Genomic DNA, 72,089 nt, shown 5'->3' with positions numbered 1-72,089 from the left:
GTATGTGTTTTAGAACATCTGATATTGCTTTTATGCTCCATTATTCTTAGTTTCACTTGTCTCATAGTCATTCCGATATAATACTTATTGCAGGGGCAAGTCAGCATATATATGCATTTTGTACTATTGCAATTGGTATGCGTCTTGAGATGCCACGTGAATGTCTCGGTAAGACTAATCTCTTTGCATGGGTGGGTTTGTGGGCAGACAGCGCACCCACCACAGGGGAAATGACCCCTCACAGGGGGGAGGTCCCATAATGTGCTCTGGCTGCTGGTGTGTTGTTTCTTGGGCCGTGTGTGAATAAGAGCATCCTTCAAATTGGATGTCCGTTTGAATGCAAAGCGAGGGTGAGGAATATCCAGACCTCCTGCCTTGATGATATTCCAATGTTTGTTTATACAGCTTTTGATGTAGGCCGGGTTTTTTGTGAAACTGGTGACACAGGTTATCATTTCTGATTGCTCTTTGGGGCGTGTTTCCAGTAGTGCTTCTCTGGGGTTGTTTAAAGCTCGTTTGCACGAGTTGTGAATTAGCCTAGTAGGGTACCCTCTGTCCTGCAACTTATGTTGTAAAAGGCTCGCTTCTTGCTTGAAGTCAGCTTTGTTGGTGCAGTTTCTGCGAACCCTGAGGAACTGTCCGAAAGGGAGGTTGCCCCTCAGGGCTTTAGGATGATGGCTGTCATATAGTAAGAGGCTGTTCCTATCAGTGTTCTTACGGTAGAGTGTTGTGCTTAGCCCAGTCGGGGTCAGACTGATGTTTAAGTCCAGGAAGGGGATAGCCGTGTCTGAGATAGTGCCAGAGAATTTGAGGAAGTAATTCTGCAGATTAATCCAGGTACAAAAGGCCTCGCAAGTCACCCGGTCTCCTTTCCATAGTACGAGGATATCGTCTATGTACCTGCGCCAGAGTGTTATGTTGTCGCTGAAGGGATTGTGTACAGCCCTGATGACACTTTCTTCAAACATAGCCATATAAATGCAGGCCAAGCTGGGGGCGAAGGTAGAACCCATAGAGGTCCCCCGGATCTGATGGTATAGTTGTGTTCCATACTGGAAGAAATTCTCAGTCAAGGCTAGGTTTGCAAAGGCTATAATAAAGGAGATTGGTGTAGGTGAAAGCCACTCCTCCTGTAGGAGAGTGGTTTCAACGGCTTCTAGAGCAGCCTGTTGCGGGATGTTGGTGTATAGTGCTTCAACGTCCAGTGTGAGGAGGAGGTCAACACCCTCCCTCCCCTCGATGTTGCCCAGGAGACGGAAGCATCACATCTACTCTTTCTATGGCGGCACGCCGCCCTTGGCTCCCTCAGTGCCCCTGTCGTGAGGCATCCCAAGGACACTGTGTGAGCCTTCCATCTACCTTTTAGTAAGTTCTTTCTGTTTTCTACCTTCTTTGCGTTTCTTCCGCTTCACTTCTACCCTTGCAGCTGCGACTCCCGCTTCTTTCGGTGTGGGTGGGTGGGATTCTTCTGCTCTCTGTGCGAGGAGGGGTGGTTGTGCCTCTTCTGGGCCTGTTGCCCATATTTATCCCCCCCCTCGCCCTACCTGGCTCGCACCCTGATTGTGGGGGCCCGAGCTTGACCTGGGCTGACCAATCCTGGTCGCCCCCCTTGTAGCGGGTATGTAAATGGGGCGAGGAGGGGTTTCCCGCCTTCGGTCGGCGTTTGTCCCGGTCCTCCATTGGGTCCGGCTTCGCCTTCCCGGTCCGGGTTACTACTGGTCGATGACATGCCTTCAGACCCTTTGCATCACTATCTTTTCCACTGCTTTCCACTCTCACGCCTGTTGTGTTTTAATGCCTTGTCATTCAACCACATGTCTTTTCTGTGTTTCTCTCCCTCACCCTGGTCTCAATTTTCCATGTACACCCATCCCAGTCCTCCACCGCCCCCTGCATACCTACACACATACATACACACATACACATCTCCCCAGCTTCGCACAAAGGATTCTACAACATGATACGTTTCAAAAGATGAGCACTGTGGGTGCACAGAAGGGTACTTTGGTTCCCAAGACCGATGCTTGGATCCAAAAAGAGGGACAGACCCTGCTCTTCATAGAGAAAACAATGAGGGTAAAGCCGCCTAGACGCTGGTGTGTCTAGATCCCAAGCAAGGGGCTGTCAGTTCTATGAAGGGACAGTTTGGAGGTAGCCCACCTGGAGTGACCCGCTGTCATTAATTATACACAAAATATATGTAATTCCTGTGAGCCTGGTCCAGTGTTACACTGGGACAGAACATAGGCCCGGGCACCAAAATTAAAGTGGTGGCAATTAATGAATTAGATAACTAAAAAATGGCCTATGTTTGCAATTTAGGGCAGTTTTGAACTTGTAAAGACATACAGTCAGTGCTTTAAATGGGCCGGTACTCACCGGTACTGAGTACCGGCACCTTTTCTTTTTCTCGCATCGAGTACCGGCACTTTCCTTGAATAAGGAGAGTAACAGTAATCACGAGGGCCCGGCTTTGATGCAGGGGACGCTCCCTTCATCAATCACCTCGTACCTAGGCAGCACCTTCCTCTCTTATTCACAGTGGAAGCTTGGGCTGGGCTTGTACAAGAGAACAGCTGCTCTTGTCACCGTTAAACAGTGATCTTCACGTGCTGCTCTGGAAGCCATCAGAGCAGAGGTGTGGCTGCAGGAAGGTTAGTTTATCCTTTGTTTTTACACAGCGGTGTCAGAGAGGTGGCTATTAAACCCAATGGGCGAGGGTGTGAGAGGCATTGTTCAGAGTGACACAGTGCTACAATGATGCTACTGTAGCAGAAAGAGCTATTTGTAAACTGCTGTCATTAGACTTAACACAGACCCGCAAGTACATCTATTACAAGACTAGATGTTGAGCACTATGTAAAAGTCAAATACTTGATATTGTGCATCTAAAAAAAACACATACAATAAGTTTTTCCAGTTACTGTTGCCTGTGGTGGGTATTTTCAATATGCCTGGACAGAACAAAAAGTTTGTGCTTAATTCCACTTTCTCTAACCATCGTTTCACAACTAAATTGCCTATTTGCATGTGTAAATATAATGGGATCTCGGTATCAAACTCACTGATCCCTGTGAAAAATGCGATATGCTCTTTGAACAGAGATGTTTGCAGCCAGCTCAAACCATCTGGGCTTATATGCCACAAGGAAGTATATAGTTGTATTTAAATCAAAAGCCAATATATGTAATGCATGACTAGGTAAGTGCATGTAATTCAGACTCATAGTTGCAATTGATTGTGATTGGACACAAAAGCAGGAAAACTGAAATGCTTAATCTATTTTGCACCCAAAGGTGATCATTGGAGAATATTCCTGAGGGGCAAGATGGCAGACACGGTTGTGTCCGGCTGAGACGGGCGGCGCAGCTCTCTCCCTTTTACCTCCCTCTCCCTCTGTACGTGGCGGCTTTCAAGACTAGAGGGATTTCATCGCGCTGCTATTGTGCTACCGCAGCTGGCACCATACCTGTGAATTCCGGGGTATGCTCTTCGACCTTCCTCCGCATTGGTGGCTGCATTCTCGGCTGGGGCTGGGCAGAGGACGGCGTCTCCTCTGGTATTCTGGCGGAGCCTCTGCGCGATACATTCTCGGATCAGTGCAGTGTTTGGATGGTCCATTATCCTCGTTCTCCTCACTTTCCCTGCAGCCCCCGTGTGTGTTCGCCAGCTCTCCTCATTGCGGGCTGTTGTGTTCTGTTTCTGCTTCTGCTGTGGTAACTAGCGCAGCGGTGCATGAACTCGCTCCTGTTCTAAGATCTGCTGAGAGCAGAGATGGCGGGGCTGCTGCGAGTGCTCCGGCTGATTCAGAGCTCTCGGAAATGACGTTATCTGCTCAACCTGACGACGGAACCATGGAAGCCGGTGGGGTCAAGGAGAAAATCCCCGGTATGTTTAAAACAAAGGTACAGAAACCAAAAAATAAAGTAACTACTGAGAGCAATGATAGCACTACTGATGGTATTCTCGTGGACTCTATGGCAGATAAACCTAGGTTACCGGCATCAATAAGATCTTCAACTGATGCCCCTTCAGTCAGTCTTAAGAGTGGTAAAGCAATGATGGCGCCAAGCCACATTCTTCAGCCTGGGGAGTCATGTCATGATGCAGTTTTCAGTCAGGATGTAGCAATAGTAGGAGGTACCGGAGGTTGCTCTGGAGAGGTTCTAACCACTGACAGTAGAACGGTATCCGTTACTAATCTTCAGGTAGGGCCTCTGTCATCATCAGCAGGCTGTGTGGATAATATTAATGTAAATCGTCATAATATTGATCACAATATTGGTCTTATGACTGAAGGAATGATGGAGGTAGACTCTGGTGATTCCGCTGGCCAATTTTACTCAATGTCTGATTTATCAAATACATCAGATGTCGACAGTACAATGGGCTATTGGCCAGACGACAAAAAGCTTAATTAGCTCTGGACTTTTGGAGGATGAAGACAGTAGCTAATCAATCATTGGTGGGGGAAGTACTGTGCGTAAAGTTAGAGAGGATGGAGTACCAATCTGCACCCCCCCAAGAGGCCATCCTGAGAGTGAAGGATCTACGACCTTAGGCCCTTTTTCTATTGAGCCTGACTCTGCTCCTCTGGCTACAGAGAACCCTGGCGGTGAACCCTTTACACGCAGTGAGGAGCGTGAAGGCACCGAGATTACTTTAGCCACCATTTACCACGCAGTAATGCTTCATCGGGAAGAGTCTAGAGCAGAAGCCTTGCGTATGTGCGGGGCAGTGCGCAAATTGCAAAATACTGTGCGCAAGGTTATGAAAACTTCTAATGAGATGTCTGGCCGAATCGATGAGGCAGGAGCCAGAATTTCTTCAGTTGAGGATGAGATGGCCCAACAGAAAACTGAAGTTTCCTCTTTGAATGCTCTCAGAGACGACATCAATTGGAAGTTGATTGACCTTGAAAACCGTTCAAGAAGAAACAATCTCCGAGTGCTTGGTATCCCAGAGGGAAGTGAAGGCAGTGACATTAGAAAATTTATTCAGGAACTATTCTCTGAAGCTTTCCCGGAACTGACAAAATGGAGTTGGGAAGTGGAACTGCAGCGAGTACATCGATTCCCCTTTCATAAGCCAAGTAGTATCAGGCAACCAGATGGGAAACCCAGGGCTAAATTAATTTGTTTAAATAATATTTGGGCGCGTGAACCTTTGTACGATTTAGCCAGGCCAGACCGAAAAAGAAAGGGTAAGGGCATAGATTTCTTTGTTCAACCTGATTTTTGCCAAGCCACAGTGCAGCAGAGGTGGCATCTGAGACAATTGATACCGCTATTTCAAGCTAAGGAAGCTCAGGCATATTTTCTAAATCCCTCAAAACTAAAAGTTATCTATAAAGAGAAGACACAGTTCTTTGTTTCTGAGATTGTCGCTAAAGACTTTTTGGGATCTATTTAGGAATATTCATGTTAGACACTAGTAATAATGCGGGCTGCTTAGGGCTGTGTCTTCTCTTCTCTGGTATTTGATCCACGGTCAGTGGAGGGGAGGTTGGGGGGGAGCGATTCAGCCTTTCTCTTCATCACCAATGGGGACTGCTCAGTCCCTATGCCTCTTTTGGGTGGTTTGGTGGGTGGGTGAGGGTGGGTTAGTGGGTAGGTGTGGGGGTGGTATGGGGAGCAAGGAATAACAGAAATAATGCTTTAAATGCAAATGAAAATCAAAATGTATTGAATAAAAAGTGTGAAAGTATTTTGTTGTGGCTTATAGTGATTAGTGGAGCTGACAAATTTGAGTTACTCATGTTAGGACAATTGTTTTTGAGAATGGGTAGAATACGCTTTTGTTCTTGGAATATTTGTGGGCTTAATGATAAAAAAAGAGAGGAATAATGGCTCAATTATTGAGATCAATGCGAGTGGATCTATTGTGTGTACAAGAGACGCATATTCCGTGGAATGATAGAAATTGGCTTAATGATTTGGGATTGAATTTAGTTGGATGCACAAGACAAGGGACCCTGACAAGAGGGGTAGCCATTCTTAAAAGATTTGGTTGGGATACATGCATACGTATAAAAGAAGATATTTTTGGTCGTTGGGTTATTATAGAGCTATGTCTGGAAAGTCCTTCTTGGACAATTTGTACATTATATGGCCCCAATTTAGATGACCCAGATATGCTGAACCATCTTAGTATTGAGCTAGCAACCTGGTCCTCCCCATTAATTATATGTGGGGATTTTAATCTTCACTTGGATGGAGCGGTGGATATATCTAGCGATTTTGTATATCAAGGGAGGAAAAATAAAGTGTTTAAAGCGACAAGGGGGCTCATTAACGAATTTGGGTTATGTGATATAGGCCACTTAAAGGGGATGGGAAGTCCAGGAAGTCCCTTCTTTTCTATACCTCACCAAAAGTTTCTTCGATTAGATTATTTTTTTATCACCCTAGAATTAGCTAATAAAGGCAAGTTCGAGATTTTGCCTAAAATAATTGGTGATCATAATCCGATTATTTTAGAGGTAGAAGCCAATCTTTCTCTTCCTCCGCGTTCCTGGACCTTTGAGCGTGAACTGTTATTTGATCAACAATATATTGACTATATGGGGAAATGGATCGCTGAATTTTCGAAATTAACCGGTGTTTGGCCTCTACCCCTATGGTGTGGGATGCCTTCAAAGCTAATAAACAACGGAAAATCCGTGATTCATTTGATACAGAAGTGAAGAATCTTCGAGATACTGAAATTTCACTTATGTTAGCAATTATTGGTGGATTGGATACTGATTTGATAATGAAGAAATTAATAGCTCAGAAGATGGGCCTTTATCAGAATTTTGTTTCCAAATTAGCCTAAAAAAATGCAATTTATAAAACAGAGATGTATGAGGTTGGTGAGAATTCTGGGAGAATCCTGGCCAAAAGGCTGCGTCAGAGAGAAGTGCGGCACAGGATTAATAGTATACAGAATGGAGCTGGATTAGTTCATGATAATCCGCCAGAAGTTCTTGAGGTTTTTCATCAGTTTTATAGTTTACTTTATGCGGATGAGGGGGTAAATGGAGGTAAAGATAATTTAGTAGACTTCAGGGCAGATATGGATATATCCTCATTACTAGCTAGCGAGAGGGAGGAATGGGATAGTGCTATTATATAGGAGGAAGTGGAAGCTGCCCTGAGCTCACTGGCCGTCGGTAAGGCTGTAGGCCCGGATGGCATTCCCCTGGAATTTTTTTAAGTTTTCCAACCAGTACTCAAGGATGAATTATTAGCAAATATTTTAGAAGGCCAAAAGGGGAATACTCCACCGTCCTGGTCTGAATCTATAATCACTATTTTTCTGAAAAAAGGTAAACCACCTCTGATACCTTCCTCGTATCGGCCTATATCCTTGATAAATGCTGATAGCAAATTATACTCCAAAATTTTAGCAACAAGAATGTCGGGGATAATTGCTTCACTAGTCTCAAGGTATCAGCATGGCTTTATCCCGGAGCGAGATACAGCCGATCATGTCCGGCGAATAATTGCTCTTATTGATTGGGCGCAAGCCACTAATTCTGCGATGGGAGTAACCCTGTTGGATGCCGAAAAGGCATTCGACAGGGTTTCCTGTTCATATTTGTGGGACATTTTAGAATTGAAGGGATTTGGGTCCGGAATATTGTGTGCTTTGAAGGCCCTGTATCGTTCACCAACTGCCTGTATTAGGGTGGACGGTTTAAAATCTGTTCCATTCTCCATTTCTCGCGGGACACGGCAGGGGTGTCCCTGTTCCCCTCTTTTATTTGCTTTATATATTGATCTTTTTTTAAATAAATTAAATGTAAATGACAATATTAAACCTATTTCTGTAAGCCACACAAATTACCGTGCTCTCGCATACGCGGACGATATTGTTGTAGTTACTAGCGATATCAGTACAGCATTCCCCGCAAATAACGAATTAGCATCTAAATTTGGCTCTTTCTCCGGGTATAAATTAAACATTGAGAAAACTCAAATTTTGTATGTTGGAGATAAGCCCCCTGCTAATATACCCACTGTATCGGAAGTGACTTATTTAGGTATCAGGATCTCTTTGCCGGTCTGTAATATCCCAGAAAATAACATGAACGAGATCTTAGTAAAAGTGAATACAACCCTAGAGAGACTGGATCATTTGCACCTTTCGCTGTATGGTAGAGCAAATGTTTTAAAAATGTTGGTGTTGCCAAAATTTCTCTACATGTTTCGTACAATTCCTATCACATTTCCTATGATTTGCTTTAGGAGACTCGAAAGGATTTTATCCAGATTTCTCTGGGGATATAAAAGGTCAAGAAGAGCGTATAAAAAGCTAGTTCTGCCGAAAGATCGAGGTGGGTGGGGGATACCGTATTTTTTTTATTATTATATGGCCACAGTACTGCAATATATCAGTCCGCTAGTAGTGGGTGACAGAGCGCGTATTCTGCCCTGCCACACCCCATCTATTTTTGAAATCGGTATGGGTGAATCAATCAAAGGATGTCTGGTCTCAATAACTGAACCCAGCTATTTTAAAAAAACAAGATTTAAAATTCTAAACTCTGCGTATGTGGTATGGAAATCAATTAAACGTTTGTTGGCGATCCCGAAAGTAAATAGGTATACGCCATTTTCTGCAGCTGAGATATTGCCATATATCTTTCGAGATCAAATTGCAAGTGGTTGGAAGTATAAGGGGATCCTGTGTTTGGGTGATCTACTACAAGAGGGTCAAATAGCTACGTTTAGTGAGCTACAAAAGATGTACGGCTTAGCAACGCATGATTTTTTTAAGTTCCTGCAGATTCGTAGTTTTATGAATGCTGTGGCCTCTGGATCTGAACAGCAATGGAGGAAATTTCCCGTTGTTGATAGTATGGGGAACAAGACTTCTATTGGGGATTACTATTCCTGTCTCATTACAGCACTTCCAGATGATCTGGAGAGTCGGCAGCTTACATGGGCAAATAAGCTGGGGGTTGCAGCAATTAATATGACTGAGTCAGTGAGGCTTGCAAACTTGGTATTATTGACAGTGAGGATGCGGGCTCAGCACTACATGGCTATTTAGGATCTGTATTACACACCGAAAAAGATAGCTAAATGGAGCACTACCGTAGGGAGTAAATGTAATAGATGTGGCCAGTATGCTGATGATGATATTCATATGTTCTTTATGTTTCCTAAGTTATCGGTTTCCCTTGCCTCAATTGAACAATTTTTAAATCTGATATTGGGAACTTCAGTCATTATAACTGCTGAACTAGTATTGATTGGTATTAGCGCAGAGGTGTCCATCCAACTTAGCTCTGAGGCCACTGAACATTTTGTATTTATTTGTATGGCTGTGATACGTGCATGTATTGCAAATGATTGGATCAATCCAGATCTGCCCTCTTTTCTTACCTGGCGTGGCTGCTTATTAGCGATGTATAATTTGGAAATGGCTATTTATAAAACTAAGGGAAGAAGAAAGAGGGCTTTGGGCGCAAAGATTTGGACCCCTATAGTTGACTGGATTTAAGTCAAAATGCATTGCTGTCGATCTTTTTCATAATTTGTCATTCTTGTGTTTTTCTACTTTCTTTGTGTTAGTGATTGTTAGTGATTGTTTTTTTCCCTCTTTTCTTTGTTATTCTGTATTCCTTGCTCAAATAAAATAAAAAATGTAAAAAAACAACAACAACAAAAAAAATAAAGGTGATCCTTGGTACAAGTTATTTGAGTACAAGCACATGAAACATATTTTATTTGTAATAAGTCTCATCTCCTCTCAGACATACGCTCTTGCCATTTGTTACAAGATGTGAATGTCTGTTGCTTTTTATATATATATTTCATTGACAGTTAAAAATGCAACAATACATTTGGCATTTACTGTATTAAGTATATGAGGCATATAATATGTTATTATCTAAATTAATATACGTGGGATTGCAATAAATACTGCAAACTAATGTAAAAAAAAGATTTTAAAGCAATTCAAATTATCTAACAGAGACGTATTTTCACCATGTATGCTGTTTTACATATATAGCTGTATATTTTAATTACACAGAGTGTATTCAGAGAACCCAGTTAGACAACTTTATTAATCTAAAATCACATGTGCAACTTGTTTATTCTGTCCACCACTCCTTTCAATCACATAAAATGGAATATTGAAAGGTTGAGACACCAGCAGCAACTTCACCAGTGTCTCTGAGTCAACATTTCTTATCCAGTGGCAACTAGAGAGAGCATATGCTGCTTACTGAAGTTACACAAAGTATGTCCCTTGGAAAGCAACTTTGGTTTCCATTTTAGACAGAAATACCCACTAGTTCCAAGAATGAAAAGTGTATCTGATGAATTGCTTGCTTTTTTGCAGCTAAGCATTTACTAATCGTTTGAAACAGGAAGCCAGTGCCTTTCTCTCAAGTAAGTAAGATTGGGGCACCATAAGTAGTAATAAAGTGGATAACTCTGGTGGTTAATGCGCTTGCTAGAAAGACCTGTGTGCATTCTAATCTAAGGTTCAACTCACCATAAAAATGCATAGAGGGTAATTGTGCCTGCTGGAAAGCATAGCATGCAACATGTAGATCAGAGAATTGTTTTTCTTATGTAGATAGCTCAGTTGGGTACTGTTTTTGTTGCATAGATCCTTGCCTTCCCTGTAGGTCACAAGTTAACATCCTTGGCATATATATTAGGGAATTATGCCCCTGCAGCAAGGACCTGCATGCAACAACAAGGCATATATATAGAACCTTACTGTTTTTACTCAATCTTTCCATTTATTAAGGGTGCTAAAAAGTGTTACTTTGGGTAGTAACAAAAAACTTATTAGTAAGTGCTATATAAATGGTTATTAGTGTAAAAAGCTGTAGATGCAGCCGATATTCTAACAATGCATGCAGATTTATTTCATAAAAACCTTGGAGAGGTCTAAAACTGAGCCCCGTCCCTTGTTCTGCCTTTAGCACCGCCCCTATGCTCGCACCAAGCTCCACCCCCAGTCTAGCCCTCCTTTTGATGAGTACCTGCACTTATTTTTTTCCATTTAAAGCACTGCATACAGTATAAGTGTTTTGCAAGGCATGGAAGACTGTATGGATTTGAACTTGCTGCAGGAAGTGTTTGCTTTAATATAAGGGAAATCAACCGTAAAAATGGACCAGCAGGCCATTAAACAGGCCAACAAACAGCTAGAAAACGTGCACATGCACTGACCTATCAGAGCACTGCCTGATTGCTGTACAGGCCAGTCCCACCCTGGTGCTGGTCCACGAAAGCTGCCTGTGCATGGCGAAGGCACATATCCTGGGTAGGGGGTCCCCCATGCTCTTAAATCCTGGGGCGCCCCCTGCCTATTGGACCATTTAAACCACGCTGCCCAATCAACGCCTGGTGATTTTCCGAGCTTAACGGCTGCCCGCTCAATGTCCCGCCCCCCTTTAGGGGTTTGTCGCAGGCCCCTCACCGGTCCGGCTTCGCCTCCCTGGCCCGCGTGCTTTCTGATCAAAAAATGACATCACGCCAGTCCCTGACCCTGTGTTGAAATGTTTCATTCTCATACAAGAATTGGAAAAGTAATCTAGTCATAGGCCTTGGGCCCTTGGCGTTTGAATGTCTGACCTCACTTCGCCTTGCTCCCTGCTGACACCGAGCTTCATTTCACTTCCCTCTGTTTCTCACATTAACCCATTACCACACAAGGTTGGCAAATCGTAAACTGTCTGCCCATTTTGAATACATTTGCTGAGCTCCGAAGGCACCTTTATTTCACCGAATACCATAGAACGCCTGCTGAAACAGAAACCAGTTTAGTGAACTTTATTCTGTGTGTTTTCAGCGTACAACACTTGTTTACTCGGATTTTTACTTGAATGTACTCATTGGGACGTGCGTTGGTTTTTATTAACTTCACAATAAAGATTTCTCAAAAGATTTCAGAAACCAGTTTATACTCCTCCGGCCGGTGAAGAGGATAGAGGAACTTGCAGCTGGAGCCTCTGACAGCATTTCACCATTCCGCGGCACACCCAGTGTCAGTGGTTTAGGGGATTTTGATGAACAGGAGCAAAACACGTGCAGCAACATTTCCTCTTCTCTATTCTAGAACATCTCAAATATGGGGCAAACAACATATGTCAATTCAGCAACAAAAGAAGGAGGTTCGACTTGTAGTCTTTCATTTCATTCTTTTTGCATTTCCCTTCATAATTAAAATGTTTTATATTCAAAGTTTGTTTTCTATTACATGTTGGGGAAAATCTATACATAGTATTTAATGCTTGACTCTCGAAAGCCATCTAATTAACATAGAAGCCTATATGGGACTTTTATTTCACTCGAAAAAGCAAAGGGGCATATCATCAAGCCCATGCGATAATTATTGCTCAGCGCCCTTAGCGCGAGGATTATTATCGCCGGCCAACTCTGAATTTTATCGCGGAGATAGCGTGCTATCAACAACGCTTATCTCCAAAGCGATAAAATTCAGAGCGCAAGCTGCCAATTGTGCGATTATCGCTGGAAATACAGCGATAATCGCACAAGGTTTGGCGAAAGCTTGCTGATAGGGCAAGACATACTTAGCCATGATATCCACCTTACATAGGATATCATGGCTAAGTCAGTTTTGAAGCAGGCCTAAGGAAAGTAGCGATAACATCTGTTATCGCTACTTTGCTTGTCGCTCTGCAGGTAAGCGTGCCCATTGATAATTGGAGAAATGTCGCTTAGCGACATTTCTCCAGTTATGTCAGGGGGGAACGCCTACTTTGCATCTCATTAGAGATCCAAAGATGGGCGTCGGGGGAAAGGGCGATAATGCAAGGATTCACGCGATAGCGTGACCTTGCTGATTAGGCGATAAAATGATTGCTGCTTTCCGTCCAAAAACGGACGCTAAAGCGGCGATAATTTTATCTCCGGGGCTTGATGATATGCCCCAAAGTTCGTTATAGAATCCTACACATCTCTAATCCCGCAGCCCTGTCTATTCGAAGCTCTGAAAATAGAACTAAAATAGAAGTGTATGAGGTTTCGCTTCCAGCTGCTTCCAATAGCAGCCATCAGAGCCACCTGGGAAAATGATCATAAACACAAAGGCAGATGCTGTTGGCTGTATGGAGGCCAGCAGGAGTCCATATCGCATTTACTCTGGATTTTCCCAGGGATTAAAAATGCTCTCATCATTTTACTTATGCCAATCTTCATACATTCGCACAATTTCAGAAGCTTTAAAATTATGTGTGTGATGTACTGGCATAAATCTTATCGAAGTACTGACAAATCTAATAGATCTTGCACTGAGCAAATTAGAATAAACTCTGATGGTGCACGTCATGTCACTTGCACATCCCTGAAGTAGATTCATCCACTAATATGGTTTATCCTTTGCAGCAGTTTTGATGCTTCTGAGACACACATCAATTAAGGCTCATGGTTGTTATCAGGAAAGTATTATATCAAAAACAGAGAACCCAGTAAATATAATTTAACAATCTCTTGTGTCAGGAAAAACTATGTTTTTCTTGAAAAACCCTCTCCCACCAGGATTACCCCTTGTGGCATGCTGCATCATCGGGTCCATCTGATCCGCTGTGGATCAGGCGTGCTACGACCTTCGATCTACGTGGGAGCACTTGTTGGTCTTTATATGACGATAAAGAAGGTGTTTATATGAAAAGGGAGAGGAAGTGGAGAAAGGTGCAGAGTTACGGTATAATTTAAAAATACCTGGCTAGTAGATATATCTATTTTATTCCTACCTCTAGTCGGTATGATTAAAAATGAGGGGGTAGTTAGGAAGACAAGGTTGGTAATGTGCCTGTGATCCTACAGGTCAACATGTTTCAAGTAATGCCCTATGGCTGTTTTTCATGACCATGGGAACCTGGTTCCTTGGTGCCACTCATGGCAAATGATGGACAATATGTCTTTTCAGGCCTGGAGGGATGGTGATTGTTCTCTGTGGGGGACCTGGATCCTGACGAGTTTTTCATCTCTTTTGAACAAGCCTCTGAGGACCTTGCACTAAGGCCAGGGCACTTCCTATACTATGCTGGACTGACTGAGGTGGCCAAATTTACCATGCCCACATGCACCGCTGCACCTCAGTCCACACGTACGCTGGAGATCTTACTGTCCTGCGGTGCAGGTCGACACCTAATTGGACTTCTACATAGGTCGGTGCAGGACTTCTTGGCACAGGTGGTGACAGTGCACCCCCCCAGTCGAACAATGGCACAGCGACATACAGGAGTGGGCACCGGCTGAGGAGGTGCACATGAAGCTGAGTAGGCATGGTGAAAAATTGGAGGATGACCTCCAGGTATGGAGGGATATGTGCGATGCGCAGACACAGAGCCCGCTGATAGCAATGACATGGGTGCAAGTGTGGATGAGTACACAACTCCAGATAGGGGGAGGATTAACCCCAGAAATGTTAGGGTGTTAAGGCTGCAAAATAGGGTGTGTAGCTAGGCAACATGGAGTGCTGGAGATAGGCCGCCTGAGAATTCATTGATTGAATGTTAGTACTCCCCATTACGAACTGCCATGTACTGTGTATAGTGTTACCCGTATTGCTGTTTTTTGTTCTTTAAAACTGAAAAACAAAGGTTTTAAAAAAAACTTTTCAAGAAGTCCAAATCCACATCTTCCTCATGACCGATTTCTCTTCTCTGGTGATACCCAGTTGAGTCTTTTTTCCATGCAATTACATTCTTTAGATAGCATTCTGTGACTATGCGGTTCTGATTCCTTCCACTAACCTCCCCAAGTTAGGACTACTACAGTCATTACAGGAGCCACCCAAGCCACATTTACCTGTTCTTAAGACAGATATGCAGGTGGTTTCCTTGGTTGGTATGGTGGCTCTCTTGGAACCAACAGGGAGTTACTGAACAGGAAGTCATAGGAAGGCTCATACTTCCCAAAAACCTGCCCCGACATAATATTGCAATGTTTGTCAAGTCCCAGATGTTTCTTACATTTAGTTTAGGGTGAGGGAAAGATAGCTATAATTCCTGAGTGGAGACGGTAATTTTACCAGAGAGAACGCTCCAAGGGCAATACAGCGAGACACCCATAAGTGAGGAATCTTCCCAGACACCTTAGCACACTGCCTGCTGAAAGAAGGGCAAAACCAACCCACTTACAGGGGCCGGAGTGCAGAGCAGGGGCGGCTCTAGGCTCATGGCGGCCGTGGGCAGGAAGCATAGGTAGGGGGCCCCGGAAGAGGGGGTCCGGGTGGGGCCCCGGAAGAGGGGGGGGTCAGGGTGTTTGGAAGTGGAACAGAGCCCCCTACCAGGGGCCGCCACGCAAATATGTATCCATCCTCAGAGGAATTTTATATTAAGGATATATATTGGCGTGGGGCCCCTGGGGTTTGGCGGCCCTGTGCAGGTGCACAGCTTGCACATGCCTAAGGCCACCCCTGTGCAGAGAAGCACATAACTAATCCGCGCAGGAGTTGGAACTAAAGATGAAGTTTGGCGAACTAAAAAGCAATCAGGTCAAGAAGAGACAGGGCTGAGGTGTGTTCCTTTGCAGTCATGGTGGGCACTCCCTGGGAAACAGTATTTCTACGCTGGTTTCATATATTATTCTTTTCTCATAAGCAAATTATTCAAATGACAATGGGGAGTGGGCGGCGTCTAGTGGATATGGGGTGGGCATCATCTAGGCAAAACAAGACTTCTACATTGACCTCACACATTCATGTTTTCAGATTCTTGGGGGCATATTTACAAGGGCTTTATCTCCACTTTTTTGGCTTACAAAGCCAAAAGAGCGGAGATAAAACCAGCGCCCTATTTACAAGAGGGTGCTAACATGCATAATCACATGTTAGCACCCTTTTTCCCAACGCCTCACTTTGCATCTCCAATGAGATGCAAAGTGGGCGATAATGGGCATACCCCAGATGGACTAGCTTGTAAATATCGCTTATGTTTACATCACGATATTTACAAGGCAGCCCACATGATTTTAGCACACATTAGATTTTGGCGAAAACAGCCGTTTTCGCCAAAATCTAACGTCTGATAAAATCATAACTTATTCATCCCTTACATAGGGGGTGGATTATACTGATACGACCCTGTGGGTCGTATCAGCAAGGTTATCGCCCCTTTGCAGGGAACATCACTGGAAAACCAGCGATGTTCCCTGCAAAAGGGTGATGACCTCCCTATCTCTGGAATTTTTATCGCCCTGGACTAACGCGTTGTTAATTACGCGCTACCAGGGCAATAAAAACCATAGATGGACGGCGATAATAAAACTATTGCTCAGCACGGCCAACGATGATTATCGCTGGCCATTGTTAATATGCCCCTAAGATCCCACAGTGTCCTCAATTTCGGAGATCCCCAGAACTAAAGCACGACTCTCTTGTAGAGAAGTGTGGCTCACTGGTTAGAGGAGGCAGACCTGGAAGCAGAGGTCAGCCCGGGACCAGGGTTCAATTCCCGGCTCGGCGGGGTCTTGAGTCCTAAAATGTCCATGGACTCGACAATTCTCGCTCCGGTGCCTACTCGATTCAGGGGTTCACACTCTGCGACTCTGGGCAATAGCTTGCTTAATCTCCACAACGGCCCCTCGCGGCGGGATGCCTGGCTTTCACCTTGCGGATACCCTGCCGGGGTTATCTCACAGGGGAATACCAGGACGGGTTCCCTAAGCAAGCACTTAGAAACCGCTTGGTGATTTGCGCTATATAAATTCCTGTACATTTACATTTACATTCACATATGACTCTCTTATGAATGAATGACAGGGAATTTCCTATTAATCTGCCTGGACTGATTTGAGAGACGGTGAAAGATAGAGAAGGTTGATCATGCCTACTAAAAGACTATTGCTAAGGAAATCAGACTATGAGTATAACAGCCTGGCTGTTAGTCAATATGAAGAAACTGGGGGACATTTGGGGTCATGGATTATGTGTGAACCAGTGCTGACAAATTCGAATTAAAATAAATACCTTTCCCTTAAACAGGACCCAAAGTCCCTTCTAGGGGAAAATATTACATGTTTCTACAATGAAGGAGACATTTCAAGAAAACTATATCACTGTACGAGAATCACTGGAATATATTGCAGACACTGTGTGACTGCAAACGAATCAGGAATTGAGTACTGCACCCAGAAAACAGCACAGTTATCTGATGTTTTATGTCTATGGTATGGTATTGATCAATAACATTTTACTATGAACCCTTTTTCTTGCACTACAAGGTGAAGATTGGAGATCTGAATAATTAACTAAACGTACTAACCTTATTTGATCTTACTAGTAATTGAACAAATAGAAAGAGCTAAAATCATAATTAAGTGTCCTTTGGTTAATGATTCTGGTCTCTACAGTAGCCTGTGGAGTGAGGACTGAGAAGGGCCAGCCACCAGACCTTACCTTAGGAAAGGAAGGAGCCACCACAGGATTTAGGGAGCCAGGGAATAAGAGGTCTTGATGGTATATGCGGTTGTACTAGTCGTAGCATGTATATGTGCAACCTTGCATTATGAATGATTTGTAAACTTCACAGTAGATACTGTGATACCAAAAGATGAAGGGTACAGCCATACCCTTGTCTTGACAGGATTATAGAGGTTATTAGAGACTGAAGAAAGAACGAAGAAAGAAGGATTGTGATTTTCTGGATGAATAGGACACTTTACCCCGCAAACTTTTACTCCACATTCCATTACCCCACAGTTTTTACACCTCAAAATCTTTTACAACACTGGGCTTTACAACGCAATCCATTACACCGCATTCCCCATTACAAAGCAATTTACTATTCTAACTCCACGGGGCGTTACTTTGGGGAATGCGTTGTAATTGTTTGCGGTGTAAAACCCTGTGTTGTAAAAGATTTTGCGGAGTAAATATTGTGGGGTAATGGCATGCGGTGTAACACATGCGGGGTAAAGGATGTTTCCCTTTCTGCATCACCTTTCACCAAAAGAAGTATATACTCAGTACCGCACAGACCCGTGCCACATGGGTCAATCCAACATTGAATAAATCATTGTTCTAAAGTTTGTGACTCTTGACCTGTGTCCTACTGTGTTAGGGTTTACCCATTGTGACTTCTAGTGACTCATCACTGCCCACCAGCATTACTTTAAATGTTTTTGTTGGTACATCCTAAGCATATTCCATCAAGACGAGGATTTATCATAAGATAGTTGGGGATAAGAGATCTTGATGGTACATTCGGTTGTACTAGTCATAGCATGTATATGTACAACCTTGCATTATGAGTGATTTGTAAACTTCACAGTAGATACTGTGAAGCCACAAGATGCAGGGTACGACCATACCCTAGTCTTTACAGGCTTGTAGAGGTTATCACAGACTGAAGAAAGAAGGATTTTGATTTTCTGGATCACCTTTAACCAAAAGAAGTATATTTTCAATACATCACCGACCCGTGCCGGGTGGGTCAATCCAACATTGAGTTTAAATCATTGTTCCAAAGCTTGTCACTCTTGACCTGTGCCCTATTGTGTTTTTACCCATTGTGACTCCTATTGTCTCATCACTGCCCACCAGCCATACTTTAAATGTTTCTGCCGGATCATCCTATGCATAGTCCATCAAGACGAGGATTTATCATAAGATATCAGAAGTGAGGATGGGCTAAACCAAAAACATCACATAGTTTGAAGACAAAATGTGCAAAACTAAAAAGCTATGAATGATACCACGTGAAAGAGGAACTGAACTTGAAGAGAAAGGATGCAGTGGGACTGATTAAACCAAAACTGACCTAAATTTGTTTGCGTTGTGCCTTAAAACACTATTTGTGTCACCGTTCTTTGTCTGATTTTACCTTTATTATAGTTGAAATCCATCTTTTAGTCCTTATAGGAAAGAGCCTAAAAATGTGGAGTGTATATAGAAAGGAGTAAGGGAGTCTAGCAGGAAGTAGACAGCCCTAATGACCACATCAAAGCCATACCAGGATGTCTTCTGTACACTGGTGAATGGGGATCTGACTACCAGATCTTACAGGTGTTAAATAGTGTTGAACGCAGGATTAAATCCCGGGGCACCCTACAGGTCCTAGGAGAAAAGATAGACCTCAAAAAATCGAGATGCACCATTTGGGTATTTCCTAAAATGAAGAAAGATTTGTTGCTGAATTGATGGAACAGGTAAAATGTATTCTTCAGTACCTCATTATCAAGCTTCATCAATTCTCTTTCTACCACTATGCACCAGTTGGCAAGAGGCACCACACGCAAATGTTATAGAAGGAGAAACAAAGGTACCTGTAGGGGTGAAAAGGAAGGAAAGGTGCCATCATAATGAACGTATGTTTGAGAAGAAATATTACATTTTTGCAAAAATGTTACAAAGAACTGTTATATTCCTGAATTAGGCCCATGTAGTGAGGCAGCTTATTCCTTACATTTGTCCTAGGAAATAACATTTCAGCGGTGACCTTTTGCACACCTTTGCATGCATGACAATGTTGGATTACTTTCTCTGAAACTACTTTGTTTCACATCCATATTCGCACAACATTATCGCGATACCTTGAACATCATGTACTAGGCCTCTCTACGCACTAGGTACAAAAGACATCCTATCTTCATCCACGAGGTGACAGTGCTTTTCACATATCCATACCATCACCATTCTAGCGCATACATCAAGAAGTCTGCTTTTCTTATAGATAATAGGCATCCTGATAGATTAGGAGAGGAGGCACTTCTGCTAACACCGAAGGTCCCTGCATGCTGAGTAATCACCATGCACCGGTCTGACATTCCGTGAAGGGTGTTCAACTCGAGACCAAGATGGGGTCCTTCACTCTCTCACTTCAGGTAATGGGGTTGGATCGTCCCTAGGGGTACCTAGGCTCTACACCCATACACAGTCTAGGTACAGTTAGCGTAGGGTCTTCATCGTAGGAGTACATTAGATTACCATACTGCATATATGCCTGCATATATATTTATTGCTTCAGCACCATGGTGGAAATGTATCTACTATTTATTTTCTTGGTGCTTGTAATCTTATCCATTTGCTTCTGTCTCCTAATCATTTCAGCACACGTATTTTATGCAAACATAACGTTGGTTCAATAAATATTATTGAAAACGTCCCACTGTGTATTCTCTGTATATTTCTCTGAGAACAAGTGAGCACGAGTGATTGAGCGAAAGATTCTGTACTGTTTCCATGATTCATGAGGAGTCAGGGTTGTCATGTTCAGTGGTTGCCAGAAACCGGTCACACCCTGGTAGGTTAGGGGGGCTTACAGTGGCATTGTGAGGTAGCTGGTCCATAGGCCAACATATCCTGCTGGGGTGTTCGAAATCAGTCTAGGCACAAAGCCCATTGTTTATGTTGCCCAATCAATGCGCAGATCCTAGGAATTAGTAGGTACTACATGACAGAACATAGGGCCTGATTTAGAGTTTGACTGATTCATACTCTGTCACAAACATGATGGATAGCTTACCCGCTTTATTCCAAGTGTATTAGGATATAATGCACTTGTAATAAGGCTGGTGGGATATCCGTCAAGTTTGTGACAGAGTATGCATCTGCTTAACTCTAAATCAATCCCATATACTGTAAATTGTTAGAATTAACATCACTGTAAGATTACAGATTGGAAAACAATGAATAGAATGGACATGGGAAACATCCTTTACAACGCAACTTTTACCACGCAGTGCCTTTACGACGCAACTTTTACAACGCAAACCATTACAACGCATTGCGCTGGGGGGCGCTCTAGGATAGGGAATAGGTTTAATTTACTATCCAACACCTTCCCTACTATCCACGAGGACTGGAGTTGGAATAGTAAATTAAACTATTCACTATCCAGCCCCCAAAGCACTATGCGTTGTAAAGGCATGCGTTGTAAAAACAGCGTTGTAAAGGCATGCGATGTAAAAGCATGCTTTGTAATGTCATACATCCATGGACATTGACTCATAGGGCTATTCCAGCAGAGCTTCACATGTACTGTTGGACGATACCAACAATTATTATTATTATTATTTAAGAAGCTTATAAAGCGCGCGGCTACCCCCAGGACGGGGTGTCCCGGCGCTACAGATTACACGCTAGAGGAGAAGAGAGAAGCTGCTTATGAGGTGGTAAACAGCCAAGTTTTGAGTTTGCATCGGAACACAGGCTCCGACTCAATGAACCTAAGATCCAGTGGGAGGCTGTTCCAGAGTTTAGCTGTAACAACTCCGAACGCTCTGCCCCCGCTCCTGGCACGGCGAAATCTAGGAACCACCAGGAGGCGTAGGCTGTTCGATCTCAACGATCTGACAGATTGAGATAGTTTGAGTCTCTTTCTCAAGTAGCCCGGGCCTAACCCGTTAAGAGCATGGAAGGCCAGGATCAAAGCTTTGAACTGGATGCGGCGGGAGATGGGAAGCCAGTGCAGTTTTTTCCGGTAGGAAGCTACCGAGTGGCGGAAAGGAATATTTCCAATCAGTCGTGCAGCTGCGTTTTGAACAATTTGTAAACGTTCAATAAGGTAAAGGGGAGCGCCAGCATAAAGACTGTTGGCATAATCTAAATGCGACGTGATCAGGGCATGGACAATGATCTTACGGGAGTCCAAAGGGAGGTAAGGAAAGATCTTCCTGATCATGCGTAATTTGCCGAAGCAGGCTGATGTGGCCTTATTGATCTGGGCTTTGCAGGACAGGGCATTATCAAATTGGAAGCCCAGGTTACGAGCCGTCTGGACTGGGATCGGAGGGGGATTCAATACTGTTGGCCACCAAAAAATAGCGGGAAGCGCCATTTTTTGGTTAAAAAATAAAACCTCAGTTTTGTCAGTATTCAATACTAGGTGGTTAGAGGCCATCCAGGAGCAGATGTTACTAAGGCAGTTGTGAAAATTGGTAAAATTGGTGTCAGAGTGATCTCTAAATGAAAACACAAGCTGAGTATCATCAGCGTAAGAGATCACTCTGACCCCGCAAGACTCAACCACCCTGGCCAGCGGGCCAAGGTAGACGTTAAAAAAAAGAGGACTCAGGGCAGAGCCCTGAGGCACTCCACACAAGAGAGGTTTACCCAAACAAGGCAGCTTAAGTTGCAATTTGTATTGAAAAGATCTACAGTCTATTATGTACATTAAATATATGCACAAGATTGTTCATAATGTAAGTAGTTCTGACAGGCAAATGCAGTGAAACAAAGTGATCTTCTGAAAATAAATCCAAAAGACTATCGTCCGATCTCCCTCCTTCCATGGTTGGGCAAGCTGCTTGAGAAGCATATCAATACCAACCTGGTTCACCAACTGGAGTCTAACAAGCTACTCCATGAATCTCAAGCAGGTTTCCGCCCGAAGCTCGAGATAGAAGCAGCCCTCTTGGCAGTGACTGAGAGCGCTTGGAGGTATCTGGATCAAGGCGGCACTGCAGCAATCATTTTGCTGGACCTCAGTGCCGCCTTCGATACTGTAGATCACAACATCCTGCTCTCCCGTCTAAAACATCTTGGAGTGACAGGACTGTCTTTCACCTGGCTGCAATCCTTTCTGGAAGACCGGTTCTTTCAGGTCTCAGAGGGCGCTACTCAATCCAAACCATGGCCCCTTAGCTGCGGGGTCCCTCAGGGATCCTCCCTGAGTCTCACCCTTTTTAAAATGTATATGGAGCCATTGGCTGGGATAGTGCGTTCTTTTGGCATTGAAATTGTCACCTATGCAGATGATACCCAACTGGTGGTTGCCTTCAACCACCCTGAGGGATCATCTAGCACCCTGGGCAGCTGCCTAGAAGCAGTAGCCGACTGCATGGCACTCTCTCATCTAAAGTTAAACGGGGACAAGACAGAACTGATGTTCCTGGGTAAGTCCCCGTCACCCAGAGCAGCTATAGACTGGCCGATATGTATGGGCACTCTGCTGGAGCCTAAAGATCAGATTAAGAGTCTCGGAGTATGGCTGGATAGCAATCTCTGCTTTAATCATCAAGCTATCAAGCTCTCCACCACCTGTTTCGGCCTGATGAGGCTGCTGAGAAAAATTCTGCCCCTTCTCCCGTTTCAGGCCCGTAGGGTTATGGTGCAGGCTCTTATCTTGTCCCGTCTAGACTACGGGAACGCCCTGTACCAGGGTGTCCCGACGACCACCATCAAAAAACTTTAGGTGACCCAGAATTGCGCGTCACTCTTACTTTTGAAGCTGCCTCGGAGACACTCAGGGTCAGCTGCTTTGAAAAAACTCCACTGGCTGCCTATCCAGGTCAGGATTCGATTTAAGGCGCTGTGTATAGCCCACTAAGCTATGTGGCACAAAGGCCCGGCTATGATTTGTTCTTTAGTGACCCCCCTACCACCCCTCCAGAAATCTGCGTTCTGGCACAACTTTTCTTGCAGTCTCACGGAAAGTTCAACGAGCCAGATGGGGAGGTCGCTTCTTCTCCTGGAATGCTGCCTCCTTTTGGAACTCCCTGCCCCCCACCTTGCGCAGCGAACCAGATCTACAAAAGTTTTGCAAACTTTTGAAAACCTTCCTTTTTCATTAATTTGCACAGCCTGACTGTTGTCCCTGCCCACCCGTCCTAAGCTCTACAAGGCCTCAGGGTAGAAGTGCGCTTTATAAAAACGAATTTCATTTCATTCATTTCATTTCACAGTGAATGGACAAGGCGACAGGGACAGTGACAGGCAAACTGCCTCTCCACAGACTTAACCATGTTCCTCAAGTATGGACGCCTTCCCACAGTGGAGAGAGGTCACTGAAGCATGGACACCCTCCCACAGTGGAGAGAGATCACTGGAGCATGGGCACCATCCTACAATGGAGAGAGGTCACTGAAGCATGGACACATTCCCACAGTGGAGAGAGATAACTCAAGCAAGGACACCCTCCCATGGAGAGAGGTCACTCAAGCATGGACACCTTCCCACAGTGGAAGCAAGGACACCCTCCCACAGTGGAAAGAGGTCACTCAAGCATGCATACCCTCCCACAGTGGAAAGAGGTCACTCAAGCATGCATACCCTCTCACAGTGGAGAGAGGTCACTCAAGCATGGACACCCTCCCACAGTGGAGAGAGGTCACTCAAGCATGCATACCGTCCCACAGTGGAGAGAGGTCACTCAAGCAAGGACACCCTACCACAGTGGTGAGAGGCCACTCAAGCATGGACATCCTCCCACAGTGGAATCATGGACACCCTCCCACAGTGGAGAGGTGTCACTCAAGCATGGACACCCTCCCACAGTGGAGAGAGGTCGCTAAAGCATGGGTACCCACCCACAGTGGAGAGAGGTCACTGAAGCATGGACACCATCCCACAGTGGAGAGAGGTCACTCAAGCAAGGACACCCTCCCACAGTGGAGCGAGTTCGCTCAAGCATGGACATCCTCCCACAGTGGAGAGAGGTCACTCAAGCATGGACACCCCCCCACAGTGGAGAGAGGTCACTGAAGCATGGGCACCCTCCCACAGTGGAGAGAGGTCACTGAAGCATGGACACCCTCCCACAGTGGAGAGAGGTCACTCAAGCATGGACACCCTCCCACTGTGGAGAAAGGTCAGTGAAGCATGGACACCCTCCAACAGTGGAAGCATGGACACCCTCCCACAGTGGGGAGAGGTCAGTGAAGCATGGACACCATCCCACAGTGGAAGCATGGACACCCTCCCACAGTGGAGAGAGGTCACTCAAGCATGGACACCCTCCCACAGTGGAAACATGGACACCCTCCCAAAGAGGAGAGAGGTCACTAAAGCATGGAGACCTCCCGCAGTGGGCAGAGGTCAGTCAAGCATGGACACCCTCCCCTAGTGGAGAGAGGTCACTAAAGCATGGACACCCTCCCCGCAGTGGGGAGAGGTCACTCAAGCATGGACCCCCTCCCAGAGTGGAGAGAGGTCACTTAAGCATGGACACTCTCCCACAGTGGTAGCATGGACACCCTCCCAAAGTGGAAGCAAGGACACCCTACCACAGTGGAGAGGTCAGTGAAGCATGGATACCCTCCCACAGTGGAGAGAGGTCACTCAAGCATGGATACCCTCCCACAATGGAGAGAGGTCTCTCAAGCATGGACACCCTCCCACAGTGGAAAGAGGTCACTCAAGCATGGACACCCTCCCACAGGGGAAGCATGGATACCCTCCCACAGAGGAAGCCTGGACACCCTCCCACTGTGGGGAGAGGTCACCAAAGCATGGGCACCCTCCCACAGTGGAGAGCGGTCACTCATGCATGGACCCCCTCCCACAGTGGAGAGAAGTCACTCAAGCATGGACACCCTCCCACATTAGAAGCATGGACACCCTCCAACAGTGGAATCATGGACCCCCTCCCACAGTGGAGAGAGGTCACTCAAGCATGGACACCCTCCCACATTAGAAGCATGGACACCCTCCCACAGTGGAAACATGGACACCCTCCAACAGTGGAGAGAGGTCACTCAAGCATGGACACCCTCCCACACTGGAAGCATGGACAAACTCCCACAGTGGAAGCATGGACACCCTCACACAGAGGAGAGAGTTCACTCAAGCATGGACACACTCCCACAGAGGAGAGAGGTCACTCAAGCATGGACACCCTTCCACAGTGGAGAGAAGTGACACAAGCGTGGACACCCTCCCACAGTGGAAGCATGGACACCCTGCCAAAGAGGAGAGGTCACTCATGCATGGACACCCTCCCACAGAGGAGAGAGGTCACTCAAGCATGGATACCCTTCCACAGTGGAGAGAAGTGACACAAGCGTGGACACCCTCCCACAGTGGAAGCATGGACACCCTCCCACAGAGGAGAGAGGTCACTCAAGCATGGACACCCTCCCACAGTGGAAGTATGGACACCGTGCCACAGTGAAGAGAGGTCACTCAAGCATAGACACCCTCCCACAGAGGAGAGAGGTCACTCAAGCATGGACATCCTCCCACAGTGGAAGTATGGACACCCTGCCACAGTGAAGAGAGGTCACTCAAGCATAGACACCCTCCCACAGTGGAGAGAGGTGACACAAGCATTGACAGTCTCCCACAGTGGAAACATGGACACCCTCCCACAGAGGAGATAGGTCACTCAAGCATAGACACCCTCCCACAGTGTAAGTATGGACACCCTGCCACAGTGAAGAGAGGTCACTCAAGCATAGAAACCCTCCCTCAGTGGAGGGAAGTCACTCAAGCATGGACACCCTCCCACAGATGAGAGAGGTCACTCAAGCAAGGACACCCTCCCACAGAGGAGAAAGGTCACTCAAGCATGGATACTCTTCCACAGTGGAGAGAGGTGACACAAGCATGGACAGTCTCCCACAGTGGAAGCATGGACACCCTCCCACAGAGGAGAGAGGGCACTCAAGCATGGACACCCTCCCACAGTGGAAGTATTTGAAACCCTGCCACAGCGAAGAGAGGTCACTGAAGCATAGACACCCTCCCTCAGTGGAGAGAAGTCACTCAAGAATGGACATCCTCCCACAGTAGAAGCATGGACACCCTCCCACAGTGGAGAGAGGTCACTCAAGCATATACACCCTCCCTCAGTGGAGGCATGGACACCCTCCCACAGTGGAAGCATGGACACCCTCCCACAGTGGAAGCATGGACACCCTCCCACAGAGCAGAGAGGTCACTCAAGCAAGGACACCCTCCCACAGTGGAGAGGGGTCACTCAAGCATGGACACCTTCCCACACTGGAAGCAGGGACACCCTCCCACAGTGGAAGCATGGACACCCTCCCACAGTGGAAGCATGGAAACCCTCCCTCAGTGGAAGCATGGGCACCCTCCCATGGTGGAGAGAGATCACTCAAGCATGGTCACCCTCTCAAAGGGGAAGCATGGACACACTCCCACAGTGGAGAGAGGTCACTCAAGCATGGACACCCTCCCCTCGTGGAGAGAGGTCACTAAAGCATGAACACCCTCCCACAGTGGAGAGAGGTCACTCAAGCATGGATACCCTTCCAGAGTGGAGAGAGGTCACTCAAGCATGGACACTCTCCCACAGTGGAAACATGGACACCCTCCCACAGTGGAGAGAGGTCACTGAAGCAAGGCCATCCTCCCACAGTGGAAGCATGGACACCCTCCCGCAGTGGACAGAGGTCACTCAGGCATGGACACCCTCCCACTGTGGAGAGAGGTCTCTCAAGCATGGACACCCTCCCGCAGTGGAGAGAGGTCACTCAAGTAAGGACACCCTCCCACAGTGGAAGCATGGATACCCTCCCACAGTGTAAGTATGGACATCCTCCCACAGTGGAAGCATGGACACCCTCCCACTGTGGAGAGAGATCACCGAAGCATGGACACCCTCCCACAAGGAAAGCAGGGGCACCCTCCCATGGTGGAGAGAGGTCACTCAAGCATGGACACCCTACCACACTGGAAGCATGGACAACCTCCCAAAGTGGAAGCATGGACACCGTCACACAGAGGAGAGAAGTCACTCAAGCATGGATACCCTTCCACAGTGGAGAGAGGTGACACAAGCGTGGACACCCTCCCACAGTGGAAGCATGGACACCCTCCGACCGAGGAGAGAGGTCACTCAAGCATGGATACCCTCCCACAGTGGAGAGAGGTGACACAAGCGTGGACAGTCTCCCACAGTGGAAGCATGGACACCCTCCCACAGTGGAAGCATGGACACCCTCCCACAGTGGAAGCATGGACACCCTCCCACAGAGGAGAGAGGTCACTCAAGCAAGGACACCCTCCCACAGTGGAGAGGGGTCACTCAAGCATGGACACCCTCCCACAGTGGAAGCATGGACACACTCCCACAGTGGAGAGAGGTCACTCAAGCATGGACACCCTCCCCTATTGGAGAGAGGTCACTAAAGCATGGACACCCTCCCACAGTGGAGAGAGGTCAATCAAGCATGGATACCCTTCCAGAGTGGAGAGAGGTCACTCAAGCATGGACACTCTCCCTGAGTGGAAGCATGGACACCCTCCCACAGTGGAGAGAGGTCACTGAAGCAAGGCCATCCTCCCACAGTGGAAGCATGGACAGCCTCCCGCAGTGGACAGAGGTAATTCAGGCATGGACACCGTCCCACAGTGGAGAGAGGTCACGGAAGCATGGAACACCTCCCACAGTGGAGAGAGGTCTCTCAAGCATGGACACCCTCCCGCAGTGGAGAGAAGTCCCTCAAGCATGGACATCCTCCCACAGTAGAAGTATGGACACCCTCCCACAGTGGAGAGAGGTCACTCAAGCATGGACACCCTCCCTCAGTGGATGCATGGAGACCCTCCCACAGTGGAAGCATGGACACCCTCCCACAGTGGAAGCATGGACACCCTCCCACAGAGGAGAGAGGTCACTCAAGCAAGGACACCCTCCCACAGTGGGGAGGGGTCACTCAAGCATGGACACCCTCCCACACTGCTGGAAGCATGGACACCCTCCCACAGTGGAAGCATGGACACCCTCCCACAGTGGAAGCATGGAATCCCTCCCTCAGTGGAAGCATGGGCACCCTCCCATGGTGGAGAGAGGTCACTCAAGCAGGGACACCCTCCCACAGTGGTAGCATGGACACCCTCCCTCAGTGGAAGCATGGGCACCCTCCCATGGTGGAGAGAGGTCACTCAAGTATGGACACCCTCCCACAGTGGAGAGAAGTCACTCAAGCATGGACACCCTCCCCTACTGGAGAGAGGTCACTAAAGCATGGACACCCTCCCACAGTGGAGAGAGGTCACTCAAGCATGGATACCCTTCCAGAGTGGAGAGAGGTCACTCAAGCATGGACACTCTCCCTGAGTGGAAGCATGGACACCCTCCCACAGTGGAGAGAGGTCACTGAAGCAAGGCCATCCCCCCACAGTGGAAGCATGGACACCCTCCCGCAGTGGACAGAGGTCATTCAGGCATGGACACCGTCCCACAGTGGAGAGAGGTCACGGAAGCATGGACAACCTCCCACACTGGAGAGAGGTCTCTCAAGCATGGACACCCTCCCGCAGTGGAGAGAGGTCACTCAAGCAAGGACACCCTCCGACAGTGGAAGCATGGATACCCTCCCACAGTGTAAGTATGGACATCCTCCCACAGTGGAAGCATGGACACCCTCCCACAGTGGAGAGAGGTCACTCAAGCATGGACACTCTCCCACAGTAGAGAGAGGTCACTCTAGCATGGACACCCTCCCATAGTGGAGAGAGGTCACTCAAGCATGGACACCCTCCTACATTGGAAGCATGGACACCCTCCCATAGTGGAGAGTGGTCACTCAAGCATGGACACCCTCCTACAGTTGAAGCATGGACACCCTCCCACGTTAGAAGCATGGACAACCTCTCACAGTGAAAGCATAGACAGCCTGCCACTGTGGAGAGAGGTGACTCATAATGGACACCATCCCTCAGTGGAAAGACACTCAAGCATTGACACCCTCCGACATTAGAAGTATGGCCACCCTCCCACAGAGGATTAATGGACACCCTCCCACAGTGGAGAGAGGTCACTCAAGCATGGCCACCCTCCCACAGTGGAATAATGGACACCCTCCCACAGTGGAGAGAGGTCACTCAAGCATGGACATCCTCCCAAATTAGAAGCATGGACACCCTCCCACAGTGAAAGCATGGACATCCTCCCACATTAGAAGCATGGACACCCTCCCACAGAGGAGAGAGGTCACTCACGCATGGACACACTCCCACAGAGGAGAGAGGTAATTCAAGCATGGATACCCTTCCACAGTGGAGAGAGGTGACACAAGCGTGGACACCCTCCCACAGTGGAAGCATGGACACCCTCCCACAGAGGAGAGAGGTCACTCAAGCATGGACACCCTCCCACAGAGGAGAGAGGTCACTCAAGCATGGATACCCTTCCACAGTGGAGAGAGGTGACACAAGCGTGGATAGTCTCCCACAGTGGAAGCATGGACACCCTCCCACAGTGAAGAGAGGTCACTCAAGCATAGACACCCTCCCACAGAGGAGAGACGTCACTCAAGCATGGACACCCTCCCGCAGTGGAGAGAGGTCACTCAAGCAAGGACACCCTCCCACAGTGGAAGCATGGATACCCTCCCACAGTGTAAGTATGGACATCCTCCCACAGTGGAAGCATGGACACCCTCCCACTGTGGAGAGAGATCACCGAAGCATGGACACCCTCCCACAAAGAAAGCAGGGGCACCCTCCCATGGTGGAGAGAGGTCACTCAAGCATGGACACCCTCCCACACTGGAAGCATGGACAACCTCCCACAGTGGAAGCATGGACACCCTCACACAGAGGAGAGAGGTCACTCAAGCATGGACACACTCCCACAGAGGAGAGAGGTCACTCAAGCATGGATACCCTTCCACAGTGGAGAGAGGTGACACAAGCGTGGACACCCTCCCACAGTGGAAGCATGGACACCCTCCCATAGATGATAGAGGTCACTCAAGCATGGACACCCTCCCACAGAGGAGAGAGGTCACTGAAGCATGAATACCCTTCCACAGTGGAGAGAGGTGACACAAGCGTGGACAGTCTCCCACAGTGGAAGCATGGACACCCTCCCACAGAGGAGAGAGGTCACTCAACCATGGACACCCTCACACAGTGAAAGTATGGACACCCTGCCACAGTGAAGAGAGGTCACTCAAGCATAGACACCCTCCCACAGAGGAGAGAGGTCACTCAAGCAAGGACACCCTCCCACAGTGGAAGTATGGACACCCTGCCACAGCGAAGAGAGGTCACTGAAGCATAGACACCCTCCCTCAGTGGAGAGAAGTCACTCAAGCATGGACATCCTCCCACAGTAGAAGTATGGACACACTCCCACAGTGGAGAGAGGTCACTCAAGCATGGACACCCTCCCTCAGTGGAATCATGGAGGCCCTCCCACAGTGGAAGCATGGACACCCTCCCACAGTGGAAGCATGGACACCCTCCCACAGAGGAGAGGGGTCACTCAAGGATGGACACCCTCCCACACTGGAAGCAAGGACACCCTCCCACAGTGGAGAGAGGTCACTCAAGCAAGGACACCCTCCCACAGTGGAAGCATGGATACCCTCCCACAGTGTAAGTATGGACATCCTCCCACAGTGGAAGCATGGACACCCTCCCACTGTGGAGAGAGATCACCGAAGCATGGACACCCTCCCACAAAGAAAGCAGGGGCACCCTCCCATGGTGGAGAGAGGTCACTCAAGCATGGACACCCTCCCACACTGGAAGCATGGACAACCTCCCACAGTGGAAGCATGGACACCCTCACACAGAGGAGAGAGGTCACTCAAGCATGGACACACTCCCACAGAGGAGAGAGGTCACTCAAGCATGGATACCCTTCCACAGTGGAGAGAGGTGACACAAGCGTGGACACCCTCCCACAGTGGAAGCATGGACACCCTCCCATAGATGATAGAGGTCACTCAAGCATGGACACCCTCCCACAGAGGAGAGAGGTCACTCAAGCATGGATACCCTTCCACAGTGGAGAGAGGTGACACAAGCGTGGACAGTCTCCCACAGTGGAAGCATGGACACCCTCCCACAGAGGAGAGAGGTCACTCAAGCATGGACACCCTCACACAGTGAAAGTATGGACACCCTGCCACAGTGAAGAGAGGTCACTCAAGCATAGACACCCTCCCACAGAGGAGAGAGGTCACTCAAGCAAGGACACCCTCCCACAGTGGAAGTATGGACACGCTGCCACAGCGAAGAGAGGTCACTGAAGCATAGACACCCTCCCTCAGTGGAGAGAAGTCACTCAAGCATGGACATCCTCCCACAGTAGAAGTATGGACACCCTCCCACAGTGGAGAGAGGTCACTCAAGCATGGACACCCTCCCTCAGTGGAATCATGGAGACCCTCCCACAGTGGAAGCATGGACACCCTCCCACAGTGGAAGCATGGACACCCTCCCACAGAGGAGAGGGGTCACTCAAGGATGGACACCCTCCCACACTGGAAGCAAGGACACCCTCCCACACTGGAAGCAAGGACACCCTCCCACAATGGAAGCATGGACACCCTCCCACAGTGGAAGCATGGAAACCCTCCCTCAGTGGAAGCATGGGCACCCTCCCATGGTGGAGAGAGGTCACTCAAGCATGGACACCCTCCCACAGTGGTAGAATGGACACCCTCCCTCAGTGGAAGCATGGGCACCCTCCCATGGTGGAGAGAGGTCACTCAAGCATTGACACCCTCCCACAGTGGAAGCATGGACACACTCCCACAGTGGAGAGAGGTCACTCAAGCATGGACACCCTCCCCTAGTGGAGAGAGGTCACTAAAGCATGGACACCCTCCCACAGTGGAGAGAGGTCACTGAAGCATGGATACCCTTCCAGAGTGGAGAGAGGCCACTCAAGCATGGACACTCTCCCAGAGTGGAAGCATGGACACCCTCCCACAGTGGAGAGAGGTCACTGAAGCAAGGCCATCCTCCCACAGTGGAAGCATGGATACCCTCCCACAGTGTAAGTATGGATATCCTCCCACAGTGGAAGCATAGACACCCTCCCACAGTGGAGAGAGGTCACTCCAGCATGGACACCCTCCCACAGTAGAGAGAGGTCACTCTAGCATGGACACCCTCCCATAGTAGAGAGAGGTCATTCAAGCATGGACACCCTCCTACATTGGAAGCATGGACACCCTCCCATAGTGGAGAGAGGTCACTCAAGCATGGACACCCCCCTACAGTTGAAGCATGGACACCCTCCCACATTAGAAGCATGGACAACCTCCCACAGTGAAAGCATAGACAGCCTCCCACAGTGGAGAGAGGTGACTCATTATGGACACCATCCCTCAGTGGAAAGACACTCAAGCATTGACACCCTCCCACATTAGAAGCATGGCCACCCTCCCACAGTGGGATAATGGACACCCTCCCACAGTGGAGAGAGGTCACTCAAGCATGGACATCCTCCCATATTAGAAGCATGGACACCCTCCCACAGTAGAAGCATGGACATCCTCCCACATTAGAAGCATGCACACCCTGCCACAGAGGAGAGAGGTCACTCAAGCATGGACACACTCCCACAGAAGAGAGAGGTCATTCAAGCATGGATACCCTTCCACAGTGGAGAGAGGTGACACAAGCGTGGACACACTCCCACAGTGGAAGCATGGACACCCTCCCACAGAGGAGAGAGGTCACTCAAGCATGGACACCCTCCCACAGAGGAGAGAGGTCACTCAAGCATGGACACCCTCCCACAGTGAAAGTATGGACACCCTGCCACAGTGAAGAGAGGTCACTCAAGCATAGACACCCTCCCACAGAGGAGAGAGGTCATTCAAGCAAGGACACCCTCCCACAGAGGAGAGAGGTCACTCAAGCATGGATACTCTTCCACAGTGGAGAGAGGTGACACAAGCGTGGACACCCTCCCATAGTAGAGAGAGGTCATTCAAGCATGGACACCCTCCTACATTGGAAGCATGGACACCCTCCCATAGTGGAGAGAGGTCACTCTAGCATGGACACCCTCCCATAGTAGAGAGAGGTCACTCAAGCATGGACACCCTCCCACAGTGGAAGTATGGACACCCTGCCACAGCGAAGAGAGGTCACTGAAGCATAGACACCCTCCCTCAGTGGAGAGAAGTCACTCAAGCATGAACATCCTCCCACAGTAGAAGTATGGACACCCTCCCACAGTGGAGAGAGGTCACTCAAGCATGGACACCCTCCCTCAGTGGAAGCATGGAGACCCTCCCACAGTGGAAGCATGGACACCCTCCCACAGTGGAAGCATGGACACCCTCCCACAGAGGAGAGAAGTCACTCAAGCAAGGACACCCTCCCACAGTCGAGAGGGGTCACTCAAGCATGGACACCCTCCCACACTGGAAGCATGGACACCCTCCCACAGTGGAAGCATGGATACCCTCCAACAGTGTAAGTATGGACATCCTCCCACAGTGGAAGCATGGACACCCTCCCACAGTGGAGAGAGGTCACTCAAGCATGGACACCCTCCCACAGTAGAGAGAGGTCACTCTAGCATGGACACCCTCCCTTAGTGGAGAGAGGTCACTCAAGCATGGACACCCTGCTACATTGGAAGGATGGACACCCTCCCATAGTGGAGAGAGGTCACTCAAGAATGGACACCCTCCTACAGTTGAAGCATGACACCCTCCCACATTAGAAGCATGGACTACCTCCCACAGTGAAAGCATAGACAGCCTCCCACAGTGGAGAGAGGTGACTCATTATGGACACCATCCCTCAGTGGAAAGACACTCAAGCATTGACACCCTCCCACATTAGAAGCATGGCCACCCTCCCACAGTGGAAGCATGGACACCCTCCCGCAGTGGACAGAGGTCACTCAGGCATGGACACCGTCCCACAGTGGAGAGAGATCACTGAAGCATGGACACCCTCCCACAGTGGAGAGAGGTCTCTCAAGCATGGACACCCTCCCGCAGTGGAGAGAGGTCACTCAAGCAAGGACACCCTCCCACAGTGGAAGCATGGATACTCTCCCACAGTGTAAGCATGGACACCCTCCTACATTGGAAGCATGGACACCCTCCCATAGTGGAGAGAGGTCACTCAAGCATGAACACCCTCCTACAGTTGAAGCATGGACACCGTCCCACATTAGAAGCATGGACAACCTCCCACAGTGAAAGCATAGACAGCCTCCCACAGTGGAGAGAGGTGACTCATTATGGACACCATCCCTCAGTGGAAAGACACTCAAGCATTGACACCCTCCCACATTAGAAGCATGGCCACCCTCCCACAGTGGAATAATGGACACCCTCCCACAGTGGAGAGAGGTCACTCAAGCATGGACATCCTCCCACATTAGAAGCATGGACACCCTCCCACAGTAGAAGCATGGACATCCTCCCACATTAGAAGCATGCACACCCTCCCACAGAGGAGAGAGGTCACTCAAGCATGGACACACTCCCACAGAGGAGAGAGGTCACTCAAGCATGGACACCCTCCCATAGTAGAGAGAGGTCACTCAAGCATGGACACCCGCCCACAGTGGAAGTATGGACACCCTGCCACAGCGAAGAGAGGTCACTGAAGCATAGACACCCTCCCTCAGTGGAGAGAAGTCACTCAAGCATGAACATCCTCCCACAGTAGAAGTATGGACACCCTCCCACAGTGGAGAGAGGTCACTCAAGCATGGACACCCTCCCTCAGTGGAAGCATGGAGACCCTCCCACAGTGGAAGCATGGACACCCTCCCACAGTGGAAGCATGGACACCCTCCCACAGAGGAGAGAAGTCACTCAAGCAAGGACACCCTCCCACAGTCGAGAGGGGTCACTCAAGCATGGACACCCTCCCACACTGGAAGCATGGACACCCTCCCACAGTGGAAGCATGGACACCCTCCCACAGTGGAAGCATGGAAACCCTCCCTCAGTGGAAGCATGGGCACCCTCCCATGGTGGAGAGAGGTCACTCAAGCATGGACACCATCCCACAGTAGTAGCATGGACACCCTCCCTCAGTGGAAGCATGGGCACCCTCTCATGGTGGAGAGAGGTCACTCAAGCATGGACACCCTCCCACAGTGGAAGCATGGACACACTCCCACAGTCGAGAGAGGTCACTCAAGCATGGACACCCTCCCCTAGTGGAGAGAGGTCACTAAAGCATGGACACCCTCCCACAGTGGAGAGAGGTCACTCAAGCATGGATACCCTTCCAGAGTGGAGAGAGGTCACTCAAGCATGGACACTCTCCCAGAGTGGAAGCATGGACACCCTCCCACAGTGGAGAGAAGTCACTGAAGCAAGGCCATCCTCCCACAGTGGAAGCATGGACACCCTCCCGCAGTGGACAGAGGTCACTCAGGCATGGACACCATCCCACAGTGGAGAGAGGATACTGAAGCATGGACACCCTCCCACAGTGGAGAGAGGTCTCTTAAGCATGGACACCCTCCCACAGTGGAGAGAGGTCACTCAAGCAAGGACACCCTCCCACAGTGGAAGCATGGATACCCTCCAACAGTGTAAGTATGGACATCCTCCCACAGTGGAAGCATGGACACCCTCCCACAGTGGAGAGAGGTCACTCATGCATGGACACCCTCCCACAGTAGAGAGAGGTCACTATAGCATGGACACCCTCCCATAGTGGAGAGAGGTCACTCAAGCATGGACACCCTCCTACATTGGAAGCATGGACACCCTCCCATAGTGGAGAGAGGTCACTCAAGAATGGACACCCTCCTACAGTTGAAGCATGACACCCTCCCACATTAGAAGCATGGACTACCTCCCACAGTGTAAGCATAGACAGCCTCCCACAGTGGAGAGAGGTGACTCATTATGGACACCATCCCTCAGTGGAAAGACATTCAAGCATTGACAACCTCCCACATTAGAAGCATGGCCACCCTCCCACAGTGGAAGCATGGACACCCTCCCGCAGTGGACAGAGGTCACTCAGGCATGGACACCGTCCCACAGTGGAGAGAGGTCACTGAAGCATGGACACCCTCCCACAGTGGAGAGAGGTCTCTCAAGCATGGACACCCTCCCGCAGTGGAGAGAGGTCACTCAAGCAAGGACACCCTCCCACAGTGGAAGCATGGATACTCTCCCACAGTGTAAGTATGGGCATCCTCCCACAGTGGAAGCATGGACACCCTCCCACAGTGGAGAGAGGTCACTCAAGCATGGATACCCTCCCACAGTAGAGAGAGTTCACTCTAGCATGGACACCCTCTCATAGTGGAGAGAGGTCACTCAAGCATGGACACCCTCCTACATTGGAAGCATGGACACCCTCCCATAGTGGAGAGAGGTCACTCAAGCATGGACACCCTCCTACAGTTGAAGCATGGACACCGTCCCACATTAGAAGCATGGACAACCTCCCACAGTGAAAGCATAGACAGCCTCCCACAGTGGAGAGCGGTGACTCATTATGGACACCATCCCTCAGTGGAAAGACACTCAAGCATTGACACCCTCCTACATTAGAAGCATGGCCACCCTCCCACAGTGGAATAATGGACACCCTCCCACAGTGGAGAGAGGTCACTCAAGCATGGACATCCTCCCACATTAGAAGCATGGACACCCTCCCACAGTAGAAGCATGGACATCCTCCCACATTAGAAGCATGCACACCCTCCCACAGAGGAGAGAGGTCACTCAAGCATGGACACACTCCCACAGAGGAGAGAGGTCATTCAAGCATGGATACCCTTCCACAGTGGAGAGAGGTGACACAAGCGTGGACACACTCCCACAGTGGAAGCATGGCCACCCTCCCACAGAGGAGAGAGGTCACTCAAGCATGGACACCCTCCCACAGAGGAGAGAGGTCACTCAAGCGTGGACAGTCTCCCACAGTGGAAGCATGGACACCCTCCCACAGAGGAGAGAGGGCACTCAAGCATGGACACCCTCCCACAGTGAAAGAATGGACACCCTGCCACAGTGAAGAGAGGTCTCTCAAGCATAGACACCCTCCCACAGAGGAGAGAGGTCACTCAAGCAAGGACACCCTCCCACAGTGGAAGTATGGACACCCTGCCACAGCGAAGAGAGGTCACGAAGCATAGACACCCTCTCTCAGTGGAGAGAAGTCCCTCAAGCATGAACATCCTCCCACAGTAGAAGTATGGACACCCTCCCACAGTGGAGAGAGGTCACTCAAGCATGGACACCCTCCCTCAGTGGAAGCATGGAGACCCTCCCACAGTGGAAGCATGGACACCCTCCCACAGAGGAGAGAAGTCACTCAAGCAAGGACACCCTCCCACAGTGGAGAGAGGTCACTCAAGCATGGACACCCTCCCACACTGGAAGCATGGACACCCTCCCACAGTGGAAGCATGGACACCCTCCCACAGTGGAAGCATGGAAACCCTCCCTAAGTGGAAGCCTGGGCACCCTCTCATGGTGGAGAGAGGTCACTCAAGCATGGACACTCTCCCACAGTGGAAGCATGGACACACTCCCACAGTGGAGAGAGGTCACTCAAGCATGGACACCCTCCCCTAGTGGAGAGAGGTCACTAAAGCATAAACACCCTCCCACAGTGGAGAGAGGTCACTCAAGCATGGATACCCTTCCAGAGTGGAGAGAGGACACTCAAGCATGGACACTCTCCCAGAGTGGAAGCATGGACACCCTCCCACAGTGGAGAGAAGTCACTGAAGCAAGGCCATCCTCCCACAGTGGAAGCATGGACACCCTCCCGCAGTGGACAGAGGTCACTCAGGCATGGACACCGTCCCACAGTGGAGAGAGGTTACTGAAGCATGGACACCCTCCCACAGTGGAGAGAGGTCTCTCAAGCATGGACACCCTCCCGCAGTGGAGAGAGGTCACTCAAGCAAGGACACCCTCCCACAGTGGAAGCATGGATACCCTCCAACAGTGTAAGTATGGACACCCTCCCACAGTGCAAGCATGGACACCCTCCCACAGTGGAGAGAGGTCACTCAAGCATGGACACCCTCCCACAGTCGAGAGGGGTCACTCAAGCATGGACACCCTCCCACACTGGAAGCATGGACACCCTCCCACAGTGGAAGCATGGACACCCTCCCACAGTGGAAGCATGGAAACCCTCCCTCAGTGGAAGCATGGGCACCCTCCCATGGTGGAGAGAGGTCACTCAAGCATGGACACCATCCCACAGTAGTAGCATGGACACCCTCCCTCAGTGGAAGCATGGGCACCCTCTCATGGTGGAGAGAGGTCACTCAAGCATGGACACCCTCCCACAGTGGAAGCATGGACACACTCCCACAGTCGAGAGAGGTCACTCAAGCATGGACACCCTCCCCTAGTGGAGAGAGGTCACTAAAGCATGGACACCCTCCCACAGTGGAGAGAGGTCACTCAAGCATGGATACCCTTCCAGAGTGGAGAGAGGTCACTCAAGCATGGACACTCTCCCAGAGTGGAAGCATGGACACCCTCCCACAGTGGAGAGAAGTCACTGAAGCAAGGCCATCCTCCCACAGTGGAACCATGGACACCCTCCCGCAGTGGACAGAGGTCACTCAGGCATGGACACCATCCCACAGTGGAGAGAGGATACTGAAGCATGGACACCCTCCCACAGTGGAGAGAGGTCTCTCAAGCATGGACACCCTCCCACAGTGGAGAGAGGTCACTCAAGCAAGGACACCCTCCCACAGTGGAAGCATGGATACCCTCCAACAGTGTAAATATGGACATCCTCCCACAGTGGAAGCATGGACACCCTCCCACAGTGGAGAGAGGTCACTCAAGCATGGACACCCTCCCACAGTAGAGAGAGGTCACTCTAGCATGGACACCCTCCCATAGTGGAGAGAGGTCACTCAAGCATGGACACCCTCCTACATTGGAAGCATGGACACCCTCCCATAGTGGAGAGAGGTCACTCAAGAATGGACACCCTCCTACAGTTGAAGCATGACACCCTCCCACATTAGAAGCATGGACTACCTCCCACAGTGTAAGCATAGACAGCCTCCCACAGTGGAGAGAGGTGACTCATTATGGACACCATCCCTCAGTGGAAAGACATTCAAGCATTGACACCCTCCCACATTAGAAGCATGGCCACCCTCCCACAGTGGAAGCATGGACACCCTCCCGCAGTGGACAGAGGTCACTCAGGCATGGACACCGTCCCACAGTGGAGAGAGGTCACTGAAGCATGGACACCCTCCCACAGTGGAGAGAGGTCTCTCAAGCATGGACGACCTCCCGCAGTGGAGAGAGGTCACTCAAGCAAGGACACCCTCCCACAGTGGAAGCATGGATACTCTCCCACAGTGTAAGTATGGGCATCCTCCCACAGTGGAAGCATGGACACCCTCCCACAGTAGAGAGAGTTCACTCTAGCATGGACACCCTCTCATAGTGGAGAGAGGTCACTCAAGCATGGACACCCTCCTACATTGGAAGCATGGACACCCTCCCATAGTGGAGAGAGGTCACTCAAGCATGGACACCCTCCTACAGTTGAAGCATGGACACCGTCCCATATTAGAAGCATGGACAACCTCCCACAGTGAAAGCATAGACAGCCTCCCACAGTGGAGAGCGGTGACTCATTATGGACACCATCCCTCAGTGGAAAGACACTCAAGCATTGACACCCTCCCACATTAGAAGCATGGCCACCCTCCCACAGTGGAATAATGGACACCCTCCCACAGTGGAGAGAGGTCACTCAAGCATGGACATCCTCCCACATTAGAAGCATGGACACCCTCCCACAGTAGAAGCATGGACATCCTTCCACATTAGAAGCATGCACACCCTCCCACAGAGGAGAGAGGTCACTCAAGCATGGACACACTCCCACAGAGGAGAGAGGTCATTCAAGCATGGATACCCTTCCACAGTGGAGAGAGGTGACACAAGCGTGGACACACTCCCACAGTGGAAGCATGGCCACCCTCCCACAGAGGAGAGAGGTCACTCAAGCATGGACACCCTCCCACAGAGGAGAGAGGTCACTCAAGCGTGGACAGTCTCCCACAGTGGAAGCATGGACACCCTCCCACAGAGGAGAGAGGGCACTCAAGCATGGACACCCTCCCACAGTGAAAGAATGGACACCCTGCCACAGTGAAGAGAGGTCACTCAAGCATAGACACCCTCCCACAGAGGAGAGAGGTCACTCAAGCAAGGACACCCTCCCACAGTGGAAGTATGGACACCCTGCCACAGCGAAGAGAGGTCACGAAGCATAGACACCCTCCCTCAGTGGAGAGAAGTCCCTCAAGCATGAACATCCTCCCACAGTAGAAGTATGGACACCCTCCCACAGTGGAGAGAGGTCACTCAAGCATGGACACCCTCCCTCAGTGGAAGCATGGAGACCCTCCCACAGTGGAAGCATGGACACCCTCCCACAGAGGAGAGAAGTCACTCAAGCAAGGACACCCTCCCACAGTGGAGAGGGGTCACTCAAGCATGGACACCCTCCCACACTGGAAGCATGGACACCCTCCCACAGTGGAAGCATGGACACCCTCCCACAGTGGAAGCATGGAAACCCTCCCTCAGTGGAAGCCTGGGCACCCTCTCATGGTGGAGAGAGGTCACTCAAGCATGGACACCCTCCCACAGTGGAAGCATGGACACACTCCCACAGTGGAGAGAGGTCACTCAAGCATGGACACCCTCCCCTAGTGGAGAGAGGTCACTAAAGCATAAACACCCTCCCACAGTGGAGAGAGGTCACTCAAGCATGGATACCCTTCCAGAGTGGAGAGAGGACACTCAAGCATGGACACTCTCCCAGAGTGGAAGCATGGACACCCTCCCACAGTGGAGAGAAGTCACTGAAGCAAGGCCATCCTCCCACAGTGGAAGCATGGACACCCTCCCGCAGTGGACAGAGGTCACTCAGGCATGGACACCGTCCCACAGTGGAGAGAGGTTACTGAAGCATGGACACCCTCCCACAGTGGAGAGAGGTCTCTCAAGCATGGACACCCTCCCGCAGTGGAGAGAGGTTACTCAAGCAAGGACACCCTCCCACAGTGGAAGCATGGATACCCTCCAACAGTGTAAGTATGGACACCCTCCCACAGTGCAAGCATGGACACCCCCCCACAGTGGAGAGAGGTCACTCAAGCATGGACACCCTCCCACAGTAGAGAGAGGTCACTCTAGCATGGACACCCTCCCATAGTGGAGAGAGGTCACTCAAGCATGGACACCCTCCTACATTGGAAGCATGGACACCCTCCCATAGTGGAGAGAGGTCACTCAAGCATTGACACCCTCCTACAGTTGAAGCATGACACCCTGCCACATTAGAAACATGGCCACCCTCCCACAGTGGAATAATGGACACCCTCTCACAGTGGAGAGAGGTCACTCAAGCAAGGACATCCTCCCACATTAGAAGCATGGACACCCTCCCACAGTGGTAGCATGGACATCCTCCCACATTAGAAGCATGGACACCCTCCCACAGAGGAGAGAGGTCACTCAAGCATGGACACCCTCCCACGCTGAAAGCATGGACACCCTCCCACAGTGGAAGCATGGACATCCTCCCACAGAGGAGTGAGGTGGCTCAAGCATGGATACACTCCCACAGTAGAGAGAGGTCTCTCAAGCATGGACACCCTCCCACAGTGGAAGCATAGACACCCTTCCACAGAGGAGAGAGGTTACTCAAGCATGGACACCCTCCCACAGTAGAAGCATGGACACCCTCCCACAGAGAAGAAAGGTCACTCAAGCATAGACACCCTTCCTCAGTGGAGTGAGGTCACTCAAGCATGGACATCCTCCCACAGTGGAAGCATGGACACCCTCCCACAGTGGTGGAGAGAGGTCACTTAAGCATGGACACCCTCCCTCAGTGGAAGCATGGACACCCTCCCACAGTGGAGAGACGTCACTCAAGCATGGACACCCTCCCACAGTGGAAGTATGGATACCTACCCACAGTGGAGAGAGGCCACTCAAGCAAGGATACCCTCCCTCAGTGGAGAGAGGTCACTCAAGCATGGGCACCCTCCCACAGTGGAGAGAGGTCACTCAAGCATTGGCACCCTCCCACAGTGGAACCATGGACACCCTCATACAGTGGAAGCATGTACACCCTTCCACAGTGGAAGCATGGACACCCTACCACAGTGGAGAAAAGTTACTCAACCATGGACACCCTCCCACAGTGGAAGCATGGACACTCTCCCACAGTGGAAGCATGGACACCCTTCCACAGTCGGAGCATGGACACCCTACGACAGTGGAGAAAAGTTACCCAATCATGGACACCCTCCCACAGTGGAATAATGGGCACCCGCCCACAGTGGAATAATGGGCACCTGCCCACAGTGGAAGCATAGACACCCTCCCAGAGTGGAAGCATGGACACCCTCCCACAGTGGAAGCATGGACACCCTACCACAGTGGAGTAATGTTACTCAACCATGGACACCCTCCCACAGTAGAAGCATGGACACCCTCCCACAGTGGAGGCATGGGCCCCCTCCCACAGTGGGGAGAGTCACTCAAGCATGGACACCCTCCCACAGTGGATGCATGGACACCCTCCCACAGTGGAGAGAGGTCACTGAAGCATGGACACACTCCCACAGTGGAGCGAGGTTATGCAAGCATGGACACCCTCCCCTAGTGGAGAGAGGTCACTAAAGCATGGACAACCTCCCACAGTGGAGAGAGGTCACTCAAGCATGGACACCCTTCCAGAGTGGAGAGAGGTCACTCAAGCATGGACACTCTCCAACAGTGGAAGCATGGACACCTTCCCACACTGGAAGCAAGGACACCTTCCCACAGTGGACAGAGGTCACTCCGACATGGACACCCTCCCACAGTGGAGAGAGGTCACTCAAGCATGGACACCCTTCCAGAGTGGAGAGAGGTCACTGAAGCATGGCCATCCTCCCACAGTGGAAGCATGGACACCCTCCCACAGTGGAGAGAGGTCTCTCAAGCATGGACACCCTCCCGCAGTTGAGAGAGGTCACTCAAGCATGGACACCCTCCCACAGTGGAAGCATGGACACCCTCCCACAGTGGAAGCATGGACATCCTCCCACAGTGGAAGCAAGGACACCTTCCCACTGTGGAGAGATATTACCGAAGCATGGACACCCTCCCACAGTGGAGAGAGGCCACTCAAGCATGGACACCCTCCCACATTAGAAGCATGGACACCCTCCCACAGTGGAAGCATTGACACCCTCCGACAGAGGAGATAGGTCACTCAAGCATGGCCACCCTCCCACACTGGAAGCATGGACACCCACCCACAGAGGAGAGAGGTCACTCAAGCATGGACATCCCCCACAGTGGAAGCATGGACACCCTCCCACAGTGGAAGCATGGACATCCTCCCACAGAGGAAGCATGGACACCCTCCCACAAGGAAAGCAGGGGCATCCTCCCATGGTGGAGAGAGGTCACTCAAGCATGGACACCCTCCCACAGTGGAGAGAGGTCACTCTAGCATGGACACCCTCCCATAGTGGAGAGAGGTCACTCAAGTAGGACACCCTCCTACATTGGAAGCATGGGCACACTCCCATAGTGGAGAGAGGTCACTCAAGCATGGACACCCTCCCACATTAGAAGCATGGACAACCTCCCACAGTGGAAGCATAGACAGCCTCTCACAGTGGAGAGAGTTCACTCATTATGGACACCATCCCTCAGTGGAGAGACACTCAAGCATGAACACCCTCCCACATTAGAAGCATGACCACCCTCTCACAGTGGAAGCATGGACACCCACCCACAGTGGAGAGAGGCCACTCAAGCATAGACACCCTCCCACATTAGAAGCATGGACACCCTCCGACAGAGGAGATAGGTCACTCAAGCATGGCCACCCTCCCACACTGGAAGCATGGACACCCTCCCACAGAGGAGAGAGGCCACTCAAGCATGGACACCCTCCCACATTGGAAGCATGGACACCCTCCCACAGAGGAGTGAGGTCACTCAAGCATGGACACCCTCAAACAATGTAGAGAGGTGACTCAAGCATGGACACCCTCCCACAGTGGAGGGAGGTCACTCAAGCATAGAAACCCTCCCACAGTGGAAGCATAGACACCCTCCCACAGTGGAAGAGAGGTCACTTAAGCATGGATTCCCTCCCTTAGTGGAAGCATGGACACCCTCCCACAGTGGAGAGACGTCACTCAAGCATGGACACCCTCCCACAGTGGAAGCATGGATACCTACCCACAGTGGAGAGAGGCCACTCAAGCATGGATACCCTCCCTCAGTGGAGAGAGGTCACTGAAGCATGGGCACCCTTCCACAGTGGAGAGAGTCACTCAAGCATTGGCACCCTCCCACAGTGGAAGCATAAACACCCTCCCACAGAGGAAGCATGGACACCCTCCCACAGTGGAAGCATGGATACCTACCCACAGTGGAGAGAGGCCACTCAAGCATGGATATCCTCCCTCAGTGGAAAGAGGCCACTGAAGCATGGGCACCCACCTACAGTGGAGAGAGGTCACTCAAGCATTGGCACCCTCCCACAGTGGAACCATGGACACCCTCCCACAGTGGAAGCATGGACACCCTACCACAGTGGAGAAAAGTTACTCCACCATGGACACCCTCCCACAGTGGAAGCATGGACACCCTCCCACAGTGCAAGCATGGACACCCTTCCACTGTAGGAGCATGGATACCCTACCACAGTGAAGAAAAGTTACCTAATCATGGACACCCTCCCACAGTGGGGAAGAGGTCACTCAAGCATGGACACCCGCCCACAGTGGAATAATGGGCACCCGCCCACAGTTGAAGCATAGACACCCTCCCACAGTGGAAGCATGGACACCCTCCCACAGTGAAAACATGGACACCCTACCACAGTGGAGAAAAGTTACTCAACCATGGACACCCTCCCACAGTGCAGAGAGGTCACTCAAGCATAGACACCCTCCCACAGTGGAGAGAGGTCACTCAAGCAAGGCCACCCTCCCACAGTGGCAGCATGGACAACATCTCACAGCGGAAGCATGGACACCCTCCCACTGTGGAGAGAGGTCACTCAAGCATGGACACCCTCCCACAATGGAGAGAGGTCACTGGAGACACCCTCTCACAGCACAGTGGAAGCATGGATACCCTCCCACAGTGGAGAGAGGTCACTCAAGCATGGACACCCTCCCACAGTGGAGAGAGGTCACTCAAGCATGGACATCCTCCCATAGTAGACAGATGTCACTGAAGCATGGGCACCCCCTCAGTGAACGCATGAACAACCTCCCACAGTTGAGAGAGGCCCTGAAGACACCCTCTCACATTGGAAGCATGGACACCCTCCCACCGTGGAGAGGTCACTGAGGTATTGAGGCCCTCCCACAGTGGAGACAGGTCACTGTAGCATGGACACCCTCCCACAGTGGAAGCATGCACACCCTCTCACATTGGAAGCATGGACACTCTCCCACAGTAGAGAGAGGTCACTCAATCATGGACACCCTCCCACAGTGGAGAGAGGTCACTCAAGCATGGACACCATCCCACAGTGGAAGCATGGACACCATCCTACAGTGGAAGCATGGACACCCTCCCACAGTGGAAGCATGGACACCCTCCCTCATTGGAAGCATGGACACCCTCACCCAGTGGAAGCATGGACATCATCCTAGAGTGGAAGCATGGATACCCTCCCACAGTGGAAGCATGGACACCCTCCCTCATTGGAAGCATGGACACCCTCCCTCAGTGGAAGCATGGATACCATCCTGGAGTGGTAGCATGGACACGCTCCCACAATGGTAGCATGGACACCCTCCCTCAGTGGAAGCATGGGCACCCTCCCATGGTGGAAGCAGGGACACACTCCCACAGTGGGGAGAGGCCACTCAAGCATGGACACCCTCCCCTAGTGGAGAGAGGTCACTAAAGCATGGACACCCTCCCACAGTGGAGAGAGGTCACTCAAGCATGGATACCCTTCCAGAGTGGAGAGAGGTCACTCAAGCATGGACACTCTCCCAGAGTGGAAGCATGGACACCCTCCCACAGTGGAGAGAGGTCACTGAAGCAAGGCCATCCTCCCACAGTGGAAGCATGGATACCCTCCCACAGTGTAAGTATGGACATCCTCCCACAGTGGAAGCATGGACACCCTCCCACAGTGGAGAGAGGTCACTCCAGCATGGACACCCTCCCACAGTCACAGTAGAGAGAGGTCACTCTATCATGGACACCCTCCCATAGTGGAGAGAGGTCACTCAAGCTTGGACACCCTCCTACAGTTGAAGCATGGACACCCTCCCACATTAGAAGCATGGACAACTGTAGTGATGAAGCCGGAATCAAGGTAGTTGAAAAGTAGATTTATTCATAACAGGTGCTGCGCAGCAGCTCAACAGCAAGCCAGATCGTCAACTGTATAAAGACCATTCAAAATACATTCTAAATAGAACTAAAGGGACAAGGGAAAGAACAGGCAGGGAGAAGAGTTCTAAAAAGACTAGAGCGAGACATTAGCAAAACATTACATCATCCTCTCTCCTTCAAAACAGAGAAAGGAAGAAAAGAGAAACTGAAAAAGAAACGAGCAATGAGAAGGGAAAACAGGAAAAGAGAAAGTGAAGAAAGAAAAGAACAAAACAAGGAAAGAGAAACATCAACGATATCTTACAGGAACAAAACGAGTGCGAACACTCCTGCGAGGTTCAACAGGAACAATGGAAGCAGAAGGCAAAACAGAACTACCATCAGAAGGAAGGTGATTTACAATGGGTTCACCCACTTTGACAACTCTGGCAGCATTCCACCAATGCTTCATATTCACTCTCGCGGAATTACCACAAACTTTGTCAATAACAAAAGGTTCAGAAAACTTGGGACTACCTTTAGTGGTGTGAACAGGTAATTTTACACGAATCTTCTCACCCACCTTGAATGGTTGAGAAATGACTCTTTTCCTAGAGTCAAAATCATTTTTCTGCTTAGACTTGGCATACATTACGTTAGACCTAGCAACTTCATCTAGATTGTCAAGGGAATTCAGCTTAACCCAACGTGACATCCACCCAGGACAAACTTTGGAACATGGTTTTCTCTCACGCAACAACTCAAAGGGTGACACTTTGGTAGAGGAATGGGGTGTGGTGCGATAGAACCACAACATAGATCTAACTGCGTTGGGTACATGACAGTGCTGGGCAATTGCCCACTGAATGCAATTATTGAGGACCCTGTTCATACGCTCAACAAGACGTTCGTTTGAGGGTGATAAAGGGCACTCCTCAAATGATCAATACCACTTTGGCACACAAAAGAGTTAAACTCTTGACTGATAAATTGGGAACCGTTATCACTTACAATGGAGGAAGGAAAACCTTCACGCAAAAACAGGTCCTTCAGAAAATCAATTACATTCTTGGAATTGGCCTCCCTAACAAAACGGACCTCTGGCCACTTTGAATAATAGTCAACAGCAACTATAGCGAACCTAGAAGAAGAAGGAAGTAAATAGAAAGGACCCACTAAATCGATACCTACTTTTTCCCAAGGCCTGTCAGGGAAAGAAATGGGTTGCAAAGGAGGAGAACGTACCTTCAAACATTTCTCAGCACTTGAACAGACGACACATTCCTCAACAACAGTATCAATTTCTTGATCCATTTTGGGCCACCAGTAATGTTCTCTAACCCTTCTCTTAGTTAATGTCTTACCCAGATGACCCTCATGTGCACCTTTAACAATCCTGATTCTGAGGTCACTAGGAGGAATGAGTCTATCGCCATGCATGAGTAGACCTCCCTCAATAGAGAGTTCTTCAGAAACTTTAACGAAAGTTTGAAGGGAAAAATGAACATTCTTCTCTCTGGGCCATCCATCTTTGACATGTCTAACTACCTCATTGAGAAGGACGTCATTAGACAAATGCTCCCTCCATTCTGCCTCACTGATGGAACGCATATCATCCATACCAACAAAAGCAACAAAACAATCCTCCTCATCGTAATCCTCCTCCCAATCTCCTTCACAGTCAACGTCAACGGGATTCCTTGAAAAATAATCTGCTCTGGTGTTTTTGTTACCCGGTAAGTAGCTAACCTCAAAGTCATATTGGAGTAATTTAGTAGAAAGTCTTGCAATTCTTGGGGAGTGTTCCTTGATACGGACACCAGTCAGGATAGACACTAAAGGACTGTGATCGGTCCTCAAACGGAAATGCTTGCCCCAGATGTAGGGATTAAACTTCCTTATTGCCCACCAGCAGGCTAAGAGTTCCTTTTCAATCACCGCAAAATTGGACTCAGCTCCACGGAGAACTCTTGAAGCATAACCCAGGGTCTGCTCTACACCACCAACTTCCTGAGTGAGAATGGCCCCCAAAGCAAATCCACTAGCATCCACGGTGATAGTACACATAGCATTCGGATTGAAAGGTTTCAAAACTTTAGAGCTGATCAATTCTTGTTTGATCCAGGCAAAAACTCTTTCACAACAGGCATCCCACAAAAAAGGAACTTCTCTTTTAAGCATGTTGGACAAAGGTTGTACCCTAGAGGCATAGTCAGGTATAAACCTGGCATAAAACTCACAAAGTCCAATAAATGACTTTAAACCACTTTTGTCCTTAGGTGCAGGGCTATCGACTATTGCTTTGACTAGGCCAGGCCTAGGTTCCACGCCATTCTCAGACAACACATGGCCAAGATACTCTACCTTCCGTGCCCTGAAAATACATTTCTCTTTCTTCAAAACAACACCAGCATTGCCCAAAGCTTTTAAGACCTTCCTCAAAATTTCGTCATGGGCATCACAAGTGATTCCATGGATAAGCACATCATCCTGGAAAACGACAACTCAACTAATACCTTTCAAAATATTGGTCATGATCCTCTGGAAAACTTCTGCCGCAGAGGCTAGCCCAAAAGGCATACGGCAGTACTGAAAGGAACCTACAGGGGATACAAAGGCAGTGAAGTGTCTGGAAGCAGGATCTAGAACCACCTGGTGGTACGCAGATGCCAAATCTAATTTGCTAAACCACTTGGAACCGTCAATAAGTGACAACATGTCAGGAATTTTTGGGAGGGGGAAAGAATCTACCCAGATGTTCTTATTTAAACTGCGTAAATCAACACAGACACGAAGTTCCCCATTTTTTTTTTTAGCGACCACTAAGGGAGAAAGCCATAAGGAGGACTCAATGGGTTCAATTATCCCTTTACTGCAAAGTCCAAACAGCTCCGTCTCGAGTTGTTCCCTCACACTGAACGGGACGTTCCTCAGTTTATGTTTAATGGGGATGGTATTGTCCTTGACACGAATAGTGTGCTTAAATCCTTTCACTTCTCCCAAATTTTTGCTAAAAACGATGGGAAAATCTTTAACTAGTGTGTTGATGAAATCATCACTTGGAATAGTGAGATTATTACTTGTGGAGGGTTGGTCATCAGTTTGAACAACAGAGATGGAGATGGGATCTTTAGTGCCAGGGCGGAGAACCATCTTAAACAAACCTTGATGGAACCAACCAAGGATGTTTAACCCTTTGATTGACTCAAAGAAAAGGAGGTGCCCCTGTTGTTTATATCAGGGATGGGGTATGTACAGTTTCTAAAAAAGGGAATCCCTGTTATTGTAGCAGACTAGAATCGCTGAAATGAGATGAGGGGGGGGAATTATATGAAACAGAGTGGATCTAAGTTCTTGCTTAAACAATAATAAGGATTATAACAACATGACCTTTCGACCTAGATCCAGGCACAACATTAAAGTACACAGAAGTAAATAGCACTACTCTCAAATTTATAAAAATAATGTACAAAATGTATTTATGGCCTCCCAAATGGGTTACAATCTAAAACATAATGTTAAAAATACTACCAGAAACTGGTAACACAATATAAAAAACAGTCAAAGTATAAAAAAGTCGACGCGGCGTTTCGGTGCTACTAAATCTTGACACCTTCATCAGGACATTTGGAACATTTGACTCCGTATCTGTATGTTTACGTTGATATAGCTTATCAATTGCTTTTCAACTCTGTATGGACACTTTTCAGATGGTTGTCCTATGTCTTTGCACGTTTCTTGTTGGTAGAAACCAATGTGGTATATCTGCACGGAGGGGCCACCGTACTTAATAGAAATGGCTTCGTTAATTTATTCTTGTGTGGAAGTCAACGTGACCAGTTTCTACCAACAAGAAACGTGCAAAGACATAGGACAACCATCTGAAAAGTGTCCATACAGAGTTGAAAAGCAATTGATAAGCTATATCAACGTAAACATACAGATACGGAGTCAAATGTTCCAAATGTCCTGATGAAGGTGTCAAGATTTAGTAGCACCGAAACGCCGCGTCGACTTTTTTATACTTTGACTGTTTTTTATATTGTGTTACCAGTTTCTGGTAGTATTTTTAACATTATGTTTTAGATTGTAACCCATTTGGGAGGCCATAAATAAATTTTGTACATTATTTTTATAAATTTGAGAGTAGTGCTATTTACTTCTGTGTACTTTAATGTTGTGCCTGGATCTAGGTCGAAAGGTCATGTTGTTATAATCCTTATTATTGTTTAAGCAAGAACTTAGATCCACTCTGTTTCATATAATTCCCCCCCCCCCCCTCATCTCATTTCAGCGATTCTAGTCTGCTACAATAACAGGGATTCCCTTTTTTAGTAACCCTTTGATTGAAACATACACTTTGTCAAAAATTTTCCTCCCTCTGAATTCAATAGAATCCTCAAAATAACCCTTGAGTTCAATCCTTCTACCCTCATAATTAAGAGGAGACCTGTCAGGAGGAAAACGTTTGCGATCACCCCAAACCTCTTCGAAAAGTTCTTGAGTAAGCATGGTTATCCTAGCACCTGAGTCTACTAACAGGCAAACTATTTTATCACCAATGCCAATATCTGTGTATGGATCCACACATTCACACTCAGGATCATCAACACCAATGCCAACAACAGCAACCATATCTCTTAAATCGTCTTGGATATTGGTGTCATCTTGGTTGCAGTCAGAAACATAGGCTGTGGAAAAGTAAATTTTGCCATGTTCTGTGTCCCTACGTGTTCCCCATCTTATGTTATATGTGCATGATCGATATGCATATATTCCCCTCTGATCGATTAAAAGATGCAATTACAGTTGTGTCCATCTCTAGTATGTCAGTTTCCAGCCCCTGTCACATTTCACAGTGTGCACGTTAATTCATTGAATTGTCCCCGTTTCTAGGCCTCAAAAGGGCCCGGACTCAGATTCAGCTCCTGTCTCCTGAACTCTCTCCGAGGAGCGATACAGCCCCCACCTGTATCCCTGACCCTTCACTTACTTCATGCCTCGCAGTGCCCGGCCCGGCCTGGCTCTGCCTCCCAGTCTGCCAAGAGTATGTTATGCTTCTAGTTATCAGTCCAGCCCTCCTTCTCTGCATTCCTAAGCTACTGCATCGCATCAATAGTTTCCGTCATGGTCTAGCCTTTATGTCTCCATGTAAGAGAAATACTGTATTCATATTCATAGAATATTCCTAGCACCCGCAATACATGTAGAATTATACATGCACCAGTCTTAGCGTCTATTAGCCTTTGCCCTGATAACTTTTGGATTCTATCAATATGTACTCTAAACACCAGATACTAGATATGCCCTAGGTACATGTCGCTCTGACACTCCAGACTTTAGTCTCCTCTTCTAGCGCAGAAGTCATAGCCCCCAGTTCTCCCTGGTAACACGTCATTGCCCGTTTGCGCGCACCACTAGGTTAGAGGTCCCAGCTCCTCAGGTAGCCCCCTCCATGTTTCCGCCCCGTTTATGACATATTCTGTTACGTTTGCATCACATGTCTATGTATACGCCCTGTACACGCCTCTTGTTACACCTACTTTCTGCCTTATCTTTCGCGACTGCTACGAACCACGCCTACTGCTACGCCTACTGTATTGAATGTAATGCATTTGTTTTGATATATATACTATGCACCGATATTAAAAGTTTGCTAGCCATTCCCATTCCTGTCCCTGGCAGCTGCCGTGCCATCCTCTTCCCATGCAGGCTGTCCTGTTCCTGTCCTGTTATGCCTGATTAAAGCCTGTGACTCAAGATACCTCGAATCCTGACTCTTATTTATTGAGCTATCTGTTTATATGAGTATCCTGAAAAATAGAACCGGTAATTAATTATTTATTTACCACATAATGGCGCCCGAATAGGGACTTGCCCTTTCCCCACGCGCCGGCGAAGCCACGCAGGCCCCCTGATCCTCTGCAGCCGTGACGGAACCATACCGTGCACGTGCAGATATTTCTGCTTCAAGTATCCCTCAGGCCCACGGAGGAGACGGAGGTTGCGGTCCAGCATCCAGACGAGGCGGTGGAGGAACGCGGCGAGTCCCGACCAGAGCCCAAGCCGAGAGTCCAAGGTCCGAGGTATCCGGAGGCCCACCTGTAACTGAAGTCCGAAGTTCGTAGTCCGTCGTCGTAGCAGTCCAGTCCGAGGCTTTCCGTTCTTGCTGCCCGGTGAGTACCGTTGCTGGGGTAGTATCTAGACAGGGTCAATTAATTTGTCTCTGGTCCGTGGGTTTGGGTACGCAAATCCAACACGAAGTGTCCACCTAGGTGGACGCGGGTCCTGACGTGTCTCTTTATGGGACCGGTATGTTTCGTACTGTTTCAGCAGTGCATCTAGTCATTCCAGTAAGTTCCGTTCTCGAGAAATTCATGTGTTCTGTTCCCAGTATTCCAGGTAATATTTCTGTCCGAACTGTCATTTTAAATGTTATTTAATGTGTTTTCAATGTCGTGGTATGAGTGATTTGTTTTTCAAGTTATTATTTTGTTTATCGTGTATTGTATTTCTGTCCAGAATCATGCCTCTATTCTCGAAATTACGTCAGTTAAAAACTAGAAAAGGATTGCTCGAGGAAGCAGTCCCTGTCCCGCCTAGGGACAGTCCAGGACATTTTATGTATCATAAGCATGGCTTAAGTGCCATATTGTACTTAGACTTATGGTCTGATTATACCAGACATCTCGAAGAGAAATATAGATGGCCTGTATCAGGTACATGGGATGCCGAGTGCATCATGCGAGTAGAAGAAGCATTATGGAAAAAGAAATCCAGACAGTCCCAGAAAGATGCCATCGAGTTATGGCGCAAAGAATCTCATAAAAGAACCGAAAAAGAAATCAGAAAAACAGAATTAAGTAGGGAATCCTCAGAAAGAGCCCAAGAAAGGGAATTAATCGAAGTAGGTGAACGAGTTAAAGCCGAACAGTCAGACAGACAGAGAAATGCCCTTATTAAGGGTATGTATCCTCTTCTTGCCGAGGGCTTGCCAAAAGCAACCCCGGAAGCATCCAGTAATTTTCCGCCATCATTAGTTCCGATTAAGCTACGTCACAAACCGACCGCAGCTGATATTTTTCTCTCGTCCTATTTGGACAACACAGTCCCAGAATATGCAAATCCTGCTCCGCCTGCCACTGTAAATAATGTAATTCCTGTTCCTCCAACCACCGGGGCACCCGTTACAGCACCTGTTACGGTACCCCCGGTCCAGCCTACAGTACATATGCCCGCTACATCAGTCACTCTCCCAGCCCGTACAATACCCGTCGACGATTCTAGTCAAGGGGCCTCGGGGGGGAAGTCCTCCTGGAACCCCGCCTCAGCACAGACGTGTGACATTGATCGAGCTACATGCCCGAGCGTTACAGCGTTCGCCCAAGCATCAGTCAGTGGCCGATATCAAGCGAGCCCTTACCGAATGCCGTTACGATCCAGTCCCAGGTGATGATAATATGGTCATATATTCACTGCGTGTAAGACGGGTGACCGAATATTTGGACACCCTGCCGAATATGAAAGGTTATCTAGACAGAATATATCGTTTCATCCGTACAGGAGCAGACCCAGGAAGTATTGGCGAGGCCATGACTCAAAGAAAAGTCGAGATTCAGCTCATGCTTATAAAGTTTTTAATTAATTGTTTAATACGAGAACAAGATTATCCGGAAAAAGATCCGGAAGAAATGAAGGTCCTGACCAGGTGGAGTGACCATATAGCCGAGGGAAGACACAAGACCCAGAACTGTATAGAGAGTATGTACAAGAAAATACGTAGGGAAATAATAAAGTTACACGAGAAACGAGAAGCACTACAAACAACCGAGAAAGAAGACGCCTCTGATACTGAAGAGGTAGACGACGAGAATCCCTCCAGAATAGCGTATGTAGGTAGAACTAGACTTCCCGACCGACATTCACGCCTAGAACACAAGAAAGTTTTCCCTCCTCCAGCACCAGAACAAGGTTCTCTCGAACAAGTATTTCAAGCTACCGATCACATTCTGAAATCACGAATCGGTTATAGTGAACTTAGTACCATGCATGAACAAGAACTAGTCCGATGGACTACTGATTCTACCACTTTTCCAGACGAAATAGTGGCACAAATGTTTCTGAAACTGCCCCCAGCCGAGCAGCGACTGGTGGGTATGTATATGATCCAGCACCTCATTACATTATATGAGGAACAGCATTCCGATCCAGGTCCGTTACATAATGTTCTGAACGAGTTACTCCAGTATAGATGGAGAGGTCTAGGTACCGATTTAATTAGTATCATTCTAGAACAGCGCCACAAATATAGAACGTTCCTGAATCCGCATTTTGTTCATGTCTCACCTCCAGAAAGTAAATCATTGTACATAGATAGACAGCATCCGTTACGAGAAGTACACCCAGTTAGGACGACGGGTGGTGATCTAGAACGAGTATTTGTTTACACCCCTATCACCAAGATGGAACTCTTAGAGATGAAGAAGTTAATTCCCTGTCACGACAAAGATCCAGCAGGGTTCCATCGAGAATTAAAAGACATGCTCCGTATGGGAGAATACACGTATCCTGATATCATTAAAATGTTAAAGGTCCTGTTGCCTGCGGGCATATATGAAAAACTCAAGGAAAAAGAATGGGAGGTGGGAGAGAAAAAGATAGATTGGACAGCTCTAGAAGCTGAAGATAATTCACGAGTACCAGGTACCGGTCTAGGGGGTAAAGTTAAAGAATTGCCCGAGTTATTGATCCAGGTGTTGCCAAGGTTACTAACCACGAAAAAGGAAGATTGGGATGCAATCTCAGCATGTAAACAGAAACAGGATGAAGACACTAGTGATTTTTATTCTAGATTTGAAAAATGTTTTATTATTAACAGTGGTCTGAAGACAGGTAGCGAGTCGTACCCTCATCTTTTTGTTACCAAACTAGTCGAGAATTCAAGTCCACAAGTTAAAAATCGAGTTTTGAAAGTCGAAAGTAGTTGGCAAGCTAATACTCCGTCCCAAATGTTACAGATGCTCCAGTATCACCAGAACAGAATCAGGGAAGAGCAAGAACACGAAAGGAGACGTATGAAAGACACGAAAATGAAAGTATTAGTTGCACAATCTGTTCCGCAAGACAGTCAGAAGAGGGGTCCGAATCAAGCCAGTCATCCTGCAGCTCCCGTTAAAGGGACTTGCAATTACTGTAAACAGCCAGGTCATTTTATAAACGAGTGTGCAGTTCTGAAACACAACATAGCTACTGGTAAGACTAAAGAAAGACCACGTCTGCCTAGACAAGAACAAGTTTCACAGACTTCTCAGTCACCACGGAATGCACAACAGACAGTCCCAGCACAGCAGCCTATCGCTGCAACACAGCACGTTACACAGCAGATGTACCAGTATGCACAGTCCGAGTATCCAGAGTATCAACAGTATTCATGAAACAGCCTAGAGAGGGAGGTAGGCTTGCCTCTCATCGAGATACCTGTAGATCAAGAGGGTCCTGTACACAGTCAAGTATTAGGGAAAGACAGAAAGTTTCTGATTGATACAGGGGCAAGTAGGACTACTATCAGTCATGACGAGGTTCCAGGGGCTCCGCTCTCAGGCTCTAGAAATGTTTCCCTTGGATTTTCAGGAAAGCCTATTGTCAATGAAATTTCAAAACCAGTTACTCTAGAAGTTGGTCCATTGTCCCGAACTACTGATCTGTTACTCACGAAAGCATGTCCCGAAAATTTGTTAGGCATTAAAACGCTAAAAGAATTAGGTGCAGTGATTTGCTGTTCCCCAGAAGGAGTCCGATTGTTTTTACGTGACTTTAAAGGTCACTATGTATTACGTGATTTTGATCCAAGATTATTGAATGTACCACAGCATTTATGGGCGCAAGGTCCAACTGATGTAGGATGTATGCACATCACACCCCATCGTGTGACTCTCAAGCAAAGTATAGTTTTACCACGAATCAGACAGTACAGATTGCCCCCTGAGGCTGTAGCAGCCTTATCCAAAATTATTGACGAGCTTATTGCCCAAGGAGTGGTTATAGAAACTGACTCCAATGTATGTAATTCTCCTATCATTCCAGTCATGAAACGTACTGAGTCAAATGCACCTCCTCCAGTATATCGATTAGTGATTGATCTTCGAGAGCTTAATAAATGTATCATACCTCAGTACCCAGTAGTCCCAGATATTTCATCCTTACTGACAGCCATTGATTCCGAAGCTACGTTCTTCACTGTTATCGATCTCAAGAACGCATTTTTCAGTGTCCCCATTCATCCAGACAGCCAGTTCCTTTTCGGATTCTGTTTAAATGGAAGAAGCTATAAATTCACACGAGCTCCTCAAGGTTTCACAGAAAGTCCTAGCATTTACAGTCAAGCACTTAAAAGACAACTAGACAATATTCACATGCCAACTGACACTGCCCTGCTCCAGTATGTCGATGATCTACTGATCACAGCCCGTTCTGAACGAGACTGCGAGCGAGCGTCACTAACAGTCCTGTATTTTCTGGCCGAGCAGGGGCACAAGGTGTCCCCTTCCAAATTACAATTCTGTGTCCAGCAAGTGGTATACTTAGGACACTTGCTGTCCAAGCGGGGTAGGCAGTTGACACCAGACCATATCCAGCTAATAGCGAGTCTTCCACAGCCCAAGACACAGAAGGAGGTACGAGCTTTTATCGGCCTCACTTCTTATTGCAGACAATGGATTCCCCAGTATGCATTTCTAGCCAAGCCACTGATACAGTTAACGACACAGGAGGCAGCCGTATCGACTGTCCTCCCCTGGACCCAGGAACATACACTTGTTTTTAATGAGTTAAAGAAAGCCTTATGCCAAGCACCTGTTCTAGCAACACCGAACTACAGTAAGCCTTTTACACTCTTTGTCACAGAACGTGATGGTACAGCATTATCTGTTCTCACACAAGATCAAGCAGGACAGTACAAGCCTTGTGCTTATTTTTCGAGCACATTAGATCCAGTAGCCCAGGCTCTGCCTGCGTGCCTCAAGTCAGTTGCAGCCACAGCTCTAGCTATCAGACAAAGTGATTCCATAGTATTAGGACACTCCCTGACAGTACAAGTTCCACACTCCGTGGAAGTTCTTTTAAACCGAACACAGACCCAGCACTTGACAATTGCACGTTTAACAGGTTATGAACTGACACTGTTCCAGCCACACATAGAAATCAGACGCTGCAACATTCTAAATCCCGCTACACTGTTACCGTCAGTTACTTCCAATCCTGCCACACATGACTGTGTGGAAGTTGTTAACATTATGACTAAGCCAAGACAAGACCTGACAGACATTGCATTACCTAATCCAGACCTGACACTTTATGTGGACGGTTCATGTATGAGAACAAGTACAGGAGAACTAGTAGCCGCGTATGCAGTGACTACTGAAACCGAAGTTATAGAAACACATCGTATTGACACCCTGTCTGCTCAAGCAGCAGAGCTAGTCGCTCTGACCCAAGCCTGCATACGTGCCAAGAACCAAAAAGTAAACATATATACAGATTCACGTTATGCATTCGGAGTTGTACACGACTTCGGAGTGCTCTGGCAGGAGAGAGGTTTTATGACTTCTCATGGAACCAAGATCCAGCATGGTCTCCTCATTCAAGCTCTGTTAGATGCAATACATTTACCGACAGCTATTGCTATTATGAAGTGCAAGGCACATACGAAAGTTACTGACATTATTTCCCAAGGTAACGATCTAGCAGATCGAACAGCCAAGCTTACAGCTCAGACCCCAGACATTCCAGTTAGCATGACACAGACACTCACTCCAGATCCGACTACTTGTATGACAGTTAAGGACCCTACACAAGATGTCATAGACATACAGTTACACGCTACTCCTGAAGAAATCAAGAAATGGTCCAAACAAGGAGGGGTCCAGACAGATCAAGGATGGTTGACGAAGGGAAAAGCCACATGGTTTCTCCCCGACTCTATGGTTCAAGTCATTATTAATACCGCACATAGTCCAGCACATCTAGGAGAAAAAGCTATGTTAGACAGTATCCAGAACCTTTGGTTCAACAAGCATTTACGAGCTGCAGCCAAGCAGAAAGTCCGTACTTGTATGATATGTTGTCAGTTCAATCCAGGTAAAAGTGTCCCGGTGGAACAAGGTGGATTCCAGCCTCCTGACCACCCTTTTGAAGTCCTCCAGATGGATTATATTCAGATGGAGCGATGTCGAGGTTTCAAGTATGTCCTCGTAGTTGTATGCGCTTTGTCCAGGTGGACAGAAGCATATCCAGTCCCAGATTACACAGCCGCGACCACTGCCAGGCAGTTGGTTCGTGAATTCTTTCCCCGCTATGGACTCCCTAGGGTCGTGTATTCAGATAACGGCCAGCCATTCTCATCTGAGCTCATGAAACATGTTTCCCTTCTGTTGGGGTACCAGTGGAAGTTCCATTGTGTGCGCCATCCTGAAGCAGCCGGTCTCGTAGAGAGACATAATCAGACGTTGAAAATCCGCCTTGCCAAAGTGTGTAAAGAAAAAGGTGTAGATTGGCTAGTTGCCCTGCCAGTTGCTCTATTCTATATGCGCATGGTCGCACATTCCAGATCAGGTCTGTCCCCGTATGAGGTCGTATTCGGCCGCCCCCCAAACATGTGGGGTACACCTAGACCCCGCAGTATTACAGATGTTTCCAGTAATATGCTGACAGATTACCTAGCTTCCTTGATGTCTGCCCTACACTCTTGTCGTTCACAGGTTGCCGCCGCATTTCCAGACAATACTGAAGTGAAACCGCATGAAGTCATTCCAGGAAGCCTCGTATTGGTCCGGAATTTTGATCGTTCAAGTTCGCTGGAGCCCCGTTGGAAGGAGCCCCGTCTCGTCTTGTTAACAACAAGGACCGCCGTGAAGTTAGAGGGCAGGAAAGGATGGGTCCACCTGTCCCACATAAAGAAGTTCCATGGAGTACGTGAAAAGACATTTGTTAAGGAAAAGATTTTTCCTAAAGACTGCCTAAAAACAGACTCTGAACTCAAAGTTCCCCTGTTAGAAAAAACTCCGCAACAGGAGTATAAACTGAAACTCAGGTCTAGTAAAATAAGTCAGCCAGTTTAATTGTCTAAGTCCCTCTCGGGTGAAACGGTTAGACAGGTTCCTGACATGTATGAGATAGACCCCCATAGTGAGAGAGTTAGTCAAAACTCTATCAAATGTATTATTGTTCTAAGTTTTTTGTTACTTTTGAGTCTTATGGTTACCTGCACAAGTTATGCTTTACATTTATGTTTTCCAATTTCACATATAAATATGTTTTCTAATACTACAGTAGAGCACACATTTAGTGATCTGCCTCCTCACGAGCTATCCTATCGTCTTGCTATGCGAAATAATACATTTATCAGAATGTTACACTATTCACACCAGACCAGCAATGCCACTAATTGTTGGGTGTGTGGTCGACTCCCCCCTTTCCAGACACCGAAGGGAGTTCTGCCACTCTTTCCTTATCCGTTTTCACATAATGGTTCGTGTGGAGCATGGTCCACGTTAACGTCATCCTCCCATGATATGTCCCTTCTGAATAGAACATGTTTTCCAGACAAGCAAGGTCTCACCCATAGAACAGGGTTAGATCTAGAAAATGAAGTATATGATTTAGGTAATTATTCTTCGAATTTCATGGTCCTGAATGTTCAGTCTGATACTACTCCAGACTTGCCTGCTATTTCAGTACTACCAGTCAAAGGCGAATTATGTGTCAGAAAGAATGGTTCCGCACATGTAGGACATAGTGATTGTACTACTATTGTCAAGTATAGTGACAGTGGGAAATCTATTTTCAAAGCCTCACGTCATTCTTATTTTGTTTGTGGTCAGACCGCATATGTTCGTCTGCCCCTCGATTGGGATGGAACCTGTTATATTGCCTTCCTACTGCCACCAGTTTTTCTAGCCCCATCTGATTATCACAGAAACACACATCTAGTACACGTCAGACATAGAAGGGAGATCGAGTCCCCGATTGTCGATCAAACTGAAACTACTCTAGAACAATATCAAGACTTCAATAAAGGTTTCTTCTTCTTTATAGGACCTATCCAGAATAGTAAGCAAATCCGTAGGTTAACGAGAACCCTTGAAGCAGTAGTGAATGAGACTACTTCCGCTCTAGGTAACCTAACCGAAGAGCAATCTGCTATGAGATTTGTCGTGCTCCAAAATCGTCTCGTTCTTGACGTCATACTGGCCGATAGAGGAGGAGCATGTAGAGTCATCGGATCTAGTTGCTGCATTTTCATTCCTAATAACGCGCCGTCTGTTTATTCAGCTATAACCAGACTTCATAAAATTGCCCATCAGTTACACCAGAATCCAGGCACCTGGACATGGTCCGGTTGGCTCTGGAGTATTATATCCGCCTGGGGATGGAAAGTATTGTCATTCCTAGGTATTGCAGTAATGATTATATTCAGTTGCTGTCTCTGTATACAATGTGGCCCTGCGATTTGCGGCATTTGTGCTACCTCTTGTATTCCTAGTCCTAAATCCCGTTCCAAGACAATTCGAGACGAGCAAATGATGCTATATGAAATGATAGATGGTATCATGAATATAGATGTTTCCTGATGGAAACGTAGGGCACAAGGAGGGAATGTGGAAAAGTAAATTTTGCCATGTTCTGTGTCCCTACGTGTTCCCCATCTTATGTTATATGTGCATGATCGATATGCATATATTCCCCTCTGATCGATTAAAAGATGCAATTACAGTTGTGTCCATCTCTAGTATGTCAGTTTCCAGCCCCTGTCACATTTCACAGTGTGCACGTTAATTCATTGAATTGTCCCCGTTTCTAGGCCTCAAAAGGGCCCGGACTCAGATTCAGCTCCTGTCTCCTGAACTCTCTCCGAGGAGCGATACAGCCCCCACCTGTATCCCTGACCCTTCACTTACTTCATGCCTCGCAGTGCCCGGCCCGGCCTGGCTCTGCCTCCCAGTCTGCCAAGAGTATGTTATGCTTCTAGTTATCAGTCCAGCCCTCCTTCTCTGCATTCCTAAGCTACTGCATCGCATCAATAGTTTCCGTCATGGTCTAGCCTTTATGTCTCCATGTAAGAGAAATACTGTATTCATATTCATAGAATATTCCTAGCACCCGCAATACATGTAGAATTATGCATGCACCAGTCTTAGCGTCTATTAGCCTTTGCCCTGATAACTTTTGGATTCTATCAATATGTACTCTAAACACCAGATACTAGATATGCCCTAGGTACATGTCGCTCTGACACTCCAGACTTTAGTCTCCTCTTCTAGCGCAGAAGTCATAGCCCCCAGTTCTCCCTGGTAACACGTCATTGCCCGTTTGCGCGCACCACTAGGTTAGAGGTCCCAGCTCCTCAGGTAGCCCCCTCCATGTTTCCGCCCCGTTTATGACATATTCTGTTACGTTTGCATCACATGTCTATGTATACGCCCTGTACACGCCTCTTGTTACACCTACTTTCTGCCTTATCTTTCGCGACTGCTACGAACCACGCCTACTGCTACGCCTACTGTATTGAATGTAATGCATTTGTTTTGATATATATACTGTGCACCGATATTAGAAGTTTGCTAGCCATTCCCATTCCTGTCCCTGGCAGCTGCCGTGCCATCCTCTTCCCATGCAGGCTGTCCTGTTCCTGTCCTGTTATGCCTGATTAAAGCCTGTGACTCAAGATACCTCGAATCCTGACTCTTATTTATTGAGCTATCTGTTTATATGAGTATCCTGAAAAATAGAACCGGTAATTAATTATTTATTTACCACAAGGCAACAGAAGTAGGGTTATAGTTATTGTTCCACTGTTTGTTGGGCTGAGGTAGAGAAGCATTCCTTTTTACACTTTGGCACACTTTAGCAAAATGACCTAACCTCCCACACAATCTACAGGTGACATTTCTAGCTGGACAAGGACGTCCAGACTTAGAATGAGGAAAATTTCCACATTTGAAACAAATATTAGTTTGTTTAAAGAATTTGTTGTCAGTACGACTTGAAGCATTTGCCTTATTATCTCCAACTTTAACAACATTAACAGTCTCTTCTTTACAAAATGACGTAGAGGATTTTCCATCAAGCTCTTTGACAGAAAGTTTTGAAAATTCAATACTTTTGGCAACACGTACAGTTTCTTCAAGTGAAGGATTACCTAAGGAAAGCAATTTCTGTTGTATACTTTTATCTAAACATTCGCAAATGTATTGATCCCTAATCATTTGATCTCTGAAATTTTCAAATTCACACTCTGCACTAAGTACTCTCAGTGCGGAAGTGAAGTCTTCAACCTTTTCTCCTTGCTTCTGTTCACGTTTGTAGAATTTGTGTCTGACAACAACTAAACTGGGTTTAATATCAAAACGTAGTTCCAGTAATCTTACAGTTTGATTATAGTCATCCAAATCCTCATCTCCTGGAGGAAGTACTAACGGAGGCAAATGTTTAAATATTGAGCGACCTTCAAACCCAAGACTATTCAAAAGAAGATACTTTTTCCTTTCTGCTCTGTATCTCGATGCACCAATAGCTCCTAAATAAGTAGTAAACGCATCAAACCACTTTTTCCAATTAATAGGGGGTTCCCCAGGAAGATCAAGAAAAGGTGGTGGAGGAGAAACTGCCTGTAAACTCATTTTGCTTGAAGGAATGAGCAAAATTCAAGAAGAAAGAAAAAAAAATGTGAACAGCAGTTTGACCAAATATTTTATTTTTTTTTATTTTTTTTAAGGTGAGTAAAAAGGAATTAAAACTATTAAAACGAACAAAAGAAAAATAGAAGCTTTCCCTGTGAAAAAGAAAATTCAGAAATGCAAGGTGACAAAATGTTCTGATACCGTGTTGTAGGTCAGGTGAGGGATTCAAGTTGGTTGAAGAAAGTTTCGGTTTCTCGCTGATGCTGTTGACAAAGTAAATGAAAGTGACACGTTTATCTCCGTTTCGATTTCTGTTCAAGTACGTGTTGACTAAATTCAAGAATGTCAATGTCTGACTTGCGTGTTTGCGATGCTCTCAAATGAAAAAAAAATGAACCTCAAAATGGCGCTTGACGATGCGTTTCACGAGTTCAACGTTGCGTTCCAGTATTGAAATGGCATTGACGTTGTGACACGTTTCAGTAACTAAGGCGTCACGTTCCACATATGCTTGTAATGGACAATACGCTATTGTCGTAGAAGCGTAGATAGCGTAGGCAGGATAGTAAACGTCATACCATAACAGTGCGCTGATAACGCAGATAACGTAAGTAGATTACGTAGGTAACGCTTATTGCGTGGACTGTGCGAGTTGCACGTATACGCATACGTCAAGACACTAGCGCTGAAAGAAAAGCTGCCGCCGCTTTGAAGTAAGTAGAAATACACAGTACCTTGCTCAATGAAAGCTCGGAGAGCTTAAAACTTGAAAAGACAGTGAAGTTCAGAATAGAATAAAACGATTCTTTGAAGGTACTTCACTTGTGGTTTCTTTCCGAGTAGAAATCTTGTTTCTTGAATGCACGCGTGGATAGCATACACCTGTTAACAATCGTCGCCACGGTTTTTGTAGTGATGAAGCCGGAATCAAGGTAGTTGAAAAGTAGATTTATTCATAACAGGTGCTGCGCAGCAGCTCAACAGCAAGCCAGATCGTCAACTGTATAAAGACCATTCAAAATACATTCTAAATAGAACTAAAGGGACAAGGGAAAGAACAGGCAGGTAGAAGAGTTCTAAAAAGACTAGAGCGAGACATTAGCAAAACATTACAACAACCTCCCACAGTGAAAGCATAGACAGCCTTCCACAGTGGAGAGAGGTGACTCATTATGGACACCATCCCTCAGTGGAAAGACACTCAAGCATTGACACCCTCCCACATTAGAAGCATGGCCACCCTCCCACAGTGGAATAATGGACACCCTCCCACATTGGAGAGAGGTCTCTCAAGCATGGACACCCTCCCGCAGTGGAGAGAGGTCACTCAAGCAAGGACTGCCTCCCACAGTGGAAGCATGGATACCCTCCCACAGTGTAAGTACGGACATCCTCCCACAGTGGAAGCATGGACACCCTCCCACAGTGGAGAGAGGTCACTCAAGCATGGACACCCTCCCACAGTAGAGAGAGGTCACTCTAGCATGGACACCCTCCCATAGTGGAGAGATGTCACTCAAGCATGGACACCCTCCTACATTGGAAGTATGGACACCCTCCCATAGTGGAGAGAGGTCACTTAAGCATAGACACCCTCCGACAGTTGAAGCATGGACACCGTCCCACATTAGAAGCATGGACAACCTCCCACAGTGAAAGCATAGACAGCCTCCCACAGTGGAGAGAGGTGACTCATTATGGACACCATCCCTCAGTGGAAAGACACTCAAACATTGACACCCTCCCACATTAGAAGCATGGCCACCCTCCCACAGTGGATTAATGGACACCCTCCCACAGTGGAGAGAGGTCACTCAAGCATGGATATCCTCCCACATTAGAAGCATGCACACCCTCCCACAGAGGAGAGAGGTCACTCAAGCATGGACACACTCCCACAGAGGAGAGAGGTCATTCAAGCATGGATACCCTTCCACAGTGGAGAGAGGTGACACAAGCGTGGACACCCTCCCACAGTGGAAGCATGGACACCCTCCCACAGAGGAGAGAGGTCACTCAAGCACGGACACCCGCCCACAGAGGAGAGAGGTCACTCAAGCATGGATACTCTTCCACAGTGGAGAGAGGTGACACAAGCGTGGACAGTCTCCCACAGTGGAAGCATGGACACCCTCCCACAGAGGAGAAAGGGCACTCAAGCATGGACACCCTCCCACAGTGAAAGTATGGACACCCTGCCACAGTGAAGAGAGGTCACTCAAGCATAGACACCCTCCCACAGAGGAGAGAAGTCACTCAAGCAAGGACACCCTCCCACAGTGGAAGTATGGACACCCTGCCACAGCGAAGAGAGGTCACTAAAGCATAGACACCCTCCCTCAGTGGAGAGAAGTCTCTCAAGCATGAACATCCTCCCACAGTAGAAGTATGGACACCCTCCCACAGTGGAGAGAGGTCACTCAAGCATGGACACCCTCCCACAAAGGAGAGGGGGCACTCAAGCAAGGACACCCTCCCACAGTGGAGAGGGGTCACTCAAACATGGACACCCTCCCACACTGGAAGCATGGACACCCTCCCACAGTGGAAGCATTGACACCCTCCCACAGTGGAAGCATGGAAACCCTCCCTCAGTGGAAGCATGGGCACCCTCCCATGGTGGAGAGAGGTCACTCAAGCATGGACACCCTCCCACAGTGGTAGCATGGACACCCTCCCTCAGTGGAAGCATGGGCACCCTCTCATGGTGGAGAGAGGTCACTCAAGCATGGACACCCTCCCACAGTGGAAGCATGGACACACTCCCGCAGTGGAGAGAGGTCACTCAAGCATGGACACCCTCCCCTAGTGGAGAGAGGTCACTAAAGCATGGACACCCTCCCACAGTGGCGAGAGGTCACTCAAGCATGGAAACTCTCCCAGAGTGGAAGCATGGACACCCTCCCACAGTGGGGAGAGGTCACTGAAGCAAGGCCATCCTCCCACAGTGGAAGCATGGACACCCTCCTGCGGTGGACAGAGGTCACTCAGGCATGGACACCGTCCCACAGTGGAGAGAGGTCACTGAAGCATGGACACCCTCCCACAGTGGAGAGAGGTCTCTCAAGCATGGACACCCTCCCGCAGTGGAGAGAGGTCACTCAAGCAAGGACACCCTCCCACAGTGGAAGCATGGATACCCTCCCACAGTGTAAGTATGGACATACTCCCACAGTGGAAGCATGGACACTCTCCCACAGTGGAAAGAGGTCACTCAAGCATGGACACCCTCCCACAGTAGAGAGAGATCACTCTAGCATGGACACCCTCCCATAGTGGAGAGAGGTCACTCAAGTGTGGACACCCTCCTACAGTTGAAGCATGACACCCTCCCACATTAGAAGCATGGACAACCTCCCAGAGTGAAAGCATAGACAGCCTCCCACAGTGGAGAGAGGTGACTCATTATGGACACCATCCCTCAGTGGAAAGACACTCAAACATTGACACCCTCCCACATTAGAAGCATGGCCACCCTCCCACAGTGGATTAATGGACACCCTCCCACAGTGGAGAGAGGTCACTCAAGCATGGACATCCTCCCACATTAGAAGCATGCACACCCTCCCACAGAGGAGAGAGGTCACTCAAGCATGGACACACTCCCACAGAGGAGAGAGGTCATTCAAGCATGGATACCCTTGCACAGTGGAGAGAGGTGACACAAGCGTGGACGCCCTCCCACAGTGGAAGCATGGACACCCTCCCACAGAGGAGAGAGGTCACTCAAGCACGGACACCCGCCCACAGAGGAGAGAGGTCACTCAAGCGTGGACAGTCTCCCACAGTGGAAGCATGGACACCCTCCCACAGAGGAGAAAGGGCACTCAAGCATGGACACCCTCCCACAGTGAAAGTATGGACACCCTGCCACAGTGAAGAGAGGTCACTCAAGCATAGACACCCTCCCACAGAGGAGAGAAGTCACTCAAGCAAGGACACCCTCCCACAGTGGAAGTATGGACACCCTGCCACAGCGAAGAGAGGTCACTAAAGCATAGACACCCTCCCTCAGTGGAGAGAAGTCTCTCAAGCATGAACATCCTCCCACAGTAGAAGTATGGACACCCTCCCACAGTGGAGAGAGGTCACTCAAGCATGGACACCCTCCCACAAAGGAGAGGGGGCACTCAAGCAAGGACACCCTCCCACAGTGGAGAGGGGTCACTCAAACATGGACACCCTCCCACACTGGAAGCATGGACACCCTCCCACAGTGGAAGCATTGACACCCTCCCACAGTGGAAGCATGGAAACCCTCCCTCAGTGGAAGCATGGGCACCCTCCCATGGTGGAGAGAGGTCACTCAAGCATGGACACCCTCCCACAGTGGTAGCATGGACACCCTCCCTCAGTGGAAGCATGGGCACCCTCTCATGGTGGAGAGAGGTCACTCAAGCATGGACACCCTCCCACAGTGGAAGCATGGACACACTCCCACAGTGGAGAGAGGTCACTCAAGCATGGACACCCTCCCCTAGTGGAGAGAGGTCACTAAAGCATGGACACCCTCCCACAGTGGCGAGAGGTCACTCAAGCATGGAAACTCTCCCAGAGTGGAAGCATGGACACCCTCCCACAGTGGGGAGAGGTCACTGAAGCAAGGCCATCCTCCCACAGTGGAAGCATGGACACCCTCCTGCAGTGGACAGAGGTCACTCAGGCATGGACACCGTCCCACAGTGGAGAGAGGTCACTGAAGCATGGACACCCTCCCACAGTGGAGAGAGGTCTCTCAAGCATGGACACCCTCCCGCAGTGGAGAGAGGTCACTCAAGCAAGGACACCCTCCCACAGTGGAAGCATGGATACCCTCCCACAGTGTAAGTATGGACATACTCCCACAGTGGAAGCATGGACACCCTCCCACAGTGGAAAGAGGTCACTCAAGCATGGACACCCTCCCACAGTAGAGAGAGATCACTCTAGCATGGACACCCTCCCATAGTGGAGAGAGGTCACTCAAGTGTGGACACCCTCCTACAGTTGAAGCATGACACCCTCCCACATTAGAAGCATGGACAACCTCCCAGAGTGAAAGCATAGACAGCCTCCCACAGTGGAGAGAGGTGACTCATTATGAACACCATCCCTCAGTGGAAAGAGACTCAAGCATTGACACCCTCCCACATTAGAAGCATGGCCACCCTCCCACAGTGGAATAATGGACACCCTCCCACAGTGGAGAGAGGTCACTCAAGCATGGACATCCTCCCACATTAGAAGCATGGACACCCTCCCACAGTGGTAGCATGGACATCCTCCCACATTAGAAGCATGGACACCCTCCCACAGAGGAGAGAGTTCACTCAAGCATGGACACCCTCCCACACTGGAAGCGTGGACACCCTCCCACAGTGGAAGCATGGACATCCTCCCACAGAGGAGTGAGGTCACTCAAGCATGGACACCCTCCAACAGTGGAGTGAGGTGGCTCAAGCATGGACACAGTCCCACAGTAGAGAGAGGTCACTCAAGCATGGACACACTCCCACAGTGGAAGCATAGACACCCTTTCACAGAGAAGAGAGGTCACTCAAGCATGGACACCCTCCCACAGTGGAAGCATGGATACCCTCCCACAGAGGAGAGAGGTTACTCAAGCATGGACACCCTCCCACAGTAGAAGCATGGAAACCCTCCCACAGAGAAGAAAGGTCACTCAAGCATAGACACCCTTCCTCAGTGGAGTGGGGTCACTCAAGCATGGACATCCTCCCACAGTGGAAGCATGGACACCCTCCCACAGTGGAGAGAGGTCACTTAAGCATGGACACCCTCCCTCAGTGGAAGCATGGACACCCTCCCACAGTGGAGAGACATCACTCAAGCATGGACACCCTCCCACAGTGGAAGTATGGATACCTACCCACAGTGGAGAGAGGCCACTCAAGCATTGGCACCCTCCCACAGTGGAAGCATGGACACCCTACCACAGTGGAGAAAAGTTACTCAACCATGCACACCCTCCCACAGTGGAAGCATGGACACCCTCCCACAGTGGAAGCATGGACACCCTTCCACAGTCGGAGCATGGACACCCTACCAGAGTGGAGAGAGGTCACTCAAGCATGGGCACCCTCCCACAGTGGAGAGAGGTCACTCAAGCATTGTCACCCTCCCACAGTGGAAGCATGGACACCCTACCACAGTCGGAGCATGGACACCCTACCAGAGTGGAGAGAGGTCACTCAAGCATGGGCACCCTCCCACAGTGGAGAGAGGTCACTCAAGCATTGTCACCCTCCCACAGTGGAAGCATGGACACCCTCCTGCGGTGGACAGAGGTCACTCAGGCATGGACACCGTCCCACAGTGGAGAGAGGTCACTGAAGCATGGACACCCTCCCACAGTGGAGAGAGGTCTCTCAAGCATGGACACCCTCCCGCAGTGGAGAGAGGTCACTCAAGCAAGGACACCCTCCCACAGTGGAAGCATGGATACCCTCCCACAGTGTAAGTATGGACATACTCCCACAGTGGAAGCATGGACACTCTCCCACAGTGGAAAGAGGTCACTCAAGCATGGACACCCTCCCACAGTAGAGAGAGATCACTCTAGCATGGACACCCTCCCATAGTGGAGAGAGGTCACTCAAGTGTGGACACCCTCCTACAGTTGAAGCATGACACCCTCCCACATTAGAAGCATGGACAACCTCCCAGAGTGAAAGCATAGACAGCCTCCCACAGTGGAGAGAGGTGACTCATTATGGACACCATCCCTCAGTGGAAAGACACTCAAACATTGACACCCTCCCACATTAGAAGCATGGCCACCCTCCCACAGTGGATTAATGGACACCCTCCCACAGTGGAGAGAGGTCACTCAAGCATGGACATCCTCCCACATTAGAAGCATGCACACCCTCCCACAGAGGAGAGAGGTCACTCAAGCATGGACACACTCCCACAGAGGAGAGAGGTCATTCAAGCATGGATACCCTTGCACAGTGGAGAGAGGTGACACAAGCGTGGACGCCCTCCCACAGTGGAAGCATGGACACCCTCCCACAGAGGAGAGAGGTCACTCAAGCACGGACACCCGCCCACAGAGGAGAGAGGTCACTCAAGCGTGGACAGTCTCCCACAGTGGAAGCATGGACACCCTCCCACAGAGGAGAAAGGGCACTCAAGCATGGACACCCTCCCACAGTGAAAGTATGGACACCCTGCCACAGTGAAGAGAGGTCACTCAAGCATAGACACCCTCCCACAGAGGAGAGAAGTCACTCAACCATGCACACCCTCCCACAGTGGAAGCATGGACACCCTCCCACAGTGGAAGCATGGACACCCTTCCACAGTGGAGAGAGGTCACTCAAGCATGGACATCCTCCCACATTAGAAGCATGGACACCCTCCCACAGTGGTAGCATGGACATCCTCCCACATTAGAAGCATGGACACCCTCCCACAGAGGAGAGAGGTCACTCAAGCATGGACACCCTCCCACACTGGAAGCGTGGACACCCTCCCACAGTGGAAGCATGGACATCCTCCCACAGAGGAGTGAGGTCACTCAAGCATGGACACCCTCCAACAGTGGAGTGAGGTGGCTCAAGCATGGACACAGTCCCACAGTAGAGAGAGGTCACTCAAGCATGGACACACTCCCACAGTGGAAGCATAGACACCCTTTCACAGAGAAGAGAGGTCACTCAAGCATGGACACCCTCCCACAGTGGAAGCATGGATACCCTCCCACAGAGGAGAGAGGTTACTCAAGCATGGACACCCTCCCACAGTAGAAGCATGGAAACCCTCCCACAGAGAAGAAAGGTCACTCAAGCATAGACACCCTTCCTCAGTGGAGTGGGGTCACTCAAGCATGGACATCCTCCCACAGTGGAAGCATGGACACCCTCCCACAGTGGAGAGAGGTCACTTAAGCATGGACACCCTCCCTCAGTGGAAGCATGGACACCCTCCCACAGTGGAGAGACATCACTCAAGCATGGACACCCTCCCACAGTGGAAGTATGGATACCTACCCACAGTGGAGAGAGGCCACTCAAGCATTGGCACCCTCCCACAGTGGAAGCATGGACACCCTACCACAGTGGAGAAAAGTTACTCAACCATGCACACCCTCCCACAGTGGAAGCATGGACACCCTCCCACAGTGGAAGCATGGACACCCTTCCACAGTCGGAGCATGGACACCCTACCAGAGTGGAGAGAGGTCACTCAAGCATGGGCACCCTCCCACAGTGGAGAGAGGTCACTCAAGCATTGTCACCCTCCCACAGTGGAAGCATGGACACCCTACCACAGTGGAGAAAAGTTACTCAACCATGCACACCCTCCCACAGTGGAAGCATGGACACCCTCCCACAGTGGAAGCATGGACACCCTTCCACAGTCGGAGCATGGACACCCTCCCTCAGTGGAGAGAGGTCACTCAAGCATGGGCCCCCTCCCACAGTGGAGAGAGGTCACTCAAACATTGGCACCCTCCCACAGTGGAAGCATGGACACCCTACCACAGTGGAGAAAAGTTACTCAACCATGCACACCCTCCCACAGTGGAAGCATGGACACCCTCCCACAGTGGAAGCATGGACACCCTTCCACAGTCAGAGCATTGACACCCTACCAGAGTGGAGAAAAGTTACCCAATCATGGACATCCTCCCACAGTGGAATAATGGGCACCCGCCCACAGTGGAATAATGGGCACCCGC

This window comes from Lissotriton helveticus, chromosome 12 (assembly GCF_964261635.1).
Source record: "Lissotriton helveticus chromosome 12, aLisHel1.1, whole genome shotgun sequence".
NCBI classification, from domain to species: Eukaryota; Metazoa; Chordata; class Amphibia; order Caudata; family Salamandridae; genus Lissotriton; species Lissotriton helveticus.
Note: the sequence above shows the minus strand (reverse complement) of the source record.